We start from the raw sequence: 70,698 nt of genomic DNA on the forward strand, positions 1-70,698 counted from the left end.
ATTTAGTGCTGGGGATGGTGCAGGGCTGAGGCTGAAAGCAGAGCCAGGCTCTGTATTCACAGACGGTGTCTCTCAGTTCTGAATTTCAGCAGCCCATGTCCTTCCAAGCACCAGCTTAAGCATGGCCATGTGATGGCTTCACTTCCCCGGCTGTTTCCTGCAGTGCTCCCCAGGGGTCCCCATGGTCCAGGGCTCTCTTAGCCAGCAGAGGTGCGTTCTGACGGGCTCAGCCCGGTGGGTTGAGGGAGGGAAGCAGTACAGCCAGGGCTCCCCTCCTCCCTGTGTCCCTCAGCAGGGGCTGCCCAGCCCATGGGCCACTGGGGTGTGGAGAGTCTGGCTGGACCGGCTGGGTGAGTCGAGGTTGAGTCACTTTGGGCGGTGCACACTGAGCGGAGGCAGCAGGGCCCACCACCAGCTCCATGGCGCTCAGTGTTGGTGTCCGGCGGCTCTCCCAGCTGCCGGGCCATGGCGAGCGGCAGGTCCATCTCAGCTTCCGAGGTGGGCTCAGGTGGCCGGGAGGGTGGGGGTTTGGGGATTTAGGGCTGGGGACTGCCTTCTCCTGCCAGCACCTTATGCCTCCTCTCTACTTCTCAAGGCTTCACCCAGAAGACAAGAAAGGTCTGCTGTGGCCCAGAGGCCGTCTTCAAGGAGGTGAGGAAACTGGGATCATGTGGAACTTGTGGGACTGGGATGGGACAAGTCAGTGTCTCGGTCATAAAGTCATAGATTGGTTTGTGTTGGAAGGGATCTTGAAGATCATCTCATTCCAACCCCCACACCATGGACAGGGCCACCTTCCACTGGATGGTCTTCTGGGAATTTCTCTGCTGTCTCCTTCTTCCTCTTTGCTCAGAGGGGCAGATGGATTCCTCACACTGTGTATGTGACCTACATGTACAAGCCTCCAGGAACTGAAATTCAACTGAGTGACACTGCCTGGAAGCCTGGGCATATCAAAGTTGAAGGCAAAACTCCCCCTGCCCTCAGAAAGCCAGACTGTCACTGCAGTTGATGTCTTGTGGGACAGGAGTGCGACTTGTGTGTTTGAGTGCATGTATGTGTGCATATGTGTGAGTGTGCAGGGGCAGGGATGGGGTGGCCTGGGAAGCATGTCCGTTCCTTCAGTGCCATTCCCACTGAAGCCTGTGACAGCCCACCTGTGCTGTGCCAGTGGGTGGTTCCCACCTGTCCCTTGCTCAAGTCCCACTGCCAATGTGCTGCCTGGGGAAAGGCAGTGAAGGTGGCAGGGAGCAGGAGGCACAGCCACTGTTTTGGATGTGTGGTGAGTTGAAGCCTCAGAGTGCAGCTTTTCTCTAAACCAGATGACTCCCTGCCTGGGTGATCACTTCTCCCCAAGCACCTCTGTACGTTCCCATGTTCTGTCTCACTCCACAACCTGCCAGCTCAGGAACTCCAGCAGGCACAAGCATCCTTCTTTTTCCAGGGTGGTGCTGCTCTGACTCCTGTAGCAGTTGGCTTGTGGTTCTGTGCTGCTGGAGGGGCTCTATGCCTGGCCAGCAGGAAAGTAACTTTCTGTCACAGCTGCTTTTCACCATATCCATGGACTTAGTCACCTCACAGGGGAGCCAACCAGCCATGAGACATGGGAAAGTGTGGCTGAGAATGAGTTGTCATCCCTTCCTGCTCCATTTGTTTGCAGCTCTTTTGCTGGCCGCACTATGGGAAGCTTGTCATGGGTGAAATGCTGTCCATTAAGGTTTACAACTGCAGCAAGGTTTTCAGTAACAGGTGGGTCCTTTGATTGTTGGGGTGACCTGTAGAGGTGGGGGAGAAGACATACTGGTCTTTACATTGTCTTCTGGCAGTAGAAAATGTTTATTGAAAATTTGATGGAAAGAAGATGAGCAGACTGCCACTTATAGAGGAAGGATGGAGTGGTTGTTCTGGTGGGGCAGCAATACTGTATATATTAAGTTAAATAAGAGAAATGATTTAGCTGTGCCAGCAGTAACAGGGACTACATAAGGATCCAGATCAGACCTTCAGCTGGGACAAAGGTTAAACAAGGCCCTAAAAAACAGCTACAAAGGCAGGTCTTGCTGCAGACTGAGGACCTACTGTCATCCTGAACATCCTTGTGACTGTGACCATGCTGCACCCAAATTCAACATATCTGTTGGTGTAGAAAAGCCCTGAATGCATTGTGTTATGGTTTAACCTTTAAAAAGACAGCAATTTCAATTTAAAAGATCAGAAAAGATCAGCCAGAATTTAAAATGCTTCTAGGTGGCACAGGCACATTGTCAACTCAGTGGCTATTCCAACACTTGTAAAACACTGCAGGGAAACCCAAGAATGGAGATGACGGGGAGATCTCCTTCACACTCCATGAGTCTGGATCTGCACAAACCTTTAACCATCAATGGCAGCTCAGTTGCAAGTAGCTGCCTGGGGAAAAGGCAGGACCTGCTGCAGGGTCAGTCTCAGGTATTCAGCTGCCTGACTCCCTATGGAAAACACTTCAGGGCAGCTCAGAGGGCCTGTGAGTGGGAGAGTGGAGGTCCCAGTTCTCCCCAGGATGTAGGCACTGATGCTGTGTAGGGTGTTGTTGGAGTCTCTCTTTTTATTCCAGTGTTAGGAAAATTGATCCACAAACACCATAGGTTTATGTCCAAAAAGGAGACAGAGGAGTCCTGTAGCTTTGTTTGAATAAAGGGAGAGGTCATGGGTGTTTTCCATGGGATCTCTCAAATTGTTAGAGGATACAGCCTCCTTTTTGTCCTAATCTCCCAGCCACATTTCCCTTCTCTTTTTCCCCATTGGCTGGCATACTTGAGAGGTACAGACTTCCCGAAATGCCTAATACCTATGACTCCCTTGTAATTTGTATAAGCCCACCCCCTTTTTTTTCTCTTGTGTCAATCTATGGAATTTCTATGGAATGTATGGTTCTTCTTTTATCTCTCTGTATTTAACTTTATTTATCAGCAGACTCACTGTTTGTAAAGACAAATCTCTCATTCCATTAATCAATCAGTGGAATCCTTCCCATTGTTTCTTTTATCCCTCAGTACTAGTTTTATCTACCAGCAAACCCACAGTTTGTAAAGACAAATCCCTCATTCCTTTCACCAGGCTGCTCGGTACCCTTGTCCTCAGCCTTCAGCACCTGATGACATCTGGAAGACTAATCCTGCGTGAGTCCCTTGTGGACAAGAGCAACAGAGTCACTGATGTAAGTTCTCCAAGGACAGTCTGCTATCAGCAGTCAGTAAGGCTTTTTGGGAAACTTCACGTGGTACGCTCCAGGTGGACTGGGGACTGAGGGGGAATCCAAAATGCTGTTTGAGCTGGAAGCACTGTGGCATTTATGCCATCTCTGCACAGACACTTCACATCCACCAAGAGGTTTCTTGGAGCATCTACAAATGCATGGGTTGGGCTGGGGCTCCTGGAGAACTGTCAAGGGCCTGAATGAACAGAGGGAGGCTTCATAAAACCTTCTCAACTCTGGGAAATGGATGTAGGAAGTGGCATCTTCTCTGCTTCATGCACCATGAAGTGCATGTGTATGGGCTGCTGCAGTGATGGAGTGAGGTGGAAGGTGGTAGCGTGCCTTGGAACCCCCAGCAAGCTTTTGGGTTAAACACTAGCATTAACTGGATGACTTAATGAGTGTCTGGGACAACATGAGTGTCACTGACACCTGACTACCCCTCTGCTCTGCGGGTCCTGCTCTCCTCCACCCCAGCACTGGGGCTCAGTTAGTCCTTTGCACTTGTAGAAGATGAACACCACCCTAAAATGAGCTGTTTCCTGCCAGCTGGGCCTGCAGACACAGCTCAGTGGGTTCCAGACTGCCACACCTGTGCCAGGGCAGCTGGCAAGCAGGCAGAGCAGAGGCGGAGGCAGTGGTCCTGCAAGGTGCTCTCTGCTTGCTCTTCACACTGGCAGTATGACTAAACCACATGGTGGCACATGGTATGCAAGCTCTGTGGCCACCAGACCACCAGCCTGAGAGGCACAGGCACAAGCTGCTGGTATTACTGGACTCCTGGAGCAGGTCCAGATAGAAATTGACCATTTCCAGGATGATTTTTAGCCCATGCAGCTCACTGGATAAATGTTCATGCCAGCAAAGAGACAGGGATTAGACTCACCTCTTGGTGCTGGTGATGGTTTGAAGGGACTCCATTGTGTAAGGTTAGAGGTACAATGTGGCCCAGCCCTTTGCCCCGGGTGCCTCTTCCCTTGTGCTCACAGCAACATGTGTAAGAGCCTAAATGAGAGATGCGTGACTCAAGGTGGCTCTCCAAAATGCAGTTTATTCCATCCAAGAGGTTACAGCAGTCCAGGGTCGTGGGCAACAGTGCCTGTGCCTACAGCTGTCAGCTCCAGCTGCAGGCAGGCCTGGAGACCCTTTAGTTTTGGTTACATTGCATTATATACTCTTCTTTGCTGAGCATCTTAATACAGCAGAACCCATCTATACCGTAACTATTATCTATAGCCTATCATAACTACTGTAATTACTATATTCATGTTACAATTCTCCAATCACTAAAAGTTAGTTCATTACAGTTTAAGCTAGAAGTTGTTATTCAGTTTTCTTGCAGTGGAAAATTCTGAGACCTTTTTTCTACTTCCCACATCAGCAGGCTTGTTTGCCTGTGCTATTTTTTTGCTTGGTAAAAACATCTTGTTTGAGGTGGGTTTATCCTTTGCTCTAAGTCATAAAAACCCCTTCCAACCAACATACCCTTTGCCTCCTTGGTTAGCCAGCAAGACCAGCTCAGCAATTCTTTTCTTCTATGTCAAAACTTGCTTCCATCTCTATTCCTTCATCAGACTCTACATTTAAAAATCTTTCTGCTAAGCATACATATCTGTGAGACTTTCTTGTCAAACTGTCATCCTTCCCAACACACATGTGCTGATGAGCTGCTCCAGCCAAAACCCAACCACATTCAGTTTTGCTGGGTTAGTTTTGGATTGTGCAACCCTGGCGGCACAACAGCTGCAGGGGATAGAAATAGGGCTGACTAGATGCTCATTCAAGTGGAGCCTGGGACCCTCTCAGCTCAGCTTGGAAGAGACATGACCCCAAGAGAGAGGCTGCTCCTTTAGAAAAGTGGGAACAAACCATTAGACTTCCTGCTAGTCCAAATCCAGTTCTCCTCTGGGACTAGAGTTACTTGCACCTCTTCTCCTGGTGATTTGAAGGAGTGTTTTTAGGCTCTTAGCTTTTCATCCAGCTTCATCTCAGGCTTCTTCACCCTCCAGTCTTTTCTGCTGTCTCTCCTGATCACCGTACTGCTGATTTCTTGGGCTGCATTTCTTTTCCCAGAAATATGCATTTTCCAGAGATTGAGCTCTGAACCCAGAGTACATCCCCTTCAGCCTACTAAGGAGTGATCTCCTCCATGCTAGTGTTTTTGGCCTCTGCTGGGAAATCATTTGTGTATGTGTTTGTTTGAGATCAGGCTGGCCACCTGCAGACCAAGGGTGTTAGACCTGTGTTGGCTGTGCCAATATCCAGCGTGCTCTGTGCGTCTCTGGCTGTCCTTCCTTGTCTCTTGTGATGCAGGCTCTTGATGTGTTGGTGGCTTCTCCAGCATTTTAATCCAAGCTAGGGATTCCTAGCTTGCTAGGATCCTCTGCCAGCTGTCTTGTGCTTCCTCCAGAGAGACTGCTCCAAATCCCTGCATGTTATTGTGCAGGGCTCTCCCCAGTTCCCTTGTCAAAAATGCCTCGAGGCTATTCTCTGGGCCTCTTTATGGGAGATTTGTAAAGTTGAGCCAGCTTTTATTCAATGAAATATGGAGTTTAAGAAGCTGTGGAGGAGGGAGTTTTGTTATGTCTAGCGTATTGGTGGAGGCAGACAATGGGAGTCTGGTATAAATATGCTTCTTGTGGGGACGCTTCTCACTTCTTTTTTTCTTCCATGTCCCACTTTCTCTTTTTTTGTGACATTTTTGCCTTTGTTCTGTGGCTACCAAGCTCTCAGGCCCTTTCACTTTCTGCTTTGTAGATCTACATTGAGTTGGATTTGCGCTACCAGCCTCCAAATAGCTCAGCGGGGAGCTGGGTTGAAGAGGATTTTGTCTATCTTATAAAAGACAGGTATGGAAATCCTAGGAAGAGCAAATTTCCACGCAGTCTGTACAGCTGCCTTTGTCAGTGGCAGCCTTTGGGATGCAATCCAGCCTCATTTACTCTCCACTTCTGGCCAGGCTGATGCATCTCAATTCTACAGCAGCAATAAGGGAGCAGGACTCTAGGATAGAGAGATTCCTTGTTATCACAACGAGCCTTTGACTGCAATGATCCACTGTAGGTGCTGGGAGACCTGAGACTCCCTAGGAGAGACTTGAGAGCATTTCTGCAGCCCTCCTAGCTTGTGGTTGCAAAGTTGCAGAGAGCATGGCTTTGGCCTCCAGCAATTCAATGCACCATGCATGCTGGTAATGCCCAAAGCCAGGGGAGTTGTAGGTTTCTGGGCAAACACGATGACAGGCAGTAGCAAGGCCTGCAGAGTGTCACTTGTGGAACTAGAGAGAAAACAGTAGACACATGAGGTGGACAGTGGATAAGCTTAGGAAAAAATTGCTGGTGTCCCTGCCAAAAAATAAACAGGAGAGTGGCTGGGGCACTGTTCATTAAATGAATCAGAAAACAGCCATGGCACACTGGTCTTTACAGAAAAGCATCTTTTGTTTTTTACAGTTCGGAGTTAATCATCCACAATCCTGGATTTGAGCAGCTGGAGTAAGTAGCCCTTGAATGTCTTGGCTCACCCTCCTGGATGGAGGGCAGTGAACAGCCCACTTGTGAGGGCTGATGTATGGCTCATGGCATGCTGTGGGGCTTGCAGGACTGCCCAGTGGCTGAGAGCGAAGGAACTGGACAAGAAGGCTGCTGCACTAGGCAGGAAGCTGGCAAAAGGTCTGGAGACTGATGAAGAAGAGGAAGAGGAGGAAGATTTCTATGATACATCTGAGATTGAGGCCTCGGGCATAATCTTCAGCCCTGTGAAGAGGTATCCACAGCATGGTCTTCTTTCTTGCCCTTGCTTGGGTCCTGGTGTAGAAAGTGCCATATCCTGAGGAATTCCTGCAGCTCATGACAATCTGCTTTGGCAAAATGTCAGAAAACTTCCATCTCTGAAGGGCCTAGATAGGGTGTGTTGGGGATTTGCTCATTCCCAAGGCAATGAGCCATTATTTTCTGTTGCTTGCCTTGGTGGGGACTTACTCAGGGTTCATGTTGACAAGGACACCTGCTCACCTGGGCTTTTTTTTCTGTGCAGCCGCTCCAGACTCTGCTCTGCACGGGACCTCTTTGCCATCCCAACGCCGCAGAGTTTCCAGGTACTGCAGCACTGGGTGCATGTCCCCATAGCTGCCTCTAGCCCTGCAGCCAGTCCCTTTCTGCCTTGCTGGAGGCCTGGGCTTCTCCAATTGACACATACTTTGCCAAGGCCTCTAGCATGAAGACCATCATGCTTTGTGTGACTTCCCTGGGCAAGATGTAAGATTCCCTGCATCCATGTACGTCATGCAGAATGAACTGCATCCATGAGTGCCGGCCACAGTATCAGTAAGCCCATGTAGTTAGCTATGGATAAACAGGAGAAGGGAATCATCTACATGTGCCATTGCAAAACACTGCCTGAGCAGAGCTTCAGAGAGTACCCAGGCAGGGCTGGTGCCTGCCAGCTTTCAGCCATGGTCTTGTCTGTCTTCCTAAGGGACAGCTGTGGGACACGACCAGGGCCAGAGGGCTGTGTGGGGGCTTGCTTGGACATGCCAGAAGGCTGTTAGGAAGCAGTGGCTCTGGCTGATTATCTCATATCTGGCTAAATTGATTTCAGGGCAAGTCTCCCAGCATGGCTATGGATATAAATCTTCCTCTGGTTCTAAGTAAACATGGACTCACATTTTGTCCGATCAACCAAGCAGGAAGTTTTTGTGATGATTGAATTTACTGACATCATTCTCTTGAAGCAATCATTCTGTACCTTAACCATGGTCTATTTGCTTGTACTAAGAGCAAATGTGAGAACATTTCTTTTATATCTTAGACTCGTAAGCAGTTGCAGTAAATGTAAGTAAATCTGAAGCAGCCACATTCCAGTCTCTCCAATGGTGCCCATCTCAGTAGGATTCAAAGAGGAATATTAACAGAAGATACAAAAAGCATCTTCTCCAAGATGCTCTGTGGACCCTCCCATGTGGGAGCAGTGGGTTTTCAGCCACTTGGGATCAGAGACTGAGGGTACAGGTGCTGCTGGGAAGGTCAGCTCTTGTCAAAAGTACTGGGGCTCTTACACTTTATTTCCTTGCTTGTCTGAAAGAAACAAGTATCTCAAATACTACTTTGGTCTTTCCTGGCTGTAGTAGATTTCAGCAGGTATGCTTTTGCCTGCCCTAGGCATCCAGCTCTGAATTGAGACTGCCCTGTACATGTGCATACTGGTATTCTGGAAACAATCTCAGGATGGAGGTGTAAACAAGGAGAGTGCTGGTTTTCTCCCATATTTTCTCAGGTTGGGATTAATGTAATTGAAGCACAGAAGTTGGTGGGGGTGAACATCAACCCCTTTGTTGTAGTCAAGGTGGGAGAAGAAAAGAGGCATACGGCAACACAGAAGTCAACAAACTGCCCCTTCTACAATGAGGTACATGACATGGACAGAGGCTCTGTCCTTGCCCCACCAATGTCCCGAGTGCCTGGGACCATCCTTGCAAGGGATGCCTGGAAGCCTGGGGCTAAGCTGTCTTGCTCTTCTCTTCCAGTATTTTTTGTTTAACTTCTATGAGCCAAGGGACATTTTATTGCACAGACTCATAGAGATCTCGGTATGTATGTCTTCCTCTTCATCTTTCACTGGTTAGTGGTACAGCCTGATGCTTCTGTGTGTAGACACTGGGTGCAATGGGCAAAGTAAAGCTACCAATACCATCAAGGTGTTCCAGCTGGAATCACCTGCCCAGAGAGAGCCACAGGGCCTTCCTGTGGCTACACTGAGGCAGAGACCTAGCCCTGCTCTGAGCCAGTGCTGGGCAGTGTTGCCTTCTCAACTCCTCCAGGTAAGGGTTTTTCGTCACCCTGTGACTGCAGTGGGGCCTCTGGGGCATTTTCTTGCCTTTTCCCCTTGTTGCCCTGCTATTTGGCAGCAATTCCCTACTGCCCCCTTACTCTGGAGTCTCATCCTGCAGGTCCTGAAGGTAAGTGACGGATGTGAGGGGAGCTCAGAAATTATTTGTGCTGTAGAAAAGCCCAAGCAGGCAGAGAGTTTGAAAATCCCTTGGCACAAAGCACAAAGACTTTCCCAAGACACAGGGATATTCTGAAGATAGCTAAACCCAGCCAGCATGCCCTTTGCCAAGTGGCCTCCAATACTTTCCTTGTGAAAAGCTGTGTGTCTCTTCTGCTGCCGAGAGTTCAGCAAGAACTGAGCAAGACTTGGGTTATGGGAGAGATGTTGGCCTGGTGGGGTCACGGCACTGCCCTAACCCAGCAGGCTATGGACACAAGGACTTCCTGTGGGAAAACAGATCTGTCCTATCTCCATTGTTGGGCTGTGGCTTACCTGGGACTGCAGAAGCTGAATTGTTTGCACATGACTGCCTCGGTCTAGGTTTGACTGTGGGCTATGGGCTGGTGGGCTTTGTGGGAGTGGTTGGGTAGGAAAGGGTTGGTCCTACAGCTAACACAGATGAGTCAATCTGCATGAAGAGCTTGCAACCACTGCCTCGGCTGTGCTTTGGAACACCTCTTGGCAGCCCTGTGTTCCTCGGAGGTATCTGGATGTGTCACCTGGCTGTCCACACCTCATGGTGCTCAGGGGAACTTGTGCTGTCTGCAGGTTTTTCACTCAAAGAAGATACCATTTCTGGGAACTTGCATAGGAACGTTCAAGATGGATGTTGAGACAGTGTACAGCCAGCCAGGTATGAGAACTGCACCACATACCTGTGTCTGATCCTGGCTCTGTGTGAAACTGGTGTTTCCTTCATGCTCTGATGGGTCTAGTCAAGGCCCTGGTTTTAAAGCACTTAGTTTGCATGAAGATCTGAGCTTGCTTCTCCACCTAGCTGTCGGAAGGCAGGTGACACCTTCTGCACCTTCAGAGGCAGGGTCAGGGCCAGAGCAGTCTGTGCAGACAGAGCTGGATGTGAAATGGTAACCTAGCTGCTCCCTAGGAAACTCCTCCTCTTCCCTCTCAGATCACAGGTTTTTCCAGAAGTGGGCAGTTATCAGTGACCCCATGGACACCCAGGCAGGCGTGAAAGGCTTTGTGAAGTGCAACATCTCTGTCTCTGCACGCGGGGATATTGTGGGCTCCCTTCCCACCTATTCCAGGAACCAGGATGAGGACATTGAAAGGTAGGTGCAGTGGGATCTTGCATGGCCCTGAGGAACACTGCCATATCTCTCTTCACACAACCTTTTTTTCCCCATTTTCCCCTCTTCTGATGGGCAAAGACCCAGTGAAAAAGACCTGTGGTGAGGCAGGATCCAATCTTCCTGCAAGTCAGTGAATTTCCCATCATTGTGTTCCGTGGACTCCAAGAGAGAGGCAGAACATGAATTTGTCTTTCAGGAATCTGCTGCTGCCTAAGAGAGTCCCTGCAGAGAGACCTTGGGCCAGGGTCTGCATCAAACTCTATCGTGCTGAGGGCCTGCCCAGCATGAGAGCAGGCATCATGAGTGGTATCTCCAAGATCATAGGGGAGAGAAAAGTCTTTATTGACCCATATGTGCAGGTCTCATTCTGTGGGCAGCAGGTGAGTCTGAGGGGAAGCTGTGTTGGGACAGGCTGATTCTCCCTTGGCTGTGTGGCAGCACGTGGTGGGCTCATGGTGCCAGGAGCCTCCATGAGGCACAGCAATCCCACTGAAAATAGGCTGGGAGAGCTCAAGTGTTGCTGCCTTTAGCAGTGGTCTGAGCTGTGTGGCCATGGCTGTGCAATGTCTGAATGAGAAGGCTGTTCTCTGCTTTTGTCTCTACAGAGTGCTGCTTATAGGACATCCTCAGCCCTGAGCACAGCTACTGGCTGAGCTACTGGCTTTGCAGGCAGATATTCATATCCTTAAATACAGGGATAAATCCTGGAGCAGAAGTCCTTTTTCTGTGTCAAGCTGGGCTCAGCCTGAGACCCTTGAGAGACTTTACTGAGATAATGACCCAGTTTTTGCACACAAGGTCAGGCTTTTTGATCCCATTATATCCATTAATATGAGAATCAATCCCTGATTGGCAGTCTTGTGGGCCTGGAGTGCTCCAGGCAGCCCTTAGATACCTATGAGTCTGCTGCTCGTTTGCATTCCCTTGATTGTGTAGGTCATGCCAGGGCCTTGGGACAGGCCCCATTAATGAAACAGAGAGGAATTGCAGGAATGGGGATAGGAGCAGGGACACTGCCACACCCAGAGCCTGCCTGTCACTGTCTGCAGGTGGTACAAGAGTGCATGCCATTCCAAGACAAGCTTTGAGGCATCCCTTTCTCTAGGCACCAGTTGGGACGGTGACACTTTCACACCTTCTTCTTCCCAGGGGGAAACGTCAGTAGACACCAGCACCACTGAGCCCAAGTGGAACGAGCAGATCAGTTTCCTTGAGATGTTCCCACCTCTGTCCAGGAAGATAAAAGTCCAGGTGCTGGATGATGCCAATGTTGGTGATGTGGCCATTGCTACACACTACATTGACCTGCAGGAGATCTCAGACCCTGACAGGAATGGTAAGGCTTGGCATGGCTGCCTTGGGGCAGGATGTCTTGGGCAGCCCTGTGCCATGCACTTTCTGCTTGGCATGCTGGTGTCCTGGGGCTGGGAGCAAAAGTGGCTAAAGCACGCTGACACTCTGGTGTCCTGCGCAGTCCTTTTTTGGGAGGTTTTTCTGCAGCAGCACCCTGGAGCATAATGAAACCCTGTCTCTGTCTCTGCAGGCTTTAACCCCACATTTGGCCCAGCCTGGGTGAACCTGTATGGCTCCCCCCAGAACTCAACTCTGCGGGATGTCCACAAAGACCTCAATGAAGGCATGGGTGAGGGCATCTTCTACCGTGGACGCATCCTCATGGCCATCACAGTGGAGATCTTCAGCAGCCCCAGTGCAGCAGAGAGGAAGCTTGGGTACCGGATGAGAGGTGCCCTGAGAAAAGTGAAGCTGAAGAAGAAAAGTAAAAAATCCAAGGAGAAAACTAAAGAACTGAGCCAGCTGCAGGGAGAGGGGGAGGCTGGGAGCTCTCAGGAGGCTGAGCAGCCCAGGGAGGTCACTGTGGAAGTCGAAGAGCTTCATCCACTCCCTGAGGTGAGTTCTGTGCTGACATGGCTGATCCATGTCAGTCTTTGGCATGTACATCTGTGAAGGGAAAGAGGCAAGGTGGGAGGCAGCTGTGTTGATGCAGTAGCCATCCCTTAGCCTACAACCTGCTCAGTGGCTTCACACAAGCATCAGCCAATCCATGGCTCTGCACCAATACCTCAGGATTTCCAAGAAATCCTATCCTGCTTCTGGCAGACCAGTGGTAATCTCAGCAGCATCCTGCTGAGGTCCTGTGGAAGGGCTGGCAGACATCAATTATGCCCTGGTGCTCAGGCAGAGCTTTGGCACACGAGGGTCTCAAGCTGATTTCTGTCTCCTTGCTCAGAATGCGTTGGGGAGAAAGGATGAATTTCTTCTCTTTGCTGCCTTCTTTGAAGCCACTATGATGGACTCCTCTCTCAGCTCGAAACCTGTCAACTTTGAAGTCTCTATAGGTGTGTATTCCCCAGGGCCCCACGTCCAGAAACTATGGGAACAGTGTGAATCTCCCTCTGACAGGCAAGTCAGTTCTTCATACTGCCCTGTCAAGTCAGCTCAGGAAGTTGGGAAAGATGAGGAATGAGTCCAGGGAGTGTGCACCGTGCTTTACTAAAACCCTGAATGTCTTCTATGGGACTGGAGATTTGCACCATTTGTGGAAATACCTGTTTTGGGAAAGTTTGAGGAAACTCTTCTAGTAAGTAGGAGTACAAAGAAGTAGAAGAATTTGGTAGCAAGAAAGGGAAAAAAAGGAGGGAAAGCTGGGATAATGGGGTTGGCCATGTGGCACTGAGGGGATATGACAACAAGCGATGGGGAAACAATGGTCTGAGAGTGGGTCAAAGCCCTCACCTGCTAAGCTGGACGGGTGAAGATGCTTGATGCTGAGATAGTACTTGAGGAGCTGATGCTGGTCCCAGTGCAGGGATGTAGATGCTAGTCCGCAGGCACTTGGTGGAGCTGATAGAACTGAAGAAGGCATACACAAGGACCTCCTTGCAATTGCCCAGCTCCCTCTAGGACCTCCTGGTTGTCCATGTGATGTGCCAATGGTTGGACACAACTACTAGTTCCCAAAGAAGTAAATGCCTCTGTGGCAGTCTTCCTGCCAAGAGTCTGGTATTGCCAGCTAGAAAACGTCTTTTCTAAAAACACTTGAGTGATCCCACTTACCTGTTTATAATTTAATGCTCACCTTCAAGGAAACTATGGCAAATGTGAAGAGGTTGTGACCAAAGGATGGCAAAAAGTGGAAAAGGGAGAAGTGAAAGAGGAAAGCCAGCCTTTACTGGATGCTGGTTCAGATGGTGAGCTGGATGCTGAAATGCTGACTCCACCTTTAGCAGCAATGAACAAATCAGTTACAAAGAGTCAGAGACCAGAGCCCATGGAATATGACAAGTAAGTCTTCTATATCTTTCTATTCCACCTTTCTTGGAGTTGTTACAGCTTCCCACATTGGTTGTTCCAGATGTTATTAGAGGTCTGCTCTAATAACATGTAATGCATCATAGGTTTCTCTTCCTTGCAATCCTGCAGCTTGCCATGGCCTAGCTGGCTGGGATTTCCCACTAGCTCTACGAGCCCTGTGGTGTCTACTTGATGTTTGCAGATGGCCAAGGATGGGGTCCCAAGGAAACTGAGACCTGTCAAAAACAGCCATCCCAGTGAGGAAGGAGAGGAGTACTCTTGGCATATGCTATCCTATGTTGAGCAGACAAGACACATACAGAAGCTCTTCTGATATTTGTTATGGGAATACTGCCTAGTTTGTCCCATAGGCCTGGCAATGTCTTAGTCTTTGTGTTGTGCAGCCTGTGCCTGCTACTACTTAGTCCCATAGCAGTAAGAAATCTTGGCAACTTCCCATGCTCCTGTCAGCCTCATTTGTCTAAGCATATGTTGCTGTCTCTACTAGAAACCCTGTGTGCTAGTTTGGGATGGCAAAGGGCAGATCCAGCAGCTTGCACCCATGTCCATGGTGCAGAGCCCAAAACAGACAATTAATTCCCTATGAGGGAGACAGAGTTCAGCCTCTGCTCCCTTGCTGGATGTGCAAGTGCATGTGTTATGATATGGCATATGCTTTCTGTAGCAGTAGCCATAACCTCCTCTGCCTGCTGTCCTTAGGTCATACAGCTGCCTGCCCATGACACATGAAAAGCCCTGCGTGTATGTATGGAGCTACTGGGAGGATCACACCTGGAGACTCTGCATTTCAAACCGGATTGTCAAACTGGCAGAGCGTCTGGTAGCATTTTCAGAGTTTTTGTCTGTGTCATCCTCCTTCCTGGTGTGCTTTGTTGCATGTGCAGTTGCTGTGCGAGATGTTTGCTGTCCTCACCCCCCATGCAAGTCCATGTCTCTCACAGGGCTTAGTCCCACCTGCCCTTTAGACACGATTGGGTAGGCCACATGGACTCATGCTGTGCAACTGCCTAGTGGTGGTTCCTGGAGGAGTGAGTGATGTGATATGATGTCTGTGACAAGTTCCTCTGCTGCCAGTCCTGAGCTGTGTGAGCCCTGGGCAGATGATTGGGCAAGCAGACTCTCAGGTTGTCGTGAAGGGGATGCAGTCTCTCCCCAGGACCTTGCCTTTCTCTTTTGGCTTGAAAATATGAAAGTAGAGCTTGCCACAATGTATGTTAGTGGCTGCTTGAGGACTGAGACACAAGGCGTTGTAACAACAAATGCTAAGGTTATCCTCAGGCTCTGGAGAATCCCAGGCAGCATAGTGCTGATCTGCAGCTCATGAATCCCAGCTCTGCAGAAAGGCATAAGCCATTTGTGACAAATGCATCCTTGCAAGGTCTTACTCTGACCCCTCAGCCAGGTGCAAGCTTTGTGAATATTGCAATTTCGCTGCAGGAGCAGGGGTTGGATGATGTGGAGAAGCTCTTGAGAAGACCAAAAGCTAAAGCAGAAGAGCGGCTCAGAGAAGTGCTGGAGGAATTTGTAGGTGGATGCAGGTTAGCATGTCCCTGATGTCCTGAAGATTCTTGTTTTCAGGTTAGGAGGTCAGATAATGTTCTGCCTCAGCTGTGTGCAGCCTTCTCTCTTCTCCTTTTGAGGTGGATGTGCAAAAGAAAATGAGGATGACTTGGGAAAAGGACCTTCTCTGTAGCTCTTCAAGCTTGGAGAGGAGACTCCAGTCCTGTTCTAAGAATCAGAGGGGTCATAAATGAGAGCTTCAGTGCTCCTGGGCTCTCATGTCTTCCTAAATGTGAAGGATATTTCCTTCACTATTTTCAATCACACAGTCAAAAGATCACTCACTGTTTCAATCCCCATGACTATCCTGTGGGGGCTGTTATGCACTTCAGTCTGCAGTGCTACAGTAGAAAGGGAGCCTCAGGTACTGAGAATCCCCAGTGTGCCTTCTGAACTGACAAGCTTGCAGAAGAGAAGGCATTGTAGAAATGGAGCCACCTGACACATCTGGATTGGTACCAGGGATTTGGAGCTTGTGTCCCTGCTGTGAGCTGTGCTCAACATGCTGGGTGCAGAGGATACCGAGTCTGTGCTGCTTTTCTTATTGCAGGCAATATTCACTCAGCGCAGAGAGAAAAACAATGGCTCATCCAAATAACCTGGACAGATGTCGGACAAAATACCTGATGCGCAACATTGTAAGTCATGGGGTTTGGTGGTGGTTGGTGGGAGCCTGTGCAATCCCTGCTCTGGGGAAACTTCTGGAGGATCAGCAGGAACTGATGCTAAGAAGGAAATCTGGAGCTAAAACTCACTGTATCAGTCATGGGCTTTTACTACAGCATCTCCCAGTTCTGCTCAGAGCAATACAATTTCTGGCACAGGGAAAAGGGAGAGAATCTGGCCATGGCTGCCCCTTTTTCTGCGCAGATGCTGTGCCCTGATACCTTTCTTCATCTCCACTGGGGCATATGTAGTTGAGCATGTGCATATTGCGGCCCAGTAGGTTGCTGGAGGCCTTTTGGTGCACCATATTCCTGCAGGCAGTTTTGTGGTGGCTCACTGAGATCCGCTACTCCTGAAAACTCAGCCCCTTGGCTGAGTACATATCCAGCAGGTCTACAACAGCCATTCATCTGTCTGTCCTTAGAAAGGGCAACACTTGGGCACTTATCACCCAGCACACAAGACTAGCTAGATGAATGAGAGAACAATTACATACCCTTCATCACAGCACAGCTGTAGAGTCATAGCCCCCGTCAGACTACAAAGCTTTGAAAAGCTGACCAAAATGCAGTGACAGCAGCAGGAAATAAAATTTAGGCATATCTGGATCCCAGTTCCCTTCTCTCTGCTTCCTTGCGTGTCGTCACCTGAGCTATGGTGGAGGTACTCTTCAAAGCCTGAGAGACTCTGGAAGAGAGAACCCACCTAAGAGATGAGTTTTCTGGCCTTGCCACTCCCTAGTGGGTGTACACCCTGAATTTCTTCTGGATTTCATTATTAGTTTTGATTCATCCCAAAGTTTCTTTTCAGATGTGTACACTATCTCCAATATGTACTAATAATGGTGAAAGCCAAGCCCTGTGTTGCAGTTTACTACATCTTCATAATCCCACACTACTGTGGCCCCAAGTTGCTCCTTGGCCAAGATCTCCTGCAGGCACTATCTGGAGCCTTAGAACACCAGCTTCTGGAATGTTTATTCCTTAGACAACTTTCTGCCCCAAATGATTTTAAAGCTTATGGACTTCTGTTACCAGATTATATTGGCCAGGCTGATGAGCTACTGTAGTCTCCAGTTCATGGTATCCTTTGTTAAATGGCTTCTGACAGGTTCATGGAGGTTTGCTCTCAGCAACTGGGCAGTGAGCCATGGTGGACGTCAGGGCGCAATGGGGCAAGATGGACTTGGTCAGCACAATAGGCTCCCTGCAGACCCCCCCATGTGGGGTGGCAGTGGGGCATGGCTGGTTGTGTAACAGCTGTGCTTTGTGTTCAGGTCCTGTATGCAAAGCAGGGGCTCCGTGTGAGGCGGCACCTGACCCGAGATAATGTCAAGGAGAAGATTAAGGAGACAAGGAGGATCCTGGCAAAGATACGTTCCATGGCTAAAGAGGTACAGTGGCTACGAGGGAACCCCTGCTCTGAGCTGGAGAGGTTAGGCAAGGAGAGGATACTGAGCTGGCTGCTCGGGCTCTCACCAGTCTGAGCTGAAGCTTTTCCTCTGCTGCTATGTAAAATTCCAAGTTCCAGCTACTGGAAGTTACCATGTTTCCTGTGATAGCTCTAATGAGGGATGAGGCCTGGCAGCTTTGCAGGGCTGTTGGTGGTGGGGCAGGGGTCCAAGCAACTTTGTAGTGGGTAGGAGGCAGAGCAGGGCCAGCTCCAGGCCTCCTGGGCCTCTCCGCCCCACCAGCCCAAGGCCTTGTCTGCAGCAGACAGTTTTGCCTTGGAAAACAGCCTTGCTTGTGCTGCCTGCACTTCCACCAGGGTCTGCCCCTTGATGCTTTCTGCAGATTCAAACTTGTATTGGAGTAAGATTCTCATCCATAGCAGAGACTCTTCACATTCAGAGTTTCACTTTTTCATTTTAAGTAACTGAAAAAATCGGCATGTTGTGCTGTAGTGTCAACCAGAACGCCATGTTTGTTGACATTAGGTGGACAGATGCTGTTGAAGTTTGGAGAAGTCTTTCACCAAGTAAAGTCAAATAATTTTCACGTCTTTAGCTATGTGAGGGTAGAGTAATGTACAATTGTAGTGATGATGTTTTTCTTCCCAAGTCATCATTTCTGTGATGGAGCTCTGGTGTTCTGGGGAATGTTTGAAGATCTGCCTGTCCACAGGAAGAGGGGAATGAATTCTTTGGTTTGCTTTGCTTGTGTGTGAAGTTTTTTCTTTCCTTATAAAACTGTTTTTATCTCAATCCATGACTTCTTTCAATTTTACATTTTGAATCCTGTTTCCCATCACACCGAGGGACAGTGTGTGACAGGCTACATGGGGCTGAGTTGCCAGCCAGAGTCAAACCACAACACCTCCAGAACCATATTGCAGGGCTGACTTTCAGAAGTACATGGCCAATGTTAGGTCCTTTATTTCTGGATCTCTAAATCACCATTGCTCAGCAGTCCGTCCTGTGGGGAGATGAAGCTTTCACCATGTCAATGGAGGGGGGATGACACATGCTGTTCTTCTGCTGTGATGTTCCTCCCTTCCCTCCCTCCAGCCCCAGTGCACTCTCCCTGATGTACTCATCTGGATGCTCAGCAACAACAGGCGTGTGGCATATGCCAGAATTCCTGCACAAAACATCCTCTACTCAGTAGTTGAAGAGGAGAAAGGCAAAGACTGTGCAAAGATCCAGACGGTCTTTATGAAGGTAGGGTTTATACCAAAACAGTGTGCTCTTGCTTGCTTCACACTGTTTCCTTCTCCTTGCTTTCAGCCCTCCTTCCTGAAATCCTCGAGTTCACAAGGAAACACAGCTCTCATTCCACAACTGCCTTTTAGCTCTGCTGATGTGATGCTCTTTCTCCTGTGCTCTTTGGTCATTCCCAGGCTGATGGTGATCATCTTGGTCTGAGATGTGAAACCTGCTAAACCTTCTGTGCTTTCAGGTTCCTGGCTTACACACTGGTGAGATCTTTGCCAAACTGGAAATCTACATGTGGCTTGGGGTAACCAAATATGTGAAAAACTGTTTGGCAGAGTTGCCTGAGGAGTTCCTTTCCGAGAGTGAGCAGGAGACAGCCCAGCTCTCAGCATATAGCCCTCCCGGCCGGCTCAGCAGGGATGGTGAGTGCAGATACCAGTTCTTCACATCAGCAGGAGAATAGGGAGTTGAGAGGTCCCATCCATGGATTAGTGTCTGTGGTGGTGCATTGTCCCCTCACAGTCCTTCACCTCAGGCCACACTGTGATTTGAGAATTGTAGTATGTCTGAGAATTAGGACCTGATCTAGGGTTGTCTCCAAGGCATGACGGGGATAGGCACATCCAGTTTGATCTCATGAGGATGTATTTGCTCATTCACAGCTAAAGCACCAGACAGAATGGGTGCTTTGTCGGCATTGAATGTGCTGCCAAATTGGCAATGGGCATGAGTTCTGCCCCTCTGATGAGGCTTGATGGTGCTCCCCCACAGTAGATGCTCATAGCAGAACACGGCACATTTTACATGTCGCACATCATGTACTTCCCAGACGTGTCTGGGGAGCCCACTGAGCTTGTCTGGCTTGGCTAAACCTTTTGAGATGTACTGGCCGGAGAACCACAGCCCCTAGAAGTGGCAACTATTTGTCACAGAATGCACCCACTCCTATCTGGCTGGCCTTCTCCTTCAGGCATTTTTTGGCCTCACACAGGACTTTGTCGGGGACTTCCTCTCTCCTTTTCTTACCAGACTTCAGCTATTTCCAGCTCCGAGCCCATCTGTATCAGGCTCGAGGGATCCTACCTGCAGATGATAATGGCCTTTCAGATCCATTTGCAAGAGTGGTGTTTTCAACTCATTGCCAGACCACCAGGGTGAGACCACTTAAACTCTTGCCTCTGTCATCTTGGGAACTTGGGGAGAGAAAAATGACCATGCCCGCACTGACATGTTTAAGGTCAGTGCTATGGAAGTCCTCCTGGGACTGTTGTATCTCCAAGGACTTGGGTATCTATGCTCTGAGCAGTGTAATTATGTTCAGAGAATATCTGACAGTCATTGAGCATGGTCTCAAAGGTTGATTGGCATATGCTAGTTGACCTTGAGTGCTGATCCCACACTTTTACCACATCCCTCCTGCCAACCACCAGCTGCATGTGGCTGTGTGAGAGAGGGAATCAGCCCAGAGTTCCTCTCTTTCCTGCATGTGGTTTATTTCCACTGACTGTGGAACACTTGGGCCTTCTGTCTCCATCTGCAGATGCTGGAGGAGACACTGAGCCCTATGTGGAATGAGCTACTTTTGTTTGACCAGCTCATTATTGATGGGAAGAAAGAAGAGTTGAAAACAGAGACCCCCATCATTATAATCAACCTTTTCAGCCACAATAAATTTGTAAGTATGGCCACGCTGCCCTCCTTATGTTGTTTCTGGAAAAGGGAAGGCAAAGGATTTCTGAGTACTGTGACTTCTCTGCTTGGTTTCCATGACAGCTTGGTGCTGGTCCACTGGTAATAGTGAGTTGTGGGGACTGTGGCTGAGGTTGAGATTTTCTGACTCAGAGATACTCTAAACTCATCAGGGGCTGATGAGTTCTTGTTGGATCCAGGATCTCTTATATTTGAAGAAACATTATGCCTGCTTCCTTGGCAGGCTCACATTGCAGAGGGCTCATATCATGGGGGAACTGATATTGCTTTTAGGGCTATTCCTTCCCTGTGTCCTCACATGTCATCAATCATCCCTCCTCAGTCCTTCCTTTTCTCTCTTTATAATGCTTTAAAGTCACACTGTCTCCTAGAGCCTCTTTGCTACCCTAAGGCTAATGACATAACTTGCACCAGGTTCTCCGGCTGTAACTCAGCAGCTTTCCTGTGGTTCCAGTAAAAGACAAACCCTGTCATATTGGGATGAGTCCAGAGGAGGCCACCAAGATGGAGCACAGGACAGAGGAGGAGAGCTGAGTATATTCAGCCCACAGACAGAGGTTGAGAGAAAGCCAGTGTCTTTTTGCTGTCTGCAGCTACCTGGTGGGAAAGGATGGAAAAGCTCAGTTCAGATTTCTCATGGAAGGTATCAAGGGGCCCAATGGCAAGCAATGAACACAAACTGGCAAGGAAGAAAATCCATCTTGATATAAGAAAGAAATTTTTACACAGAGGTAGAACGCATGCTGGGCTTGTAGCTCAGAGAGCTTGTAGTGTATCCATCCTTGGAGATACTCAAACCCTGTCTGGAAGAGACTCTGAAAAACCTGATCTAGATTTCATGTCCTCTGGTAAATAGTGCCAGGCTGTTTGCTGAGTTCTGCATGGAGATGAACCGGGAGTTAAGTGGAGCTGCTGTAAACATGCCTTTATCTGTTCCTAGCTCTGGATGGAGCAGAGAAAATCAAAGCAGAGGATAACATGGGTGGAAGAGTAATTTTGTATTGTCTCAGATTGGCTGGAATTAGTGGTGGTCTTTGAGGTGGTGAGATACCACAGGGATGATTGGGATACCACAAAGATTTCCCCTCTTTCCTGCAGGGCTCCCCTGAGTTCCTTGGGCAGGCCTTTGCTGTCCCACAGGTGAAGCTGGTTGATGAGCCATACACCAAACCCTCCCTGCAGTTCTTTGACTTCTACAGAGGCAGCAAAGCAGCGGGAGAGCTCATTGCCACTTTTGAGCTGATCGAACTCGATTACAGTGGCTATTTGGAGGTAACAGGCTTGTAGAAAGCTGCACATGGTTGTGAGCTCTCTGAGGAGAGCTGTGTGGGTGAGGAGCTGGTTGCATGGGGCCCCACCAGAATTCCAAGTTGGAGGCCATATCTGGCTTTCCAATGAGAGGAGGCTGCAGGGACAGCCTGTGAGCACAGAACTAGAAGGTGGAAGAGAGTGGGCTTGTCATGGCATGGATTATAAGTGATTTTCATCACCTGCTGTGTCCTGGTTTTACCTGTTCAGCCATCAGTGCCTGAGGATGTGGAGCCCAAGGAGCCAGACTACCTGGAAGACCCTCGTGCGGGACGGTTCATCATCCCTGAGGGCATCCGCCCAGTACTGAAGGAGTTTCGCATAGAGGTGTGCCTCCTTCTGCTGCACTGGCTTTCCCCTTAAGCTGCCCCTGGGTGGAGGGCAGGGCTTGGTGACAGAGTCCAGTTTGATGGTCTAATGTGCCTGTGAGGCCTGAGCAGATGCCAGAAATGGAAGTGCTTGACCTGAGGGGGAAACCATCTGAGTAGTTCAACAGGCAAAGCTGCTGGGCTCCCTCTTCTGGGGACTGTGTCCTGTGGGTGGGGGGTGGTAGCATGGGCAGTGCCATGGCTGGCATGTCTCGGACAGCAGCTTCATGTTGTGCTTCAGATCCTGTTCTGGGGCCTGAGGGACCTGAAGAGAGTGAACTTGTTTGAGGTGGATGAGCCTCAGGTGATCATTGAATGTGCTGGCAAGAAGGTGGAGTCAGAGGTTATTGCATCCTACAAAGAGAACCCCAACTTCACTGAGCTGGTCAAATACATGGATGTGGTGAGTGAGAAGGTGGATTCCACCATGGCAGGGTACACCATAGCTACTCTGCATCATCTCACTGCATGGGACAACACGGAGGGAAACTGCTTCCAGGATTTTGCTCTCCCATGACCACATGGTTCAGCTGCAGAACAAAACCTTTGTGAAATTGCTCACCAAGAACTGTCTTAGCCATGGCCTGTCACTGCAAGGCTTTGATTTTTGGGCATAGCTGCAAGGTGCCAGCAGGCTTCTCCTTATGTGATAGGGCTGCCATAGTTTGACAGCTCAACACAGATTGATCACCTTTACTCCTGTGTACCCCAAGCATAATTCTTTTGCAGGAGCTCCCAGAGCAGGTGTACCTGCACCCTCCCCTCAGCATCTTTGTGGTGGAAAAGCGTGCGTTTGGGCGCACTGTGCTTGTGGGTAGCCATGTCGTGTCCGATGTGATGAAATTCTCTCCCAGAGAGTTGGAGGAGGAACCAGAGGATGTGCCCAAGGGTAAGCTACTTGGAGAGGTTCTCACAGGGACGACAGGCAGGTTTTGCCAGTGGCAAAGATCCCTGGCTCTTCCACTTTCTCTTAGAAAAATGATTTCTTGCAGCAGAATCCTCTCCCTGCAATCACATGGTCATAGAATCACAGAATAGTTTGGGTTGGAAGGGAGCTTAAAGATCATTTTGTTCCACCTTCTGCCATGATTACGGACACTTTCCACTAGACCAGATTGCTCAAGCCCTGTCCAACCTGGCCTCGAACATTTCCAGGAATGGGCCAGCCACAGCTTCTCTGGGGAACATGTGCCAGGGCCTCACCACCCTCACAGGGAAGAATTTGCTCAATGAGACCTTCATCTTTAGGGAGCTGGTCCACTAGGACCAAGGATTGAAAAGTTTTCAGTTCTCTCATGTTGTCAGGTCAAAGTCTGTTCATTGGGTAATAGCTTAGCTAAATAGCTCTATGATAGCAATAGCCAGCACTCCTGATCTGGAAGCGTGAAGAAGAAGCCAAAGATTGATCCATCTGTGGCTATTTCTGAGTAGGGAAGGTATATCTCATAATTATGAATTCCTGGGAGTCAGCAACAAGCATATTGATGATGGTGGTTAATCTCAGTACTGTAGTTGGATTTCCAGCAGTATTTTTTCAGGGTCTGATTTAAAAAGCTCTGAAATCAATCAGATTAGTGTTTTAACAGGGAGGATTTTCCTATGGCTGAAAGTAAGAAGTAGTGAGCAGAAATAAATGCATGGAAACATTAAGTTTTTTATTTTCATCTCAGCTTGCAATGTCTCATCTCACCGTCTTCCATCTCAGACTGTGGTAAACACTGGACTGACAGCTGGTGACCCGGGTTCCAGCACTCACCCCCTTAGTTTTGTGAAGGTGAGTCATATGTTGAGTCCAACAAATTTTGAAGTTTGTAAAGCCAAACTGTAGATTACAAACAACAACAACAACAACAACAAAAAGTTCAGAAATTCAGTGTTAGGTTTAATCCACCAGGTCTTTTTCTGGACTGAAATTCTCCTCTCTCCTGCCTGCTCATTGGCAGTATAATGTGCTGGGGCTCTGGCACAGAGACATTAAAGAGGTCTGCCCTATGCCTTGAGAATGGCTTCTTTTGTAGCAAAGAACAAAGCTGGAGCCACAGGCAGCTTTGCACCTCCTGTGCTGTGCCTGAATGCTGAGACTTTGCCAGAGGCTCCCAGGGCACTGGAGGAGGGTGCATGAGTGTCCTGGATGGTCATTTCTTCCCTCTGAACCCTGTTATCTTTTCTCTCAAGGCTCCTTCGAAGAAAATTCCTATCAATAAGCTTGTAAAGAAGGAAGATGAATATGAAGAGGAAAAACCAGAACTGGAAGAACTGGATTGGTGGTCCAAGTACTATGCGTCCCTGAAAGAACTGTATAACCAGGTAATATTTTGTGACAGCTGCCAGCAGAAGGGAAAATAGGCTGCACTGGTCTGATGAAGATATTTTCAACCATATTGAGTGTCACAGGAGCTCTTCTGGCATGGATCTGCAGGAAGATGTGAACTTTAGTGTATCAAGCATATTTAAGGTACCCAGGTATCAAACATCTACCAGGTGGGCTGATTTCACTAGGAGGTGGGTATTGAAACATCCCTGAGGCTCGGTGCTCAACTGGTGTGAGAATGAGGCAGCTTCTGTCAAGGGACTTCTGAAAATGTGAGGTTGCTGACTTTAACAGGGACTTTCATACTGCTTACTCTGTCCTGGTTATGTACTAGTATGTGTTATGGGAGCAGGTCTGCTCCAAATTTCCTTCCTTGCACTGTCAACTTAAATTCCAATCAAAAGAAGCTAGAAGGAGGATCTGGGGAGAAGAAAAAAGTCATTAAGACACTCGTTGAATGCCATCCTGCGATAATGTTATTGCAGAATGATTTCAGCTATGCCTTACTTACTCTGCTGGCAGGAAAATGTCAGTGTTGTGTGCTTGGAAGGTGAAGCTTTTTCTGTCAGAGATCTGAGGTGACTGTGTGTGTTTCAGGCATGCAGTGATGAGGAAGATGCTGAGAATGATGACCTGAATGATGCAGGTGAGCTCTCTAGCAATACCTCACTCTTTAGTGGGGAGAACCAAGATTTTATACCATCCCAGAGGGTACTGGACTTGTGAGAATAGTGTCTGTGCAGACACCCTTGCAACATTCCGCAACAACAACATAAAAGTGAGCAGAGAGGCCGAAGACATTGAAAAGGGCTATCAGGCTATTTCAAGTTGAAAAAACACCAAACTTTCCTGAAAAAAATTTGGAAAAGTCAGGAAAGTCCTGGAAAATAGTGGAGTCTTGAAAAATGGTGTTAAAGCAAGTGTTTTCCTGTGTGAGAAAAATGAAGAAAAATCATCTGCAGGGATCGTGGGATTGTCTAGGTGAGACCAGGAAGCAGTGGTAGGATGGAGAGAGGATGATGGACAGGAAAAACTGTCCAGGATCTGGGAATCACTCTGTGCTTATGGGGTACTCACGTGGGGTGCAGATGAATCAGGTAACAGGAGATACCAGAGGCAATGGACAACAATAACAATCTTTTTATGATCTGAGAATAGTGTTACAGCTGTAGGTTCAGGTTTGCAGAGGTGTAAGCAGTGACTCATATGGCTGTGGCCTGGGAAAGTGCAAAGTATAAAAATGATGTAAATCATCACAATTTAAGGAGAGACTTTGAGGGTACCTGCATCCCATTAGCGCTTGAGGGATCTGGAGCCTTGGGAAGTGAGACAAGCACACACCCACTCTGTCCTTGGTTTGGTGGTGCCCCTGAGAAAGGTCTAGACATGGTCTCTTTCAGCTGGCTGTGCCAAAAGTGGCAGTGATGCTTCAGTTAGCCACCCAAACCAACAGGCCAGCAAATAAGCTCTCATCCAAAGAGGAGGGTGGACTCTCCTCTGTGCCTTCCCTGACAGCACCAGTAAGGTGGCCCAACCACCTTCCTTCATTTGGTTTCTGCCCAATTCCTGTCTAAATGGTGGCCATGCAGACAAATAGGCAGGTAGGTCTGTGCTAATTTTTGTCCCCCCACCCATCCAGCCATGCTGTGCTGGGAAACTGGAGATGCTGGAAAGACACCTGTTACAAATAGCAATAGCTCCAGTTGCTGTGACAGAGGCCAAAGCCCTGGGTGAAAGCAGAAACTGTGGCTGGGGTGACTTCATGTAGAGACACTTGATATGATGGGCAAAATCAGAGTGTTTCCTAATCTCTTACCATCATTTCTAGATGGAGGGAATTTAAATGCATCTTTCATTGACATGGAAGCAGAGGATGAGGCAGTGATTGAAACTGAACCTGCTCAACTGAAGAGGAAGCTCATTGCCACCCTTCAGGTGATAATTGGGGTGACCTACTCACTTTCAGCCCTGGCCCTTCGTCCATGTCTTCCTCACCTTCCTGCAGTGGAAATTATGCTGGGAGGAGAACATGCAGTGTGTGCTGAGGCCACACCATTGCTTGCCTTTGATGCAGCTAATAACACCTTGGAGCCAAGCTGAGATGTGCATCCACATCTAAGGCTGGCCCTAGGGACATGCAGGAAAATCATTAACATCCTGCCCTGAGTAATACAGAAGTAAGGTAGGACTAGGTGAAATGATTGAAACAGAGAAAGGATGGTCTTTCTGACTCTCCTTCCCTTTGAGATGGCAAGAAAAGGCTCACAATAACTTTCTACTTATTTCAGATCTACAACTCTGAGCTGGAACATGAGTTTGGTAATTTTGAAGACTGGTTGTGTATTTTCCCCCTTCATCGTGGCAAAGCAAATGAAGATGAAGATGGAAATGAGGATGAACACTATGTGGGGAAGTACAAGGTACTGTTTCATTTGGATGACATTTGTGCTGCTTGTGGAAGAAGATCCTTATAATCTGTATTTCAGGGCAAGCCAACACCAGTAAAACCTTGTAGAGTGCATGGGTGTGCAGTTTGGGCTACAGCACGGCCAGGGTATTGTTAGTGCCCGTTGAAGCAATTGTACTTTGGTCCTACGGTTTTTATCTTATAAATCCATCCAATTTAGATTTTTTAACTGCTACAAGGAGAAAGTATGAAGCATAAAGGACTCACTCTGGTTGCAGCCTCTGGGTCTATTCAATATGCATATAAGTACTATATAAGTAAGCTTCTCTGGTTTTAAGGTTAGGAAAACTTATTTAAAAGAGGTGTCATCCTCCCATCCAGGAGCTCTTGATGACTCTAAAATATCAACTACAGAAGTTGTAGCTGTCGCTAGAAAACGTTTGGTGTCCTCTGTCTTTGGCAATCCAAAGTGCCTAGAGATGCTCATATCTGACATTGGCAGAGGCATGACAGCCTGCAGCCTAAATTGCAAGCAGGGATTGCCTGGGCCATGTGGACATGATTTGACCTTTGGAAAACACTGTCCCCATGGCCATAGGGTGTCTGTGGTCTGCATGGGGGAAATGGCTCTGATTTTCTAGTTAGCAGGCGAAGCTGGTGGCTCCAATCCTTTCTGAGATATTCCCATGTATATCCAACTGTTCCTTGAAAAGTGTTTTCTGCAGGGCTCCTTCTATGTCTACCCCAGTGAGGAAACTGTTACAGAGCCCAAGGTCTCCCAGGGAATTCCAAGGAATAGACCCATCAAGGTTCTTGTAAGAGTTTACATTGTTAAGGTAAGTCTCTGGGGGAGGTGACAGTAATGCTTGGCGGTCTCTCCCCTCTCTGTGGACCTTCTGCCCTTCTCTGCTCAGTAAATGTGAGCAGTGGCGCTTGTGAAAAATGTGATGCTGGCTTGAAGCCTCTGCCAGTGGAAGGCACCTACCTCCTGTCCATGGAGAGTCTTCCATGCTTTGTAGCTTGAGGACGGGCAGATGGGTATTTCTTGGCTCCTCACATCTGCCTTGAGATCATGAGCAAGTAGGTGGGTCCACAGCTGAAGATATTAATGGCTTGTAGAGTGAGGATTTGTGTGGGATCAAGTGCCTGTTTCACGGCTGGGGTGGTTGCTGGAGGGACCTGACCAAGCGGGCTTGGGTGGTTTCGGGCCGGTGCAGTGTTCCTTGTTCAGGTTGCCCTCCACAGCTGTGTATAGCAGTATCTCTTATATATTCCAGGCCACAAATCTCTCTCCAGCAGACCCCAATGGCAAAGCAGACCCCTATGTGGTGGTGACTGTGGGGAAGCAGCAGAAGGACACTAAGGAGCGATACATTCCAAAGCAGCTCAATCCTGTGTTTGGAGAGTATGCAAGAAGGTTTCATCTAGTGGGTTTAATAAGAACAGTGCAAATCTGGGGCTTGAAATGTGGTTCAGCATGTAAGGTCTTCTGTTCCTTTCTGATGGAGAATCTTGTGCTTTTACACAAAGCCCTTGGGCACGTCTCTTTGCCTCCAGCTAACTCAGGAGCCATCATGCTTTGGGTTAGGAGGCGAGTACACCCAAGGATTTGATTTAAAATTGGAAGCCAAGCATTCCCTAACTCCAGACCCTCTATCCGAGCCATACACTCCTGGAAAAGGAATTCCTTTGTTTGAGCATGCACACTGAAAATGTCACATACTGAATTTAGAGAGAATCAAAGTTTATCAGAGGCCTTTAAGTTGTCAAATACAGTTCTTAAATATATAGGATTATCAAAGCAGAGCATGTGTTTAATTTCCATCCTCTGCTAATTGTGCTTTCCCTGTTTGATTCTGTCCAGAGTTGTGGAGCTGACAGTCTCCTTTCCCATGGAATCAGAACTCACTGTGGCAATATTTGATCATGATTTGGTTGGATCTGATGATCTGATTGGGGAGACCAAGATTGACTTGGAGAATCGATTCTACAGCAAGCACAGGGCCAACTGTGGAGTGGCTACACAGTATGACTTGTAGGTACCAATGTGACACATGAGGGCCATAGACATTCTTCTCACCTGCCACATGTGCGTAATAGAGCTCCTCCTGTTGTGTGAGACAGAATATTCATTTGCAGGTACTCATTTGCAGATTCACTACAAGTTACATGGATAACTCTATCTCTTTAGACCCCTACCATCTTCCTGTGATAACTCTAATTCTTACTGCAATCTAATATACCTTGCATAAAATAGCAAAAAAAGCCTTTTCTATTCCTTACACATTGGTGTTCTGTGAGAAAAGTGCTTGCTTGACTCTGACCTCTTTCAGAAAGTACAGCAGTTTCTCTGGCAGCATTTTGTAAGCAGCAACACTCAGGACATCTGATTTTCTTTGGCCTCCTTCCATATGGATTCTCCAGATCTTCAGGCAAATTTCTGCACATTTCTCTTCTCCTACCCTGCTATTGAAAAATTAGCTGTGGGAATGGAGCTGAGTACCCAGCACAACTAAAAGTTCTTTCTCACTTAGGAACTGCATCTAGAATTGCTCCTGCTCCTAGCATTGCTTCTGCTGCTCAGAAGCTAATAGTTCTGTGGGGTACAAGTCCAGCTTGTTTTCTTCAGGAAAGAATTTGTTTAGTTTTTCATTCATTAAGACTTTTTGTAACCTCTTTAAGCCCAGTGGAAATCTGAGCAGGGTTCTAGTGATATAGCCTATGCTTTGGGAAGGAAGGCTGTTTCACAGCCTAGAAAGGAAACTTAAGTTAAACAATTTCCTGATGTTTTCTTTTTCCATGCAGAAATGGCTACAACATGTGGCGAGATGCTTTTAAACCCACACAAATCTTGGATAGTTTATGCAAGAAAAACTCAATCCCTGCTGCAGAGTACAGATGGGAGGAGATCAAAGTGGACAATAAAATATTCAAGGTCCCTCCAGAGGCTTTTCCTGAAGGTACATAGGGCTTGTTACACTGGTCCCTTAAGCAGCTGCCTGTGCTCAGCAATGCACGTGCTGCTGGGTGGTCTGCGAGCCCACAATCCTCTCTTCCCTGAGGTGTCCAGGCTGGCTTCCCCCTAGGTGCCCTGCATGGCCCAGGTTTTTGGGTTACTGTGAGGTGCATCCTTGGTTCAGTGCCCTCGTTTCAGTGGACATTGTTGCACTGGGAGAAGATGTGATCCAGGCCATTAGATAACTAAGTGGCTTCCGCGTCAGTGGGTGGAACAAAGTAAACCTACTTTCACAGCAGTGCTGGTCATGGAGGTTTGCTGTATGCCAACTTATTCTGGTGGCTGGCACTATCACAAAGCTGTACCTTCATCTGCTTATGATCACTATCAGCAAGATAATGAAGTCCTCTTTGGGGTTATGGTTATGTGTGTTTTGCAGTTTTTTGGGTTGTGGATTTTTTTTTTTTTTGGTTGGTTGGGTTGGGTTTTTTTGTGGTGATATTTTTTGTTTGTTTTTTCTTTAATGTTTTTTGGTTTGTTTGTAGGTGTTGTTTTGTTTTGTTTTGGGCGTGTTTTGGGGTTGCGGGGGAGGGGAAAGGGAGTATTTTTTCAGTCTTCTTCCCTGTTTCTAGCTGGCTTTGTCCAGGAATGCTCTGTGCTTCCAGTGGCTTCAGGTGCCTTGAGTGATTCCACATTGCCTCTCTCTACTGTTGATCTCCACCTTGTGGGCAGCTTCTGCTTCTCATTTGCTGTTTTCTTTCTCTCTGCCTGACATTACAAGGGAGGGACCAGGGCCAGGGCCACAGATGTCCAAGAACACACCAACCTTTCACAGTGTCTACCAGTAGTGATGGAGATCTTCCCTCAGCAAAGGCCAGATCCTGCTGCTGCCAACACCTGTGCAATTGAGTCCAACCTTGAGGAAAGACTAGAGCAGATGTGGCCCACATGTGGATGGCTGAGTACTGCAAGGCAATGCTATGTAGCCTGTAGGAAGGATGATCCTTGGCCTTACCTGCTCAGAGTGAGGACACCTACATGTATGGACAACTTTACTTTCTCCTTGTTTCAGAGAAACTGTTCCTCAGTTTTCTGGTGGTTCCTATGACTTATGCAAAGAATGGAAAAGAAAACCTACTCAGGAGAGGGCAAGGAGCCTCCAGAAGCCACTCCTCCTTTTTTTCAGGTCACTGGATAGCTGGGGAGGGAGAAACAAGGTGCTCTCCTGGTGTTCCCTGACAGCTGGTTCTTGTTCCAACACAGCTGCAACTGGTGTCCTGTGAACCTCTGCTGTACTTGAACACTGCTTGAAATGGTTTAGGTCTCAGACTGCTATCCAAGGGGCAGTGGTGCTCCATAAACCCAGGAGTGAGTGGGTCATTATGCCCTCATCTGTTGGCTCTGGTTTATCTCCCACCAGCAAGATTTGGTCTTGAAGTGCCATTTGGCTTTGCTGTGCCAAAGGAGTCAACTACTAATTGTGTTCATTAATGGAGACCACAGCTGCCTGTCTTGAGACTATCAAGTAATGCTTTCAAGTAGCACTTCTCTGGCAAAAATTCATCCATGGATCTGTTGGCACTACCACAGAGATGTGGGGACTTAAACTGCCCCAGAGGATCACGTCCTCCTCAATGTTCCTTGGATCTTTTTCCCAGGGCCAGAGTAAATTAGTTTTTGCCCCTTCCATTGCATTTCTCTTAGCTTGTTTTTTTCCTGCTTGCCATTTCTGTCATCACTGCATCATACCGAACTCACTCCCTTCATCTTTGCCCTCCTGCTTCTCCCCATTTGTTTTTCTGGAGAGGTGCTTTTTTGCTCAGTCCATCATCTCCTGTTGCTTGTGCTAGTGACTGATGTCCTGACATGACTCTTGCTGACCAGAAGCCCTAATTTTCTCCCTGGCTGTGTCCTGCTGCAGAGGCTTCTGTGAGGAACAAGAGAGGAGTGGCAGATGAGAACTTGTCGCTGGATGTTGAACATAAGGCTCTGTACGTCCTGCAGCACTGGGAAGAGATGCCAGGATATGGGTACAAGCTAGTACCAGAGCATGTGGAAATCCGGTCTTTGTACAACCCGGAGAACCCCGGGCTTGTGCAGGTGAGATGTGTTTCCGTGCTAAACCTTAACATTGTTTCGGGGAAGGGCCTTCTGGACAACTGGTTTCTAGTCAGCTGTCCGGTTGCCAGTGAATCTTACATATTGTCCCCTTCCTAGGTGGGTGACTGGAGTTATGTCTGTGGATGGCTGGTCCAGCTATGAAGTGAGGACATTGGCCATGGTTGTCCTTTGCTTACACCTACCCTCTGACCTCTCATGATGCTTCTGAATACCCTTTTCTCAAGGAAATTCTGTCCATTGATGTTGTGTTCACAGTGTTGGTGACCCAGAGTTCTTCCTGTCTCCACAGGTCATTTAGCACTGGCTCTGATGAGGATACTGTGTGGGTGGCAATAGATGTGCTCTGCTTTTGAGCCTTGCCACCATGCACCCCCATGGCTGATGGTATCCTTGCCTATACCTGCCTCCTCTGCATTGTCCCTTATCACTGCTGTTTTGCAATAACCTTGTTGTCCGCCCTTGGCTTCTCCATCCTTAGTTTTGTGCAATGCAGCCATCTGAACTCACCATTTTAATGTCCTGCACTGAAATCTCCTGTTTTCTTGGGTACTGGAGGTTTGAACAAAGCAGAGTCCTGCACTCATGCTGGCTTTCTTTGGCATTGGAAATGCACGAGTCAGATCTATCACTTCTTAGTTTTGTTGGTTTTGCTTAAGCATTGCATTACCATATGCTCCTTATTAAGACAGAGGGACATGTTTACCTCTGAAATTCAGTGTAGGTCAAGTGGTTTTTCTTGGAGCAGAAATAAGCAATTTTTCATAGCCTTAATTTTTTTCCCTGTGTAAAATCGAATCTCATGTCACTCTCAAGTGCTGGGAATGGAAAGAACCAAGCAGGGGCTTTCTGATGAGAACTTTCCTTGCAGGATCAAACCTTTGCTCCTTGAAGAGCTGGAGAGTGGTCTGTCTCTTGAAGTGTCTTTGCTCTCTTCTCTCTTCAGGGCTCCTTGCACATGTGGATCGACATGTTTCCAAATGATGTCCCTGCACCACCGCCCGTCAACATCAAACCACGACTGCCTGTCAGGTAGCACATGTGGGGGTAGGCCTGGGGCTGGTGGGCTGCAAGGAGGGTCAATGTCCCTTGCCATGGCTGGTGGGATGTGCCACAGGGCACTGGCTGAGGGTCAGTGCTAGTGTGGCATATAGACCTCTTTCCTCCAATTCTGACCACAGGATGCTCTCTTCAGTGTATCATGTTGGGCCCTAAGAGCTTCAGCTACACAGAGGTTTGGGGAAGGGCAGGTCAATGTCTCTATGGCTGGACATAAAGGTAATAGAAACCCAGGCCAGAGCTACTCATCAAACTCTATTCTGGCTAGTGGACAGATGTCCATAGGAGTCTGGAGAAATAGAGTTGAAGGACAAAATCTGCTGTTTTCAAGGATCTAATGGTACTTTTGAGATGGAGGATCCAGGTTATTCTCTGACGTTCACCTGAAAGGACAAGAGATAATAAACATGAATTTCAGCAAGGGAAACTCTAGCTGACTATAGAGAAAATGTTTTCCCAGTGAGAGTGAAGCTACCCTGGAATAGGGACAGATTGACTCAGACATGCTGGGGTGTCTATCCTTGGTGATATTAAAAACTTATGCAGACAAGGTCCGGCACAATTGACCTACTATGAAGCTAGAGCAAGAGCTTGGAGCAGAGACTGCAGAGATTCCTTCTTGCCTAAGCTTTTCTGTACGCCTATGGCTTAGCAGAGCAGGGTGGATTTCCCATGCAACAGGGATTTGGTTTGCAAAAGCTACCTGTATTGACTGTGGGTGTTTGTCTTGTAGGGTTGTAGTGTCCAGAAAGGGTTTTATGCCTGGCAGTGAGATTGCAGAGCTGTGCTTGGCGGGAGGAGCGGGGGGAACCACACTGCTGGGAATTTTCAAGTCCTGCAGCTCTGGCGTTGTGCTCAGGGCTTGATCTGCCCTCCCATGCACCAGGGACAAGGACATGAATCTCACCTCTGTGTCCTTCCCACAGCTATGAGCTCCGTGTGATTATCTGGAACACGGATAATGTGATCCTTGATGATGTCAACCCAGTAACAGGAGAGCTTTCCAGCGACATCTACGTGAAAAGGTCTGGTGGGAATGATTGGGAGGCCAGAGCTTGGCTGCCCTGCTCCCTGCCCTGGCCCACATGCTCACTTGCCTCCTCTGAACCTCTGGTGTGAGATGCCTACTCCAGTTCTCTTCATGGGCTGCTCTAGCCCCAGAGATGTTGTCCAGGTGTTGCTCTGGTTTGACCCTTTCCTGCTACTCCATGGTGTTCAGTGCTTCCATCCTCCTGCTCTGCCTCTCAGGCTGGCTGACAAGGGTAGAGGATAACTGAGTTTCTCCTGCAGCTGGATAAAAGGTCTTGACCATGACAAGCAGGAGACAGATGTTCACTTTAACTCCTTGACTGGGGAAGGCAATTTCAACTGGAGGTTCATCTTCCGCTTCAATTATCTCCCAACTGAGAAGGAGATCACCTACAAGAAAAAGGACTCTGTCTTCTCCATGGAGGAATCAGAGTTTCGGGAACCGGCTGTTCTGGTCCTCCAGGTCTGGGATTATGACAGGATTTCAGCTAACGACTTTCTAGGTATGGTGTTACCTGCTGGAAATGGGGTGACCTGTCCCTTACCTGGCTGGAGCATTTCCCTGGGGTTCAGCTCTCTGAGAAGGGACCCTAGGACCATCAGATCAAACTCTTCAGCTCAGCAGTCATCTGGGCTGGTTTTTCACACCTGAGCTACAGACAAAGCCTGGAGATAAGCACTTCCCCTACACAGACATGCAGTGCTTACATGCTTGTCCCAGGGCCCTGGTGTATTTATTCAGGGCTTGTCACATCACAGGACTCCCAGGTTCTGCTTCCTCACAACCTTTCCAATAAACGTGCTTGTTTTCTGTGCTCTTTGATATGCAGATCTCAAAGTCTGGGCTTAAGAACACTTTTCCCAGGACCTTATGTTGTGGGAACAGGGACAACCAGTGTAAGACTAGACAACCTTTGTGAGACTATTGTCACTTGAGTTGCTGGGACCTCAGAGCTCCCTGGATGCCCCTGAAACTTCCCAGTAATAAAACCTCCTGAGATGGGCATGCAGTAAGGCCCAGTGCCAAAACAGAGCTAGTGGTGATTCCCCACATATTATGCTAGCAAGTACTGCTGATTGTCTCCCACTTCTGCTGTCATCCCCAAGATTATATCACTCTGTTCAGTTGTTCCTCCCTTCTTCAAATGTTAACCTCCCTACTAAAAAGCAGCACCTTTCCCCAACTATCTCCTGGGCATGTTTGAACTCTCCTTATACTTCACCTTTCATAGTGTATTTAAGAGGCTTTACTGCTAGAGGCACTTCCAGTGGTTCAGCCATGAAGAATTGAGGCACTGAAGAAAGAATTTACAATTCCAATGATTTCTGGCATGTATAATCTCAGGACCTTCTAGACAGTAAGAGGCTTCTGCAGGGTTTACTGCAATCTCCTGCCCTGGCTGTAGGTCAGGTTGCTTAGGACATTTTCTGGGTGGGTTTTGATTATCTCCAAGGATGGATTGCTAGCATGCTTCTGGAGCCCTTTTCCTGGCTGCACCTTTTTCACAATTCTCAGGTTTTTTACTTCCAGCATTTTGTGTCTGTTGCCTTAGGTGCTTTCATTATCCATTTCTGAGAAGAATCTAGCTCCATCTGCTCTGTAGCTTCCTCTAGGCTGTGAGGGATGCAGTAAGATCACCCTCTTGACCTCTCTTCTCTGAACTGAACATTTTGTGTCTCTCACCCCTCTTGTGTGGCACCTACTGCATACTTGACTATCTCAGCCAATAAAAACTATTTCGTTGACACCTTTCTTGTATTAGGGGTCCAAAACTGGGCACAGTATCCAGATGCAGTCTCACTTGGAAATGAGCAGGGAACACTCACATCCCTTGTCTGCTTTTACCAGTACAGACCAGGATGTGGTAAGATTGTTTTGTTGCAAGGGCTCAGTGCCAGAGTGGGACAGGAACTCATTCTGACCAGGACAGAGGCACAAGACCAAACAGGGAGATAAACTGAGGCTGTTGCAGATCTATGATAAACTTGAAACCCTTAAAGCACTTATAATTTTAAATTGTTATCATTTTATAAGTTTAATTGACATTTCCAGGAATTAGAGAGGAAGATCATCTTAGACATGTGAGGAGAGCAGGGTGGGACATAATAAAAGGGTGAAAATAACTCACCATATGAACACACCAAACAGCCCTTATCAAAAATGAGATGAGACCTGGGGCTTCTGCCTCCCAGTCTCTAACTCCTAAGCTAGTAATTTCTTATGCATAATTTCAGGTTCTCTATCTGTAAATGTGCAGGGTGCTGCTAGATAATTGCAGCAGCTGGGACCTGCTTGTGGCAGTTGGGAGCATGGCAGAGACAGCCAAATGTTGTGTGGGGCTGACCTCAAGGTTTTACCGTGTGGTCTCCTCTTCCCTGTGCCTGCAGGCTCCATCGAGTTGAAGCTGCATGACATGGTGTGGGCAGCCAAGAGCTCTGAGCATTGCACCATCAAAATGGCCAAGGAGAATGCAACACCTCGATTCTCCATTTTCCGATATAAGCGCATGAGGGGCTGGTGGCCCTTCATCAAACTCAGAGATCAAGAAGATGACGAGAGACAGGAAAGAGAGTACAAGAAGAAGAAGAAAACGAAGTGGAGCAGCTCAGTCAGACCAGAGGACATGGAATTCACAGACCCCAGTGGGAACAAGTATTTCTTGACGGTAAGGTGGGGAGCTGGAAAAGGTGAGCACAGCCAGTGTTTTTCCTCTGCCTTGATATGGCAGCCTGTCCTACACGCACACAATCTACAAGGGAAGCGGTGACCCAGCTTTTGCAGGATCCTGAAGACTTCTTCCATCTGCTGCTGATCCAGCACTTTGTCTACCCCTGAGAAACCAGGTGCTGTGGCATGCAGAGGTGTCTGACTTCATGTATTCCTCTGAGCTTTCCATAGAGCTCAGCTCCATGAGGGGAGCTGTATTGGTTTAGAAATTTAGTATTCCCACTAAAACACCTCAGACCATGTTCTCCTCACTCACTCCTACTCCAAAGCAAGAGGCATATGGCTCCCCATCAGCCATTCAGGACAGCAGCAGAAGCTTGTACTGGGGTCTCTGCCTACCCTAGACAAGCAGGTGCTGACTGACCAGGGACAGACTTGCTCCTGATACCCCTGCTGCTGAACCACTGTGTGTCTCCAAGGGTGAATTTTGCTCAGTGCCACTGTGGGAGGGTAGAGACAAATCAGGTAGTTGGGGAGTTCATTAAAATACAGTTCCTTGTCTGCAAAACAGTTTCTTACCAAGCCACAGTTTCCACTGGCTGTGAAGTAAGACTCTAGCCAACGGAGAAAAAAGCTCTGAGCCATCTGTAAGTGGAACTGGGAGAAAAATACCCAGTTGTGGCAGGATGCGTGGTCATCGGGCTGGTTTGTGAAGCAACACATTCAACTGTGACTCAGACATATTGTCCCTCCAGGGTAAGGTGGAAGCAGAGTTCCAGCTGCTGACTGTGGAGGAGGCTGACAAAAGTCCTGTTGGCTTGGGCCGAAAAGGGCCTGAACCCCTGGAGAAGCCCAAGTGAGTATATGTATTATCACCTTTAGGTTGAACAGACAGTGTCACGTTCTCAGCAGCTGTTTGTATGGAAACCAGGAGTATTGGCTTGTCTGGAAGCCAAGAGCAATCTCTGACGTCCTGGGCATTGGGGTCTGCAGGATCAGGACTGCCAGAGTTTCCTAGAGTTCAAGTGAGTCCACAGGACCTGAGGCTGCAGCACCTGACCCAGGATTGATCTAAGGGTGATACTCAAGGCAGCTGTGCCATAACATTGCTTGTACAATGGTCAGATCTGTCTATGTGAAGGTGAAATAAACAGGGCAGGAGACTTTCTCTCCTTTTAAAGCCTTTATTAAAAAGTGATCAGCTCAGGATTGGGCAGCTCGGCGGGGCTGCAGTCCCCCGTCGTCTCTCCCACGGCGAGTCAGAGGAGGAGGATATGCACAGCTCTGTCCACTAGGGGCAGAGCTGGGGAATCAGGTCCTTGTGAGAATCTTGAGGGCGTGGTGATCCCATCTGATGTTAGTTTTCCCTGCCCCGTCTCCCTCAGGCTCAGCGCTGGGGACAACTCCCGTGGTCAGGGCGAGGGACTCTGAAGGTGTTCCACATCTCTGCAGGTTCAGCACTCGGCTCCTCACGTCCAGACATCACTTCAGTCTCTCAACTCTTATTTGGCTCGTTGTTTTTGGGGTTTTCCCAGTACGTTTGGAGCCGTAGTCCCCCACAGCATGCTGGTCCTCTGGTCCTGGAGTCACTTTGCATATCCCCCCCCCCCCCCCAGTCTCTTCTCCTCACTGTTCGGGAAGGTCCCCACCCTTCACTGTCCCAGAGAAGGGCCATTACCTCGCCCCAGCCAGGGCTTTTACCGATACAAAAACAACCATTAACAACAACGACCCGTAATTACCATAATACAGGCAGGAGCCCAGCAGTAGTGGTAACTTTTTTCTCACAGAAAAAAATGAATTTTTGTTAATAACAAAGGGATCCCTTGTGTACAAAGGTGAAGGACAGCTGTGGGGGCACTGGGGCACTGTTCCAAAGAGTCCCATCCTTTTGTCTCTAGTGTTTCCACAGGCAGTGTGTTTACTGTAGCCCCTGGGCTGATCCTGCCTGGAAGCAGCAGGAAGAGCTAGTGATTCATGAGGGTAGCAGGACACCAAAGCAGAAGGGCCAACGTGATGTTCTGTAGATTGAGCATGTGCTTATATATTCTTCTCTTCCTGTTCTAGTCGGCCCAAAACAACTTTCAACTGGTTTGTGAATCCCATGAAGACCTTTGCGTTTTTTATCTGGAAGCGGTACAAGAGATACATAATTGTGCTGTTTGTTGTCACTGTTCTGACAATCTTCCTGGTTCTTTTGGTCTACACCATGCCTGGATACATCAGCGAGAAGATCATTAATGGATAAATGCTCTTCAGCAGAGAACTATTCAAGGATGGGTGATTGTGGCAGGAGTCAAGATCAGAAAGCTTGATGAAAACCTGCAGGTGCAGAGACAGCCTAGAGAGACAGAGACCTGCAGAAGTGAGCTTTGTTTTCCTTGTGAATAAAAACTCCTTAGCTACTCTCTCCGATGCTTGCGTTTTTTAGCTGCTTTCTGGAGCTGGGGGACAACCTATTTATTTGTGTGGTACAGGCTGATCCTGGTTCAGCAGTCCTCACTACTGCCCCTTTGCCCTTCTTCCTGAGTAGTACAGCAGCAAGGACTACACTGGGACAACATGGGTTCACGAGTGTGCATCTGTGTTTGGTGTTGGGCTGACGTAAACTAAATGAGAAAATAAATTCATAAATTGTTCTTGGCATGGTTTGTGGTGCATCAGGTTTCCTGTTATCTGCACAGACAAGCCCTGACATGATCTGATCCCAGTGGAGGTATTTCAACCAGGGTTTTGAGAGGACAGATTCCTTCTGAGTAGTGCAGGTGATGCTTAGTGGGACCGCAACTTTTCCAAAGAATTTATCTGACTATGCAGTTTTATAGCAAAGGTGCTTGCATCATGGCCATTTGAATGGGGCAAGAACAGAGTATGTTTTGTGGAGAAAACTGTCTGGGCAGAGCCAGGCAGGTAGATGTGAAGCAGGTGAGGACTCTGGCTGGACATGAACCCAGAAGTCAATGTGTGGCAGACATGATGTTCCCCCAGTGAGTCTAGAGTTCAGCCATGGAGTGGGGACCCCAGAATAGCAAAGAGGGAGGCCTCTCTCCCTCTAGGGGACCTTTGGCCTGCAAGGTGGGGGTGAAACAGGCTGCAAAGGGCTCAGGTCATGCAACACCTGCTTGGGGCTACAGCAAAGCCCTGGGCTGTGACAGTGCTGCATCGCTCCCTGTTTTTCTGCAGGGCCTATTTATTTAGTGGGATGTTGCCTTCATAAATAATGCCTGGTCCTCTCTGGTAGTGCCCAGCGAGCCCCAGCAGCGATTGTTCCATGCAAACAAACTCAGTGCGCTCCAGCACATCCAGTGCACACCTCCAGAGAGCCCTCTTGGCTCTTTCAGCCATGCTCAACCACATTTCCCACCACACCACCTGTTGAAACGCTGGCATTGGTGTCCTTCTCATAGCAGAGAAACCGAGTGGATTTTGGTGTCTTTTTTCTTGTTGGTTCTGCTTTCCCCGAGGTCTGGGCCGGCGCAGTGGCTCCCGCGGCTCCCGCAGCTCCTGGCCGACGGTCTCCTGTCGATTGTCGGATCTCGGACCAAAACGAAGGAGAACAGTTCAGGATAAAATACCGAAAAGCCGCTGGAGGATTCCTGCCGCAGTCTCGCCAGGCCAGGGAAAGGGGGAAAAGGAAACTTGTTGCTTAAGCTAACAAAAAACTCAAGCTACCTAAACAACAAAGTACCACCTAATCTGCCTAGCACCAGCAACACTCCGGAGGCTCCCAAGGCTCTCACACCCCGCCCACTGACTCACCTTAAAGTTACAGCAAACTTTTCTGGGCATAAAGCCAAGACACGCAGGCTTCCTGAAAGTACTTCGTTTTATAATTGCTGCTGTGTGCCTGGGATCTGCAGGTGTGTGTCCGTGTGTACAAAGTGAAAGGAGGGTGAGGCGGTGTCTGTTCAGGGTTTGAGTTTGCGAGCCAAGAGGTTCTGTCCTGCCTTTGCTGCTGGCAGCTGAGTGACCTCAGGCCTCTGCCCCAGACCCCTCCAAGCCCAAATGTGACCATGATTCATACCAGCAATTCCCCTTCCTGGTCAGCACCATGGCTGCCCTGATCTCAGTGTGCAGCCGGTGCAGGAGGACTTCAGGTCACCCACCACCTCTGCTTTCATCAGCTGCGTGGACCACTGCAAGGCTACTGACAACAGCACGGAGAAGAAGAGCAGGGGTGGAATGCTGCAGGGATGCAGCCTAAAGGCACGTGACAGGTTATGGTGGCCAGGGGTGTCAGACTGCAGATGGGTCTAAGGCCTGACATATTTGGTCAGCAATTATGCACGCCGACAAAATAATGTAGAAGAAGAACTTATTGTTAGTTGGTAGGACTAACCTTCAGAAATGCAGCCATGTATTGGTCACCTGGTGGGATTTATCTTGTGAAAGGGAAACAATACAATAAAACTGTTGTTGGCATGGAAGTGTGATCATGGGCTGTTGTGATCTCATCTCATGCATTGACCCCATGTGAGATGATGTTGAAACTGGCCATTCCTGAGGAGGAGATATAGGGTGTGGTCGTGGGGTGGAGAGAGAGGACAACATGATGCACACCATATTGATCCAGGGGACATCCTGAAGGTGTGCTGGCCTACTGCCTCTTCCGCTCAGGAGCCATGCTCTATCTCCTTCTCCTGCTTGGCGGCTTCTCCAACATCCAGGGGTCAGTATGTATTTATTGCTAACACAACAAATAAAATTGACTTGCTTTGCTATTCTAACTGTGTCGCGAGTTTTTTGTGCATGGGAATCTTCCCGAACCCATAACACCAGGTGACAGGCACCTGTTGGCTGAGGACAAGAGCAAGGGGGGAGATGTTTGTACAGGAAACCTGTGCCTAGTACTGGTCCCACACTATGGGTTGAAGAGAGGACAGCTCTCACACGCCCAGGCAAGGTGGCAGACTGAGGGCTGAGGCAGGGTCTTCCACAGCACAGATCTTTGACAAATGTGTGAATGCCGCCAGGAGCAGCCCCAGGGTGTCCAGGATGGATATCTGGACAGCTGGAGCCTCTGGGTGCATTGAGTAACCAGCCTCATCCCAACAGATCTCAGCAGTTTGGGAAGCATGGTGGCAATAAAGGGTGCCAAGCACATGATGCACAGCAGCTGCATCCTAATGCTGGCAGCTCTTGGAGCACCTTGGAGCTGCATATCTCCCACCTTCTGGTAACATACTTCTCATTCAAACCTCCATGCTATGTCCTTCTGCTTCCTGGCCATGTCCTCTTCCCCTGCTGCTGTTCTCCACCCTGTCCACAGTCCCTGCCCTTTCCAGTTCCCAGACTGATGGTGTGTTTGTTGCTCGCATCTTACCATGGTGGAGGACCAGATTGCACTGTGTTGTCTGACAGTGGATGTTGCTGTTGTCCACATGTGATGAAAGGTGTTAGATGACCAGACTGATTATTGTTGTGCCTGAAAGTCATGGACCCCATCTGCATATCTGACCGAGCACAGTGGAACAGTCCAGCCCACACTGGTTCCTCCAGGAGCCAGATCCATGTTCTGGCCATGCTTGGGATGTATCACCCCTTCTTCCTTGGAGGAGTAGTTTGGTAGGTGGCCAGAGGCCAGGATCAACTCAGCTCCCATATCTGCCAGTATTTATCCCCTTTAGTTTTGACCTGAATTGGTGTTGGCCCTAGCAGTTTCTCTTTTCAGCAGTGCTGTGATTCCTTGGCATTGACATCTCCCTGCTAATTGCTGAGAATGCTATCCCTGTATTGTTTATAATTCCAGGTTTTTAGCAGGTCACAGAGTGAAATTTTGGACACGGAGAAGACTGCAGTGTCTACAGTGGCCCTGCTTCTCTGGGCTGCAGGAGACATCTTTCTTCCTGAGGACACTGCAAAGGCAGAGCCCTTTCCTCAGGGACACCTTGCTTGATCTTGAGATCATGGTGAGCAGCACTGCTGGCTCCATGCACAGACCCTGCCCTGGGAAACTGAGACCCCATATGGTGCACCTGCACATGCCTGGGGCCTAGTGCAAAGAATCAGCTGCCTCCATAAGGATGCTTGAGCAGAAGGAGGCATCTTTTGGATCCCTCTCTCAAACTGCCCAGAGATGACCTGCTACCTCAACATCTCCTCTGCACATGAAACCTCCCAGTCTCTCATTTTTGTTCTTCACACCGTTGCCAGGGGCTCTGGGATCAGGTCAGTGGAATTAGTTTTGGTTTATGTCTGATGAAGAAGTTCTCTCCTTCTTTGATTCTTCCAGAATCAACTGCTGCTCTGCAGGGTTCACGGTCTTTGTAAGTGTGATAAGGATTGAGCACACTGGAGCTTGGGAAAGCAAACAAGTGGAGCCAGCACCACAGAGTCTGTGCTGTCCCTAATTCCTCCCACCCATGTTTTATTCTCTGTGTGATCCAGAAAATGTGCTTCATGACAGCCCAGGGCACAGTCCCTGCCCGGCCCCCCAGTAGTGGTGCAGAGGCCCTTTGAGCCTGTAACCAGTAAATACAGACCCTTTGCGTTTTCCAGTGCTGTTCTAGTTTGAGTTTCTAGATCCTTCATCTTTGTGCCAAACTTCCTTGCAAAGCAAAGTGTTGACCTCCCCTTGGACAAAATAATCACTGTTCAGATTGCACTGCTTTTTCACTGTCAGTACTTTTCTAATTGCTGAGCACATTTCACAGTGCTCTGTCCCCTCTGAGCCAAAATTACATCCAGGTGTGCAAGTCCTGGTGAGGTGCTGGATGTACAAGGCTGTTGAGAGCTCTGCGTTGCCGGAGAGCAGCTTCACTCCAGGCAGATTTTCCCACCCAGAGGAATTTCTTAATCATTAAATTCCTGATTTGGCCTTGGGAACCTGACTGGGCTGCATGGAGAGGCTGTGCCAGAATGCCAGAGTGGCAGGCACTAACGAAGAAAGGACAGCAGTTCTGACCTTACTGTATCACCCACAGTTCTCCCCCACAGTGTGGTACAACACTGCCTCTTCCCTTCGCAGTTGCTGCACTTGCAAAAAGCACTGGAGAGGCTACTGAGTCCAGTAGCATCACCTTCGCCCGTTCGTGCTCACTGGAGTGGGTGCTTGCAAGAGTACAAAAGATTAAGTTATAGGAACTTGTGACTGCCAGCAGGGAAAGTCTTTCTTGGGGTCTCTGGTAGCCACCCTGTGGGGAGAAGAGCTGGCATTTCATGGCATCTTCATGCCTGGGAGAACCAACATCTGGTTTTCAGTTGCACTGGCAATGGCTTGTTTGTGCTTCCCCCTTTAATATGGGGTGATGGTTCCTGGGCTTTTAGAAGGGACAGGCTATTAGAAGGAACAGCAGGCTTCAGCCACCTAGGATCATGCAGATTCTTGTTGCTGTTATGTAAGAAATGACATCAGAAGGCTGGTTTGCACAGCATCTCGCTTTACTTCAAATTCTCTCTTTTTATACACTGTTCCAATACAGATAGACCAGATTGGTCAATTATCAATACATTTCACCTGATTGGCTAATTAACAAAATGCCTTTCTTATAAACAATCTTTGAAAAAAACAGGAAAACCGAGAGTAGGAGAACAACACCTGCCAGTTGTTTACAATAAGAAGTTATCATTGTTTATCTCTAACTCCCTAAAGTCTCACAAGCCAATTCTGGGAAAACTTATTTGTCGCAGACAACTTTTATTAAAAATCCTTTCCTTAGGATTTTTCTTCCTGAGAAGCTGAGAGGCCTCAGGAACAAAATGTAAACATTGGTTATCTGCTGCTGTGGAATGCAACAGGTGCATCTGTGATTGGTCTCATAGAGTTGTTTCTAGTTAATGGCCAATCACAGTCAGCTGGCTTGGACTCTCTGAGACAGAAGCTTTTGTTATCATTCTTTGCTATTCTATTCTTAGCTAGCCTTCTGATGAAACCTTCTCTTCTTTTAGTATAGTTTTAATGTAATATATATTATAAAAAACTAAATCAAGCCTTCTGAAACATGGAGTCAGATCCTCGTCTCTTCCCTCATCCAAGAACCCCTGTGAACACGGTCACACTTATCTAGTTTTCTCACTCTCTGACCAGGCTGTCACATCCACAGATTCTCCCACTCTGTTCTGTCTCCTATCTCTGTTGACTGGACCCCATGGACAGCAGTTTTGCTGTCTGGGACGTGTTCTGGGGGTCAGATCTGAGCACAGATCTGAGTCAGCCACCATGGTGAGCAGGGATGTCCATTAGGGCTCTGTTCTCCAGGAGCTGCAGAAAATGGTTTCTATGGAGAAATGGAGCTAGTGCTGACACATAGCAACTGAGGGAGGCACAGGGTGCTACTGTGAGAACATGAGGGATTTTCTAGTAGAGAGGGGATACCTCCACAAACCAGCTGTGTTCTCTTCTGACCCTGGGATGAAGGCTGCTATGAAACTCCGCTCTTGCCTTGGGCCACAGAAGCCAAGTCCTGTGTCACTGAGCACTTAATGAATTCCCTGAGAAATGGAAAACCCTTTTCCCTCTGACCTTAGGCTACATGAGAGCTTTTTGATAGAGAACAGATGTTCTTCCTGGCAATGATTTAATGCCCTTGAAACTGCAGAATCCCAGGACTGCTAGGGTGGGAGCTGAATGGTGCCTGCATGGGCTCAGCAGGGCAGAGAGGTTGTGGGGCTCTTCTGCCCCAGCCTCTCTTCAGGCATGGGGAACAGGGCTCACTGCTAGCATTGTGGACTTGGTAGGTGAATGTACACCACTTAGGATGGGGAAGCTGGTGTTTGACTCATGGCCAGGGTGATGATGCTTTGCTGCTAGTTCACAGGTCAGTTTACAGACCCTACATGTGTTGCATGCAGAGAGAAGTTTCTTGTACAGCACATGCTTCCAGCCAACCCTGTCTGGCCTGAAGTAAATGGTGGCAGTGGCAACAGCAGAACACAGCAATAACATCATTGAACACTTAGAAAAGGAAATTAATATTGGGCTATTTCAGTTCCCTCAGAGTGGATGAGCATCCAAGGGATGTCCTAGGAAGCTGGGCAGAGAGGGTGGGTAAGAAGGCATACTGTGGTGCCACTGGTGTTTGTGACACATCACTGCAGGTGGCTCATGGGCTGCTGTTACAGAGGTACACAAAGGTGGTGCTGGCCCTGTGCTGCTTGTCCTGTGGCATTGTTTCTGAGTCCTCACAGACAGCATTGCTGCTGTTGGTTTCCCTCCCTCCTCCACACCCCTACTGCTCACTGCACCACCCCTACCAACCACACTGCATGGTTCAACACCCACTACAAGGCAGCCATAGGGCCTCTGCTGACAGGTGCACACCACGAGCTCTCCTCAGATGTAGTTCAGTGGTGGCTAATAAGTGAGGCAATGGGCAGGAGCTTGTTGGTCTTCCCAGGCTCCCTGAATCTGTTCACAGTGGGGCAGGGCCAAGACTCCTCTTCATACCCTGCCTCCTGGGCTGTTTTACACCCTTTTCCTAACATCCCATCTGTTTTTGCTGCCCTTTTCCAGGTCTCTGCTAGGAGAAATGGGGCTCTGTCTCCCTTTGGGCTACTGTTGGAGGTGCTAATGCGGCATGTCACTGTGCTTGCTCCCCTAGACCCTGCAGGGTCCCAAGTGATATCCAGCTCCAGGCCATAATTCAGCAGCTCTTCAATGTCTTCTGGGCCCTGACAGTTGATGTGTGGGACTCTTCTCACTTCAGGACTTGTGCAGTGGTGGGAAACTCTGGGCAGCTGAAAGAGTCCAGTCATGGGATGCTAATTGATGCTCATGACTGGGTGCTGAGGTGGGTGACCTAAAGGGACTTGCTCTCTCCCTATCTTCTGAGAACCCTAGCATGCCCCAGTCCCTGTCCATGCTGTTGAAATCTGCCAACACAAACCCTGTGAAGGAGGTGGCTGGCTGACCTGCTTTCCGGAGCCCTGCATCCTGGGACACACAGGCCTTGTGTCACCCATATCCACTCTTTGCTGGCTAGGGTGGCCTGCTGTCCCTGCCTGGTGGGAGCAAGCGCCTGGGAAGATGCACCTTTGTTTTGGGACACACCATCCTGCTGTCCTTTAGGATGAATGGAGCAAAGATCACTGGCTTTGAGCTGGATGTTGGCATGAGAACAACCCATCTCTTCATGTGTTGCATATAGGTAAAGCCTTACAGAATAAGAACCTTGTTGCCATTGTAAAATCATGGATTAGGCCTGCTGCATCAGCTGGGTGCAGCTAACAGCTAGCCTAGCAAGTTACTGTGAGAAAGGAATTTTACCTGTGAAAATAGAGGCTCTAACCGTGAGAATAATTCTGTACCCATGAAACAAGAATGTAAACATCATTAGAGAGGAAAGTTTTTGATGGACACATATACTAGCAACTACTAAGCAATGAACTGATTTGCAGTAAGTTACCAATTAGAATGAAACATGATGCCTTTAGAACTGTGATAAATATGATAAATACGAACTGTGAACAATAAGGATTGGGCTATTGTGCATGAAGAAAAGAAGTGTCTTGTTCATCTCTACAGTGACATTCATGTACCCAGAAGAGTGCAGTGAACCTAAGGCCCGATGTTCACCTTGTCCTTGTTCCCTTCAAACCTCTGGACCTGTAGTAGGTGACCAGTGTCTTCTCCACTTCTCCACTGGAGAACTCACACAGTGTGTCAGCATTGGGGGATGCTGTCTTTTGTGCTGGTAACCCCGTGGATGGTGCAGTGTGATCTGGGGATTCTAGTGCCTCACTGGAGACCTGGCATGAGTCCTGATGGCACAAAAGGTACTGAGCATCCTTCTGCCCTGCACTTTGAGGTAGTTGGGCATTGACATGTCCCCACAGGGCTTAGGCAACCTGCAGTACCATACTCCTATGTGTGGGATGGCAGCTGTGCCCACATTGGGGCCATGAGTTTGATGCGCCCCTTCCTACAGCCAGGCCAGGGGATGCTGCTTGGCCAACTCAAGGGGTGGGACATGCCACTGGGCTGGGTGCTGGGAGACAATGAATATCCTCTGCAAAGAAATGGGTCCCCTCAGCAGTGGGTGTACTACATGATCATTGCTTGCCTCTGCTTTTGCAGCTCATGTGAGAGTTAAACAGTTCAAAGGAACAAGGTAATGGCTCCGTGCACTCCAGCTCCTCAGGGGCAGGCAGAACTCTGTTGGGCAGTGACCCAATGGCTGCACTGTGTTGGGCTGACTGTCCTGTTCCAGCATGAAGAGCACCATATCACTCCACTTCCCACCCAGGTTTTGATCCTGAGCCCAGTTTTCCTCAAGTACATCCGTGACAACTGGACAGAGCATCATGGGTGGGTGATAGTCCTCCACTGGCTTCACAGCCCTGCTCTTTGTCTTGCACACCTGCCATTAGGTGAGCACAGCCAGTGATACCAGATGCTGCCACTGTACCTCCCCTTGCATTGCTTGTCCATATGCTTGTAGGATGCCCCAGTGTCCATACAGCATTGGCTCTGGCTGGCATACACACAGGTCTCCATGTTTGGCTTTAGAGCAGACACTGAAGGGAACTGGCACCTCTACTGGGAAAAAACTCACTGGTCTGGAGCCTTTCGCAGGACGAGAGCCCATGACACTGATGTTGAATTCAGCCTCACTGAGAGACGGGTATATGAAGGCAGGATTGTATTTTAAAACTGATGCATTTCCAAGAAAGTGGAGCCAGCTGTTTGGCCAGGAATGGGCCAAAGGACACTGCCAGCAGCTGTCCTGGCTCTTTAGCTTGGTGCTCCACCCCACCACCTGGGCTTATAGACCCTGCAATTTGTAGGGTTTCAGTACTGCTTGTGCTGGTCCTACCAGCTGGGTACTGTGGGTGCCATTCTCCCATGGCAGTAGCAATGTTGTGTTTAGCTGGACATAGGGTGGGCACAGTTCTGCCCAAGCTGATTGGGAGAGACAAAGGGGAGATGTTGGGGCTAGAAGTGGGCATGGAGCCTGTAAGCTGTTGTGTGTGGCCCAGCAGGACTGTGAAGCCAGTGGTGGGCAGCAGCTGCTCAAATATTGCTGTCCCCATGACAGAGCTGGTATTTCCACCCACAGACGGCTTTTGGGGGAGGTCTGTAGTTGGTCTTAGGAAAGGAAGATGCCCTCCTCACCCTGCCCAGTCTTTTACTAAAACTTTTATTTTTACAGTCCTTAACTAAGGGAATATTTTTAAAATTGCATCAAGGAAGAATAAAAAGGGAAAAAAAATCAAACATGGTGACAGAATCAAATACACTTGAAATGATCTTATGTTGAATAAACTTTGAAAAAACATGAACCACCACTTCCTTTGCTTTTTGACCCCTTACAACTCTGAAAAGGCATCCCTGCAGAACATGACCCCCTTGCAGATCAAGACTGCAGACCCTGGGGACTGAGCTCCCTAAAGAAGGTTTTTGTCCTCCAGAGCAGGATTAGCAGGATTTCTTTTATCACTTTCAGTCACTAACATCCTTGATTCAGACTCAGCTTTATCATGGTTCTTAGTCACTTGGGCTTTCAGTCTATTAAAATCACCAGATCTCTTGGACTCATATCGTCCCTATAGATAGCAGAAGCCTGTATTACTTAACTATTAGCTTCATTAATTTTCTGTCTCTCTAGATAGAATCTCCATTTCAGTGTCTTCGATTTCTTCTCTCCACTATTTCCAGTATCCCATGATGAGTACAAGTATTGCACCTTCACCTTCCCTTCACCTTTCTTTAGGTCCTCAGGTCTGCTGTGGGCAATAATGTCCAATGCTTGTCCAGTTTACAAGCAATTGGCTTTCCTATCAAGGATAAGCCAGTCCTAGATAGGAAACAGTGATGATAACTGTTTCACTGTGGGTTAAACTCTTGCTGCATTACTTCCTTTCATCTTCTCTCTCCTACTATTCCTATAAATTTAGTTACAAAGCTGACATGCACTGATGAGCAATTGAAGCTGTTCAAGTCACTTTTTGATCCTGAGAAACATACAGATACTGTGTTCCATTCCTCATCCTGTAGTAGTACTATGTGATCCTGACCCACTGGATTCATTAAATAGCTTTGTAAAAAATACATTTAAAACAAACCTGCTTTTCAACATTCTTGCTTGAAGATTATAATTTTCCTTACCCACACCACAAATTACTTCCCTCCTCAGCTGAAAAAACAGTTTTTAGACTCTCTGGTTTATAGGTAAGTTCAACTAATTAAAAACCCCAACCATCTAGCAAAACCTGCTTCAAAATAAATTGTAAAACAGCTTTCTCTCTGCAGTATCTGATCCTGCGCCTGTCCAACTGCTTGGACCAATATTAGAGTCATACCAAAGCAAATCCAGATTTGAGATTTAAGAGTAATCGGTCTGTTTTACATCCAATAGGCAAGAATTCACAAATTTTTTTTCCTCATTATTTTCAAATTTCTCCCAATATAGTTTCAGATACCAAGCACTTTACTCATTTGTGTAATCATTTAAAATAAAAAAGCCCCATCATCATCACAATCTCTACATACTTTGCCACAATGCAATGTGTCTTTTAATTCTTATTTCCAATTTAGTATCAGGACTAGTTAAAATAATTTAATTATTCTTCCATATGCCTTACTAGAACAAGAGAGGATGGACTTTATTTGAAAATATATACCAAGGGGAAATAAAAAAAAAATCCAATTAAAAATCAATTAAAATTCTGGACACCTTTTTTTTCTGAAACATCAACTCGCAACTTTCAGAAGATGAACAATTGGGAGCTCCCCCAGCAGAGAAAGTACATCCCAAATGCTTAGGCGCCCCATGCATTCCAGGAGGGCTGGAAGGCAATAGATGGGATTCAGCACATTTTTACAAAGGTCTGACATACAGCATCAGCACACCCAGAAACATTTTATGGAAAAATTAAAAATCCCTGATGGTGTTGCTAGAAAGCTTATTTGATGGCAACTTCAATCCATTACAGGTCTCTTGACAATAAACTACATTATTCCTAGAGGCAAACTGAATGCAGTATCTCCAGCATCTCTGTTGGGAATGGGAACAGAACTGGAGGAACATGGACTGACACAAAAGAGTGTGACAGTAGGGCCTGCAGAGCCAGATATGATAGCTAATCTTTATATAGCAGCAAGGCTCAAGTTGTTCCATCCACAAACTAAGGCCAAAGAATCAGGGCATATGAGTGGTTGGGGCCATGTGGAAGTTCCAAACCTCTTCTCCTGTGCACTCTCAGAAGACCACTTGTGCTTCAAAGAGCCTGTTCAGTTCTCCTTGGAGGCTGGAGGGGGTTACTTTTTCTTGTTTGTTTTTGTTTGTCTGTTTGTTTGGTTTTGGTTTGTTTGTTTTTAAATGGGTTGATGCCATTGCTTATTTATGTTGTCTTCCCAAGTTCAATTTTCTTCTGGATGGCACGTGCTGAGTGATAGATCAAGGAGTCAATGAAACCGGCAACTAAAAGAAAAAACCAAAGGGATGAAGTCAGACATGCCTCAAAGACAGAACAACTCCCAAAGACAGAAAACACAAACCCTGCTGTCAGAGGAAAGGAATACCACGTCCATTAGACAGAAAAAGGTTCTGCTGCTGCTGTTGCCGCTCAGAGCAGTAAAGTCCTCATCTCCTCAGGACAGATAAGACCCACCCTACAGGACAGAGGTGATCATGCTTCTCTAGAAAAGATCCCTTTTCCAGAAATAAAAGAGACAGGCTGCATCACGCATGTTTACTGATGACTGAGAAGAGTTTGGAGAGGAAGCTGATTGATGTGCTTTACGCCACTTGTTGCCTTGATTCAGCATGCAAAGGCCTTGTTTCCCATTTCTTGCTCATTTCACATCAACTCTAAAAGTACCATATGCTGGCCTTGAAGGATGCCCTTTATTGGAGATAGCAATGTACACCTACCAGACACAAAACAATACAAACCACTACCTTTAATTCTTTCTGCAGTATTTTCCTCAAACCTCTCCAGCCCTGAAGAAGTCTATTAATTCAGTGTTTGTTTGTGACCACAGAAAAACTCAGAGCGGCCTACTGTACCACAAACCCCAGACAACCAAGGTTTTCACAGGATAGGAACCTTGAGTTCCTGCCAGGGAAGGAACACAAAGGTTGCTAGGGAGCTATTTTTCAATGATTAAGTTTTATAAAGCTTCATATTCTTTCTTTTATTCAAAACTTCAATCAAAGGAATAAGTAAATGATTACCTGGCTGTATACAAAGACATTTCAATATGATACAAAGCATTGCAGCTAAAATGGGAATTGAATCCTCTTTTTATTATTACATAATATGATATTCTTGGATTTAATATTTGGTCTGTCATGCTTCAGATAACTCTTGTGTGGTTGTTTTGCCCTGAAATTATCTCTATTTCTGGAATCAATTTGATATGGTTACATGAACACGGAGGTGACTTTAGAATAGCACAGAATCATCTAGGTTGGAAAAGATGTCTAATGTCATAGAGTCCAATTGCCCCCAGCTCTGCCAAGCCCACCACTATAGCATGTCTTTAAGTGTCACATCTACACATCTTTTAGATTCCCCCAAGAAGGATGACTCTACCACTGCTCTGGGCAGACAACCCTTTCCATGACAAATTTTTTTTTCTAATATCCAATCTAAACTTCCCCTGGTGCAACTTGAGGCCATTTGCTTTCATCCTGTCCCTGTCAGAAGAAGAGACTGACCCTCATCTGGCTCCAACCTCCTTTCACATAGTTGTAGAGAGCAAGAAGGTCCCTCTTGAGCTTCTTTTTCTGCAGGCTGAGCACCCCCACCTGCTCAAACCTATGTTCCTGCTCCTTCCACAGCTCCATTCTGTTCTCTGGACTCGCTGCAGCACCTCAATGTCTTGCTTGTCATGAAGGGTCCAGAACTGAACCCAGGATTCAAGGTACATCACCAGTATGCAGTGGGGGACAGTCACTGCTGCCCTGGTCCTGTTGGCCACGCTATTGCTGGCACAAGTAATTTACCTTATTGACCACTAGCTGATTTGATCTCTAGAATACAGAGAGTCTGAGCATGGTGCATGGCAGAAACATGAATTGGCTGTCAAACCCAGTCAGTGCTAACGGGCACTCGAATTTGTCATGAAAGTAATTTCTGAATGACTTTTCAATTCAGAGATGAATAGGATAAAATTTATTGCAGACAGAAATTCTGTTTAACAGTATCAGGTTAATTGAGCACTGTGACACCTCAGATGATGGGAATCTTGCAGATAAAGGTATGATGTTATATACATAATTGATACAGATGTTATGTGACACAGAAACTGGTTTCTCAGGTCCCTGACCACATCTTCAGGCTGGCCCTCAACACCCACATGTCTGACTATGAGCACTCTGGATTACTACCTGGAGAGCACGGCTGCATCAAGGCTGCTCCCATGCACAGAGCTGAGCAGATACTGATTAGCTATTCCAGATGCCAGTACTGAGAGTGAAGTGCAGATACTCAGATGTATTTGCAGGAACCTCTGAACCTCTTCTCGAAAGACCCCATCTAGTCCTTGCAGAATACTAGCTGGAGGTCCTATGTCTCGGAGCAGTTTGATGTCTCTCAGATATATATTATGCCCATGGCAACCTGGGTTCACTGGTTGAACCCAGTTAACTGACGTTGATTCCACATGAAAACAAGTATCTACTTACGGACCCAAGCTGGCCAAGAATGCAAGTACAGACACTTTCATATGGTCTGTGAAGAACAGCTTTGTTAGAAAACAAAATGTCCTGTAGAGCATCAAAATGAAATATTATGACAGGTCTACAGGTCTAATTAAATGAAATGCTGTAATAGGTCTACATTATCTACAGCATCTTGTAAGCCTCCAGTACTAGCTACAGTCTGATGCCACTCCTGCGGCTCTGCAGAACATGTATCACTTCCCAAGGGCTGAAATAACCTCTCTTAATCAAACAAAGATTTATTACTAGACATGAAGACTTTAGAAAGCATAAGATAGTAAATATTTACACTTTAGAAAGCAAAATGATTGAAAGGTGCAATACCTGTAAATATGCCTCCAACAATGGCACAAACTCCAGTGAGAAAGTGAGTAAAGGACCTAGAATTTGAACAACCAACATGAGCTCAGATACCAATGTCAGGTATGTAACAATTAACTTATAATTCTAATAATATTCATCACACCATATAAGTATGCATTCCCTAAATAGTCATAGCTAACAATTCTCAAATTAAGGAATTAATTAACCCCTACTGGCTACAGAATGGAGTTTGTCACTGCTACTTTTAGTCATCAGCACTAAAAGAAGTACTGAATTTATAAACTTGAAAGATGGCTTTCAATCCCTAAGACATTCCTACCCAGTGAGAATGCACAGGAGGGTCATGCAACACACTAATTAAATCCTAAGCACACATTAATACATTTTAAGATATAGACATTTTCTGCCCCTCATTATGAACCTCAAAGACTGGACAGCTACAACCCCTTCCCTTTCCCTGCAGCTGCATTGCCAGCCATTAACCCAGAGAGAAGAGGAGGTTCCACACTGGCTGGAAGATGTAGAAAAGTGATAGCAAATTCAGACTAAGGAACCAGTTGGACTATGTGGGTGCTGCTGGTAAAATGGGTATGCTATGTAAATCTAATCTTCCCATTAGAAGTCGGAACCAAGAACCATTATATCACACTTCTGCTCCTTGCACCACTTTCCTTTCCCATCTTGATACACAGCAACAGATAAAACCCAGACCACAGTTCACACAGAGAGGAAGGGCACCGGTAAGCACCTCTTCCTTTTCACTGGCTGGGAAGGGGCTTGGATGAATTTCAGGCATTTGCACTATCATGTTTAAATGACAATGAAGTTTCGAGCTATGCAAAATTACAAAATCAATCAAGAATGAACAAAATAGAATGAAATGTCTCTTACCTGTGCTTCTCTGTCAGCTTCACCATCATGGGTGAAAGCTCATACAGCACAAAGACACCAGGCAGACCCTGGTCTCCCAGTAGCCCATTTGCTATTTTCTCATGTCGTGTAACTGAGAACTGGTTAGTTCTTACCACCTACCAGGAAACAAACACAGCAAACATTATTTTGCCAACAGGGAATAGGAAAGGCTACTAAAACATGCGTTAAGTGAACCACATCAGTGTGGCCCTGCCCATGTGGGCAACCTGACAGTGGTTAGAAAGAGTTGAAGAGCTCTATCAGAGCTCTATCAGGAACAGGTATTTGCTATCAGGTCTATTTTTACTATAGGCTACCAGTTAAAGCTGCAGCTAGCCCATAGTATGAAGGAAGCATAACATCCAGGCTGGACTATTTGGTCTCTGCTTGCACACAATAGCATAAGCTGTCCCTCTCAACCCTGAGTCTATGTCACCCTCTGCAGGACCAAAATGCAGTCCTGCCAAGCATGCTTCAGGAGACAGCACTGATAGCAAAAGGCCATAAATAATCAAGAGTGAGAAAAAGGAAAATAATATATAGAGGCAGGAGATCAGAGAAAGACAGAGACAGCCTGTCTTCACATAAATTAAGATCAACCTTCAGCATTCTTCTGTGCCCTGCCATTTCTCTACATGTTGTTCATACTAGCCCTATTCTTGGAGCAATTAAACTGTGTTTCTGTAAAATAAAATTATGTTCTATCATCCCTACTAAGTTATCTGACACAAATTACAATCCAAGTGGAGAAAGATCCTATCCAGGTTTCTTTACCGAATTCCACACTTGGGGTTTCCAAGTACTGAATGTACAATATAGCCCCTGGTATACATCTGGCAACACATCTGGATCCACAGTTACTGTCAGCATCAAGAATATGAGAAGAAAGTGAAGGCTTCCACTTGTCAAAGTAGCAGGGAAAAAGTACTTACTTCACCATCTACTTTCCTATACACAGTGGGGACCACTTTGACAAAATATTGAAACATCATAGAAGCTATAAGCAAAGAAAGGGAGAGACACAATTAATATAAAGCCATAAGCTGGAAGCTTTTCATTGACAGGTCAGTGTAGACACAAACTACTTTTGTTCAGCTTGTCAGGGAACATCTTTCTGCACAACAGCTGCTGGAGGTTTTCAAGGACAGTAAAGTAAATGTCTCAAATGTGTCTTCCTTTTGCCAAAGTGAATTTCATTTCTGCTCCAACCAAAACCAAAACTCATGGCATTTTGGCCTTGAATAAATAGAAAAACTATTTCTACAAATTTGCTATAGCTTTACCAGTAAAACTTCTTGCAAATTCAATTCTAGTCCAGAAAAATATCTTAACAACATAGCCCTAAGAAAACTTCCTCAGATCTAAATGAGTATCTCATATCAACTTCAATTAACATTGCAGTTTATTCTTGTAGAAGCATGGCATTTATTGTATCAGAAGATGAAAAGGAAGATCTGGACCAGTGAAGAAAAAATAGAAGAATCCCTTCTGTTGCCCCAGACCAGCCTGTTCCTTCAGTTCTCTTAAGGATAACACAATGCAAGAAAAAAGCTATTTTCTATGCAATTCCCTAGAGAAGACTATCCATCCATTTCTACAGCAGAAGTAATTCTTGCATATGGTATATTTAGCTGCAATAAATATAAATTTGACCTGCAATCTACTGCTTCTACTTCTTTACTGGAGCATCTCTTCAGAACAAATTCTTCAAGAATTTACCAACTGAGGTAAATTTCCCTGAGGCTCAGGATGAAAAGCTTGAGCTTATGCAGAAATTTACCAGTCAGCTACAGGTCCTCCCTCTCAGATAGTTTGTTACTTCATAGAATAACTACAGCATCATAATCATACTGAACATTATGATATCTTTTAATTTTTGTACTTTTTTTCAAGCACCATCCTCTGATTTGGGTACAAGGATCAAAATCAATGGTAGAAAACTTTAAAGAACAGATTCAGGTAGGACTAACAATCCTATCACCACTTCAAAGCAAATTACTTCTTTCTCCAAGCTTTATTACATACAGTTCCAATTACCTTCAAAGGAAAACTATTCAGACTTCAGTGTATCTAAAAAAAAAAAACCCTCTGCAATGGCATGTAAAGGACCTTTCATAGAAAAGCAGGCTTGTGGAAATAAACTTAAGTACAGTAGCAGCAGGAAGAAAAAATTGTCTCACAAGCCAGCAAATCTGGAGCTATCAAGATCAGCAATATTTCAACTTCACTGCAGCTTTTCAAGCTCTTACTGTTGGGTATGTCAAGATCAGGCAGACACCATAGCTCTCCCGCAACTACCAATTAGGCCTTTTTTGTCTACCTTGCATCTTCTCGTTCTCTCTCACAGTAAGCAGTAGTTAGACAGGGCTCTCCTTGAACTATATCTGAGGTAGGCCTTTAATAATGATACACTGTACCTGCTGTTGTGCATTCACGAATGCTGAAAAGATACCTTTCAGAAAGGTCACAGAATCCAAACATGTTGGCAGACTTCTTCCAGGCGAATGGAGACAGCCGCTCCAGAATGAGCAAAAGGTGGAGGAGTCATATTTCACATAACACTGTCAGGGTTTTTGTTGAAACTGAGAACTTTGCGCCTGTTCTCTTCTAACACTTATTAATACAGACACTTAAAAAGAGACTTCTTTCAGCTGTCTTTTACCTTGCTGTGCAGTGATGGCTGTCCCATCCAGAGGGTTCACAATGCCTGGATAATCCCTTCCAAATGAGAGATGTTTGATATAGTGCGTCATATTGATCTGAAATGGAAATGCTAATAACTCAAATAGCTGCACAGCACATGAGGGGTAAGGTATGGGGCCTGAAGGTCGTAATTGGTATATTTTTCTGAGCCTGGCTCTAGAACAGAGACAGGTGCTCCTTTTCTCCATGCATCCCAACAGTAAACTCCAAAACATTTACTCTTTTTCTTTATTCATTGGAGATTTCAAGACAAGGAATTTCTCCTTCTCCTGCTTGAAATCTACAGATCTCAGTGCCCTTTCCTCCCATCTACAGAGCAGGCTCTCCCACCCACTCCTCTCCCTGCAATAGGAGCACATACTATCAGCTGCCTTGGAGGAATAAGTATGAGCATTGTCTGCTTTCCTCCCAGCACAAGGTAAACTCCAACAGATCCAGAAGCAGCTCTGACAATATTAACCACAAGAAACTGTGAAGCATAGATTAAGGAAAAAGGCAGGCTCAGGAAGAGAAGCACAGGCTTGCCAAGCAGCATGCAAATGTCATAGAATGTATTTCAGAACCCTCTGTGAAAGAAGGACCCAGGTTTTGCTTAGACCCATAAAGCCAAATCTGCAGCAATCTAGGATCTCAATGTGGCAATGGGAGGGAAATCCAGAAGGAAAATAGACTAAAAGAACTGTAACACTGCCGTAGAAACACTTACATTATCAAGTCCAAAGCTCTGCAGATCATGAACTGTAATAGAAAAATAGTTAACAATATATCTCACATTGTCATAGCAATAATATCTCTCTCCCATATTCTAGCAATAAGGCAGCTCCTTTTATTTCCATCACAATCTAAAATAGCAAGAAAATTGTCTGGGCTTCTCTCTTGCTTGCATAGTAGGGTGTGTGACAGATAAAACTGCTGTAATACCCCTCCTTACACAGCGCCACCACTAGAATAAAAGAAAATAAATTTAATTTGGGGTTACTTCAGCTTAGGTATTCAATCCTCACCTGCATGTATTCTTCATCTAGGGCAAAAAAAGACCCCAGAGGTCAGAAAAGAAAGCTTTGCTGTTAGCTACACATAACTTCTCTCACTACTGTAAAACACAGAGGCACAACAGATCTAAACTAACACATGAGCAGAGCACATGCTTTAATATAACATGCAAGTGCCCTTAAAAATAACCATCATCTTAGTAACTCTCAGCACTCTGCCTATCAGCCTTGCTACTGCTGCCCAGAGAACATACTAGGAAAGGAAAAGTCTTTGCAGGAATGGTCTGAGCAGGGTATTTACAAACCACTAGTAGGACCACAGTGACTGTCACCAGTGTTGGGATTTGGGGAATTTGGCCTGCATCTCTGCCCTTCCCACACGTAGCAATGTGACAATGCTGGCAGCACCACACACCCCTAGAAGGGATCTGGCAGAGATATGGTATGGGGATTTTTGAAGGAGTTTTGAATGAGTTAGAGACAATACCTCTGAGTTTTTTTAGATTATGCAATTTATTTTTCTTATCTTCTACATAGGCAGGAAGGGTGAGTTTGGCTCACATCTTCCCTGCATGGCTCAGAAGGTCACAAGACCTCTAGTTACAAGACTTTTTAAGAATTTATTGACCAATAAAACACTACCAACAAGGATATTTATGTTTTTGACCCAATCCTTAAATATTTTGTCTTATGGACTCATGCTACAGTGTAAACTTTATTAGCCAATCATGTTATGTATGACAAAAATCTACAGTACTGCATTCTAAACCTCTTGTTTACCTTTGTAACTACTTTTATTTTTTCTGTATCTTAAACTCCAAAACTCTAAACTGTCTTCTATTTAGCTTAACATGTCTCTGCTTTAAACTATAAATCCACATTCTCGCTCCCAGCACCTAAGTTTGGAAACCTTTTCCAGGGTCTCAGATCAAATCCTGTATTTAATTCTAACCTTCGGCTTACAGGCCCAAAATTCTGAGAGTTCCCTGCATTTTGGATTCCAACATCTTCCCATTCTTTTTGTACTAAGAATACTCTTTTGATGGCTTAGTCAATTATCTTTCGTGCAGTGGAGTAGGTAAGGTACTGCTATAAGTATAACTATGATGACAATCAATATATACATGCTTATCTTTAAAATCTGTGGGAGGCAATGGTTATCTTCTAGTTTGCTACTTAAATGACTTTATGCAATACCAGGAGCATCAGTCTCAGGATGAAAATCTAAATTGCAACTCCATTTCAGTATCACTCCCACCAGGTTTATCCAAAGTCATACAATGAATTCAAAGAAGCCAGAGTCTGTGGCCATTTTAACAGGCAAATTCATGCGCTCAGAAAGGCAGACTTCACCTTTCAATTTAGCAAAGTAAAACACAGTTCAATAATCGTGGGCTATTACCTTAGGAACTAATGGAGTCAGATCACCAAGTGTTGCTACATTATTAACAATGATTAGAAATGCTGCTCCCTTGAGAGCCTAGCACAAGAGACAAGTTGCTGTGTTGATTTGGCACAGCCAGGTTTTTGGTAGTGAGGGAGGGCCACAGGAGTAGTTTCTGTGAGAAGCTGCTAAAAGCTTCCACCATGTCCAGCAGAGCCAATCTCTGATGGCTCTGAAGATGGACATGCTGTTGGCCCAATTAGAGAGGCTGGTAATGCCTTTGTGATGGCACAGTTAAGAAAAATTGAAACGCGCATGCGCAGTTTTCTCCTGGGGTGGTGAGGCGCCACGGCTGCTGCTGTCCTGGCGCAGCGCGTGGCAAGCCTCTACTGCCTGGCCAACCCCAGCCAGCCGTGGCGTGGGAAGAAGGGCAGCGGCAGCAGCCTCTCCTTCCCAGGCCCCGCAGGAAGAGAGGGGTTAAATAGTGCGGGGCCGTGGTGGCCGTCACTGCCCGCTTGGTGGTGGCGGGGCCGCGTGGCCAGCAGCAGAAACACGGTGAGAGACTCTCTGGCACAGAACCTCGATGAGATTGACCTCTCAGAGCTGCGGGATCCTGTAGGAATCTTTGAATTAGCAGAACTCGTTATCAAAAGCACCTATGAGCACCAGTTTTACTTGCAGTCACAGAAGAGGAGGAGGTGGGCACATGTGAGGGACAACAACAGGGCAACATCAAGGTCAGTGGAAAAAGAGGGGGACGAGGTGCTCCAAGTGTTAAAGCCAAGATTCCTCTGCAAGCCATGATGAGGACTATGGTGAAACAAACTGTCCCCTGTGAGGCACGAAGTATCCACTCACAGCCCATGGGAAAAGTGCTTCTGTCAGAGTGGGTGGATACCAGAGAAAGCTGTGATCCAGTGGGAGACCCAAATAGAGAGAGAGAACCCCTGCCTCCAGAGATAGAGGGCCCTTGCTTCCAAACTCAGACAGACTATCCTTAGGGGACTGCACCCCATGGACAAGTGACACGCCACAATAGTTTTTGGAAGACTGTTTCTCCGTGGGAGGGATTCATGCTACAGCAGAAGAAAGACTGTTCCCTGAGCAACAAGAAAAAGATCTTGGGTGACGAACTGATCAAAACCAACATGTCCTGTCTCCCTGCACTGTCAGTGGGAAAGAGGGAACAGCTGGGGGCAGAAAAAGATGGTTTAAAGTCTTATTTTACTTCTCATTATCTTCCTCTGACTCTGTTAATAAGAAACGTACTTTATACCTTTAAATTTGAACCTGTTTTGCCCTTAAGAGTGTTTTCTCTCAGTCCTCATCTCACGACTCAGGAGCCCTTAGTTTTTTCCCCCCTTTCTGCCCAGCTGAGAGCAAGAGAGGGAGAGCATATAACTTTCATGGGTGCCTGGTGTTTGGCCAGTAGCAAACCACAACAGCTGCAAAGCTAAAGATCTGATTTGAACTAGCCTCTCCTTTAAAACATCTACTTAAGTGTGCTGTGAACTCTTTTTTTCAATTAACGTTTTTCAGTAAACCACCAGAAGCTGTACTTTTATTTATATAAAACCCTTACTAAACCTAAAGAGATAGGCATGAAAAATAGAGAATGTACAGTTAGAAAAGGAAATGCTAAAGTACACTCCTCCTAAGCCTCTGATGAAGGGAGAGGTCCTCTTGCAGCTAAATGCCCAGAGACTAGGTTGCTGTACTTGGAATTAAGTCAATGGGTCTGCATTTCAAAGAGCTCAGAGATGCACTGGCTTCAGATATTCCTTTTGCTATCTCTGACTGGAGTGCAGACCTGTCACTGTGACTAGCACAGTGATAGCACGCAGGTTTGTGTTCCTGTGCTGACAACTGTATGAATAAACTTTAAAAAAGAAATTCCTAGTAAAAATTTGGAAGTATATGTGATGGTGGGCAGGGGAAAGAAAGAAAGGAGAAGTGGCCTTGGCATTATGCTCTGTTATTCTTAACAGTTACCAGCAACACCAGGCTGTTTCATGTTGCACTTATTATGTGCACTTAAGTCAAGAGTTCAGTGCCTTAGCTGCCAGTGAAGTGTCAAGTCTTGCTGCCTTTTGTACAGACACTAGCTGGCTAACCTTCAGTTATAACAAAGTTCCACAGAGATCCTGGCTCTGATGGGTCTGCATTTAAACTGGACCTACGTGAAGATCCTTGTGGGTCCCTTCTATCTCAGAATATTCTATGATTCCATACCACCAAAGGAATAAAACTTTCTTTGTCCCACCATCATTTGGTCCCTCAGCTCATTCCTATCCCACCCACCTTTCAGTCATGAGCCATCTCAGACTCTGTAAAAGGCTGAAATGCAAGTCTTGCTTTATCTGAGGCTATTCTTCTAGTCAGAACAGCTCCAAAGTAAGGTTAATTCCACAGCTGCACTGACACAGTGATGCACAGGGAGGGAGAGGGATGATCCTTGTGGTAGCTGTGCTCCTAGAACCCTTTGAAGGATTATGATGTTTGTCAGATTTATCACCTGGGTAGTCACATGTGTTGGTACATGTGAAGCTGTATTGAGGACTAGTGAGCATGACAAAACTTACAGGAACAGCACAGTACCAAAGAAATCCCAGGGCATCACTTGAGAAGGACCAGACATTAACTAACATGTTACACTAGATTTACATTGTGTGTGACCCCTATTATTAGTTATGGCTACTGAAAAAAAAAATGTCCCCAGAGTGCTCTGCTATGCTTTCCACAACTAAGTAGTTTTTATAAAACTTCCCTCCAATAAGTGATTTACAACTCTGCAGTAGAGCTGTTCAGTTTCTAAAAGTCTTCCACCATCCTGCAGGTTTATTTTTCCTTGATCACCGATGATTATTCTAAGCACATATGTACATACTCTACGTTGCAGATACACATTTAGCTTAACATAAACCAGCAGGCTATTAAGCCTGCTAAGATAAGGAACAGGACAAGGAAAGAGAACAGAAGATCTTTAAAAGACAGTCTGCTAGGACCAAAGAGTCTTATTTCTGAAGAAACAAGCACATTTTTTTCATTTCCTTAACCACATCTAACAGGTAAAATAAAGATACCTGTTAAACATCTTAAGTTTGTCAAGAACTCTGTCTGCTTTATAGAACCAAGATTTGTTCATGGTTTTAGTAACACAGTTTTAACTAATGCTGTCTATCTGAAGAATTCTCCCCATCCTGCATTTCTGACCTGGACAATCACAAAGCTTCCTTGGACTTCACAAAACTCAGTTCTTAACCCCTAAAAGAGGATTAACAGCACTTACAGCCATTCAGGACTCTGTCAATAAACATGTGAAGGTTCCAAAAAACCGAAGACTGCCACCCAAACACATTGCTCCAAGGTGAGATAGGACACCACTTTTCAAAATGGGAACAAATTTTATGGAGGAAAGTATCTTACAGGAGCACAGTGGCAGGAAGATGGAAGTGGCATAAAGATGTGTTGTGAAGAGGGGAATGAGGCAGGGAGCAACACAGAAAATGTTGTGGCTAAGCAAAGCTGAGACTCTGAGCCCTCTGCCAGATGCTACTGACTTGAAACACCATATCTCAACCTGCAACTGCCATGATTACCCATAGAAAAATCCAATGGTTTACTTAACCCTTGTAAAAGTTCCTAGAAACTACTCACAGATCAGCTGTCTTGGTACATGAAATTTCAGGACATATTCTCTAACGTGCTGTACAAATGAGATTAAGTGAGATAATTCTCTCATCTGACTTGAAAAGGCAGAAGTTGCTCTAACATATCAGCACATTCCCCTCAAGCACATTAGCGGCACAGTGCAGCTAAACATTTGTCAAAACATTATCTCCAACATGGGGATACTAAAATCACTTAAGACAAGGATTCTCCACCTTTTCCACCTCGTTTACCACAGAAGAATGACCTGGCACAGCTCTCCTATTAGCTTCCTGGAAACCTTCTCAAATCCCAGCCTAGATCAACAGCTCCTTCCAAAGGAGATTTATGAGCTCAGCAAATAACAAAAATCATGTTAGTTCTGTAGTCCAGAGGAAAAAAAAAGGATACAGCAACACCTAATCTCAACAGCATACACTGGGAAAACAAGTAAAGTAGAAGAGAAAAGAGAAATGTTCATATCCTTACAAACAGATTCAGATAGAGTAGTACTTAAAGTTCATGCCATAAAGGGGAAGAGAAACATCTGTGCTTATGTGCTTTTTAGGCCATATAAAATCACCCTCTAGACAGCTAAAGGACTGGTATACGGTCAAGCAATCATTTAAAGTGTAACAGAGAACTCAAAATGCAGTAATTAATCACCAAAAGGAAAAACACAGTGGGATGCGCGTATATGTTAAGTGAACTCCAAAGCAGCATGCCAAACAACAGTATTGGTTATATTTAGATTATTTTTCAGTCATAAGATAAGAGAGATAATTTTAGGAGCAAAGCTATTCAGAAATGCACCCAAGGTTTATATTTACAACATATTAACATTCAAAGCTGTGAAACAGGTTCTTTATTCTTAATCAGTCCTGTGCTATTTTCATCCCACCTGATATACAGAAGAAATAACAAATCATGAGGCTGATTTTGTTCATTCTGTTGCAAGATCCTGACAAAGGTGAATACCAGGAAAGATTGGGGGCAGGGAAATGCATGTTTGAACAGCATATCTCAAGGGAGGTAAACTCCTTTTTTGTTTGTTTCAAAAGCTTGTTCATTTGTATTGAACACTGTGTAGTAAATACATTTAGCACTAATCAGTAACTTAAGATAAGCTTACAGAGCCTTATGGTTGTATGGGCCTCTGAGTCCTTCCCACAGCAATTTGATCCCCTTAGCTACATCTCTGCTGGGGCTTCTACAATAGTATGATTTTTGGTATGGAGAAGGAAAGGCAGCTCCAGAGGGCTACTTGACAAATAAGCATTCCCAACAACTGGTACAACTTGAGCTCTGATGGATGATAGTGAAGTGACAAATGAAAATGTCATTTCTGTTGTCTCCAAAACAGACTGGTTATAACTTGAAAACAGTTTGTCCGCCATAAATGGGTGAGACCTTGCATCTTTCAGCACCAAGACAACCAAATTCTGGTAAGAGTTCACTAGGGTAAAAAGTCCTCAGCAGTGCTGAGGATGACGTAAGACTCTCAGTGTTCAGTACTCAGTATGGGGATAAAAACAGTTCCCTAACAGACACTACTTTGGGACAGAAGTCAGAATCAGCTCATACACACCTCCTCTATGGAAGGAATCGTGTACAGGTGATCAGAGGATTTGGATCTTCCCACACTGAACTGGTGTCCTGATGGAGACTGAGTCCCACATAATTTTTTTTTAAGTATGTTGTTGGGCAGGAGAAGAACTCAGATAAGTAACTGCTACCTGTAGAGGCCTGTGCAATAGTAACAAGCCCACAACTACTTGGGCTATAGGAAAGGAACAGAGAAGGAGACTGCAGTCTCTGCAGAAAAAGGAGCTAGTGTGACATGCTCTTGCCTGACACTGGGAAGGTGCCAAGGGACTTGAAAAATGACAATCAGTCTGCAGTCAAAGACTTGGTAGCTTTTCACAATTCATTAATCAAAACACTAAAAAGTATGTAAATAAGAGGCTACTTGGGGTCATCCACAGCGTCCAAGAATGAGTTCAAATAGGTTCTGGCTGTCAAACAAGCTCTAGCAGAGAAAGAAAGAAGCCCTTTGTTAAATACATAAACAGAACACTAACGAGGATGTACAACTGACCAGTGGATCTGACTCCTAGAGAGCTAACAAAGCTTCACACCTTTCTAGGCAAAGCTTGGTGGCTCCAAGGAGAAGACTCCTTTTCCAGGACTATCATCATAACAAAGAGCAGCAAACCTGTGTTTTTTCCTTCCACAGCCATCACCACAAAACAGGATGAAAACAAATGGTAATCTCTCAAAACCAGCATCTTTAAAGATAACTTTGTTCCTCCAGCTGACATGTAGGGTGCAAGAAAACCACAAAATTTGGACCACATACAGACTGCTTCATCCACAGAAATTGTCACAGTCATTCAGAGTGTGTCTTCAGGACAGAATGTCCTGAATGATGCCACCAACACCATCTTCTTTTTAAGGAACTGAAGGAGTCTAATGAGACATTTTAAATAATCCTGAAAAGCTCTCTGGCTGTCAAAAAAGCATGATGGCCAATGTCTTTTCTAAAAAGTACTGATGATGGTGTAGCCACATTTCTCTTCACAGAGAAAAGCAAGGCACAATATGACAACATGATGGCACCTCAGCAACAGAGTGACCCAAAGACAATCTAAAGGAGGAATGAGAACCCTCAGCCTTTTCCCTTGACTATAAGAAACTGAGCAAGAAAGATGGGAAGTGATATAGACAACGTCACTCTCCTCAGGAGCCTACCATTAGGTAGGTGAAGTTTCCACAGGCAGGAAAGTCACTCTCAACTACTGCCGATGAATCAGGAGATGGCTGCTGCTGTACAGGCATGGACAGACCTGGCAGCAGCCCCTGAAGCACAAATCTCAGAGGTTAAACAGCTAAATCACCCAAGCATTTTTCCTTCCTCTGAGACAGGAAGGAAAGACCACAGATGTGAATTGCTGCAAAAGAAAACAGATACAATATTCACAGTCACAAACTGGCCCAGCTGATGGTGGAGGCTGTCCTTGCAGATGCAAAAGTGAAAGAGAGAACTTCACCAAAATCTGCAGCACATTCCATGAACCAAACATAAAATCTCAGTTTAGGATTCAAAGTCTAAACAGACAACAGTGAAGCAACCCCAACCTCAGCAAGAACCAAATGAAGAAGCAGGGCTTGAGGCTGTGCTGCTTAAAACAGAAGACTCTAAGTATCAGTAATGTTTGATTCTGGCCTCCCTCAATGCAGGAGAACCAAAGCTACTTGTTTCAGTGTTAAGAATTCTGATTGGAAGTGCTTCAGCCCTCCTCACAATCTCTTTCAATCCTCCTCCTAATAATCTGGGATTTCTTAGTACAACTGAACAACAAATGACCATTTGCAGCCACTATGACATTCCAGAGTTGGAGGTCTTCTCTGACACTGATGCTGTCACATCATGGTGCAAGCCTAAAGTGACCAATTTTAAATGCTTCCAATAACTTGGAATGAAAAGCAGCATCACTGCTTGCTTCAAAAGCAACACATTTCCAAAGACTCAGATTCTCAGGGAACACAGGATGTGAAGAACAGAGACAAGTACCAGTTCAAGAAGTTCAAGCATGGTATTTATGCACCAGCTAATAGGCAATTAACCGTTTTAGATGGCACAAAAGCATAAGATCAGCCATGTGAGTCATCCTAGACAGGACAATTCTGATGACCTGAGATTAGGAATGAGTAGCAATACACACTAAAACATAGTAATGGTGAAAACTGAGATAAAATACTAAGTAGTAGTAAAGTGCTCAGTCTCTAATGGAGAGCTGAGAACACAGAGCTTATGCAAATAAAGTTATATATAACTGAAGTTAAATAACTAAACAGAAGTAAAATTGCACCTTACACAGTGCTGCCATGTGTATCAGCCCCTCTTATTCTACTTTCTGAGATAAAGCCATTTCAACTTGCTTCTCCCTAGGAAAGAAGTTACAGTTTCAAGATCTTAACACCAAGCAAACAAGAGTTCAGAAGCTCAGATCAGGATTACATCTGTAGTCAGATCTACAAAGTGCTGCTTAATAGGACCCTTGGGACAGTCACAGTGATGCCCATGTCCATTTCCTGGCTGGAGATCTATGATACAACAGGAACTTCAGCATAAAAAGAGAGGAACAATGCAAGAAACTGAAAAGCTGATATGCAAGCTTCAGTATTTCAATGTCACCTCAAAATAAAAATCCAACAATCAGCTGTACAAACGTGGTACAGACTCCAATAGGAGGCAAGAAGAATGGTGCAGTGGACTGAACTTTCCACACTACTCATATTCTTGATCCTCATATTATCTACTGATTCATATCAGTAGGGAATAGAAAGAAAAGCAAAAATACTGTCAGTCATTAGAGTTCTGCATCAAGTAGGTCAGGTAAAATGATTTAGTGAATTGTTAATGTGACTTACAACAACAGTTTGGAATTATCAGACTTCTCTTAGACATTCAACTTCATCCTGTGTGACATTCTGTTAAATGTATTAACAGGACTGCATGTTAAAGCAGACCCTACTGAAAGAATCAAACACCACAAGCACTTAAGTTCTTGTCTGGAACTATGATCCAAACGAGATACAAGTTCTGGAAATATCTCACAGAACTCTGTCCTCTAATACTAGTCAAATTCTTTACCTGAAATTAAAGGGAAGAAAAAACCCCAAAAGATTAGAAAGAAAGGTTGTACAAGAAAACAACCATACACCGAGCGGTCCATTTTCCTTACGGGTCTGGAAAACTTCCTTGTTTGTTGGTTAGTGTAATGAAAACACTGCCAAGGAAAAGGCTGGGTAAAAAGGAAAATCCCACATTATGAATAACTAGGAAAGCAAGAGAGAACAAAAGGAAGAAAATCATTAGGCCACTGCTTCTCATGTTTAGCCAGGATCACAATTCTGGATGCAGTCTGGTACCTTCAGACAGAGCTGAACTGAAAGAGGTTCAGAGAAATCCTGCAAGGAAGCTCAGAGGTTGACTGGTGTCCACAAATGACCAGCTTCATATGCTGTGACTCTTCAGCAGGGAAAGATATGCCCTGAGCCCTGTACAGGAAAGGCCTATGAAATGCTGATGGGCAAGGAGAGAGTGGGAAGCAACTACACTCTTTTTCTGTAGGCAAAGAGGAGGCCATCAGATACAGCCAGCAGGAACAAGCAAATGAGTGGATGAGGTTGGCAGTAACTACACAGTCCTTTTGGATTTTTGTAGTAAATGCCATGGACCTGGGCAAGACCCCATGGAGAATCTGAACAATGGGAATGCTGAGACAGCAACAGAACTTCCTGTCTCCCTGACCCCTGCCCCAAAGCTTATCTCTGTAACCCTATAGGCTACGTTACTTAACCCTCACTACTGGTCAAATCTGGATCCTCCCAAACCCTATAAAAGAGGTATATTTTAGCCCATTCGACAGAAGAAGAGCTGTCACTGGGACCCTTCACAGACTTCCCCAATAAAGCCATCTCTGTGGAACCACCAGCATCTCTCCCACTCCTCTCTCACTGTCTGCTGCAGCCTCAGCCCGGGGGCACACCTACCTAGCAGGCAAGAGCCGAAACTCTAAGAGAGCTTGCAATCACTAATAGAGCTGATAATCACCATGCTTGCTAGAGGGTAGCCCCGCGGCATCAGCCTTGAGCTAGTTTAGCTTTGGGCACCCTGTCTCCCTGGGGACTGAGCTCCCGAGCTATCTTGCACTGCTTGATGATAAGGCCAGAATGGAGACCTTATTAAGTTTTATCTGTATTTTCTGAGTGAATTTTAATTCAGCTCTGCAGCATTTCTGGAGGACATGGAATTAGAGAGCTATCCTGACCTCTCTGTACACAAAGTAGCTGCTCTGAAGCAGCCAGCTTGAATTCCTGTCTGTTACAGAGAGGTGTAATACAGACATGCTTCTCCCTAACATATATGCCATGACTTTGCTGATTCTGGCTGTAGTAAGGTTGCTGTTGTCATGACAGTTTAAGCACACAAAGGAGGTTTTGCCACAATAAGTGAAATATTTTTTTTAATTACAAAGGATCAGTATTATGGGGGAAACCATTATTGTTGTTTGTACAAAAGTGCTTCTGTGCTCAAAAGTTTGTTGTTCTCCAAATACACCAGTTACTCCCACCAAGCACATTCACATTCTCCCCTGACCTTAACCACAGCAGTACAGACTAAACTGGAGTGAGTAATAAAAGGAAAAAAATACAGATTTGATGTGTGGACTCTTCACTGGATAAGGAACTGCTTGGATGATCACATGCAAAGGGTAGTGGTCAATGGCTCAATATACAGATGAAGACAGGAACGAGTGGGGTCCATGTTAGGAAAAGTACTGTTTAATACTGTCATCAATGACATGGACAGTGAGACTGAGGGCACCTCAGCCTATCTGCAGATAATAGTAAGTTGAGTAGTAAGGTTGATGTGCTTGAGGGGCAGGACACCATCCAGAGGAACCTGTACAAGCTTGAGAAGTGAGCCCAGTGAACATCATGATCAAGTGGAAGGTGCTGCACCTGGGTAAGGGCAACCCCCGGTACCAATACAAATCAAGAACTGCCCAGGGGAGATGGAATTGGGAGTGTTAGTGGACGAGAAGCTTAACATGACCTGGCCATATGCACTGGCAATCCAGAAACCATTTGCATATTGGGTTCATTCCCAGCAGTATGGGCAGCAGGTGAGGGGGAGGACACTCCCTCTCTATCCCACTCAGGTGAGACGCCACATGCAGAGATGCCTCCAGCTCTGCGATGCTCAGCACAGGGAAGATGTGGACCTGCTGGAGCAAGTCTACATGAGCACACAAAGATGCCCCAAGGGCTGGAGCACTTCTGCTATGGAGAGAGGCTTGGAGAGCCTGGAGAAGAGAAGGCTCTGGGCAGACCTGAGAGCCCCTTCTAACAGCAAAAGGGAACTGTAACAAAGATGGGAACAGACATTTTAATAAGGCCTGTTGCAATAGGACAAGGGACAATACTTTCAAACTAAAAGAGTGCAGATTCAGACTGGATATAAGAAATTGTATATGTTGAAAGTGATGAGACATTTGTACAGGTTGCCTAGAGAGCTGGCAGACACTCAGTCCCTGGGAACATTCAAGGCCAGGCTGGACTGGGCTCTTAGCAATCTCCTCTAGTGGAAGGTGTCCTTGCTCATTGCAGGGTGGTTGGACTACATGGCCTTTTAAAGGTCCCTTCCAACTCAAACCATTCCATGATTTTGTAAACTACCACTATGGTTCTCACCACGCTATATTTATATATATACTCAAGGAAGTCCTTCACAACATAATTTTACTCTAAACGTCATGAATAGAGGAAAATATCCCTTCTAGAGGTACTTGTAGTTAGGTTCAGGTCTGAAAATTTTACTTGAGGTTGTTTGACTGCAAAGCAGCAAAGTTTTGCAGAACTGAGAGACTACCCAGAAACATCCTCTACCAAGTTCTTCCACGCTCATGTGGCAGCACCCCTAGAAACCACTTTTCTGTTTGTCCATGATAGTTCTAAACCACTGTAACAAAACTTCAACAATGTCCTCCTCACTGAAGCAGTGATGTTGTTACTACAGACAGTAATGCAAAGATATTA

At 46.4% G+C, this 70,698-nt stretch overlaps 2 protein-coding genes and 1 pseudogene across 2 annotated transcripts in view; 2 read left to right on the forward strand and 1 right to left on the reverse strand.

The window, feature by feature from the left end:
* The first annotated feature begins 601 nt into the window (after window positions 1-601).
* Window positions 602-40,222, forward strand: LOC128935889 (fer-1-like protein 4). Its single transcript, XM_054274491.1, has 44 exons — window positions 602-651; window positions 1,661-1,749; window positions 3,097-3,196; window positions 5,993-6,084; window positions 6,688-6,729; window positions 6,836-7,000; window positions 7,271-7,331; window positions 8,510-8,641; window positions 8,760-8,822; window positions 9,833-9,917; window positions 10,194-10,353; window positions 10,571-10,754; window positions 11,524-11,710; window positions 11,918-12,282; window positions 12,623-12,731; window positions 13,479-13,677; window positions 14,407-14,527; window positions 15,145-15,245; window positions 15,818-15,905; window positions 17,210-17,326; window positions 18,440-18,592; window positions 18,831-19,008; window positions 19,616-19,740; window positions 20,127-20,261; window positions 21,395-21,568; window positions 21,815-21,931; window positions 22,214-22,375; window positions 22,702-22,861; window positions 23,643-23,746; window positions 24,148-24,279; window positions 24,881-24,929; window positions 26,112-26,218; window positions 26,572-26,703; window positions 27,416-27,526; window positions 27,968-28,281; window positions 28,555-28,725; window positions 29,496-29,650; window positions 31,568-31,746; window positions 32,711-32,796; window positions 33,750-33,848; window positions 34,114-34,355; window positions 36,241-36,518; window positions 37,276-37,376; window positions 38,588-40,222. The coding sequence occupies exons 2-44, from the start codon at window positions 1,694-1,696 to the stop codon at window positions 38,766-38,768; spliced, it is 6,072 nt and encodes a 2,023-aa protein (XP_054130466.1). The 5' UTR covers window positions 602-651; window positions 1,661-1,693; the 3' UTR covers window positions 38,769-40,222.
* Window positions 40,223-43,899: 3,677 nt separating this feature from the next.
* Window positions 43,900-49,433, forward strand: LOC128936180 (CMP-N-acetylneuraminate-beta-galactosamide-alpha-2,3-sialyltransferase 1-like; annotated as a pseudogene).
* A 5-nt stretch (window positions 49,434-49,438) lies between these two features.
* The window catches only part of ERGIC3 (ERGIC and golgi 3), a 26,797-nt gene continuing 5,537 nt past the window's right edge, over window positions 49,439-70,698 (reverse strand). The window contains exons 8-13 of the mRNA XM_054274488.1: window positions 57,773-57,804; window positions 57,026-57,122; window positions 55,296-55,360; window positions 54,343-54,479; window positions 53,452-53,507; window positions 49,439-50,880 (exon numbers count right to left, since the gene is read on the reverse strand). Of these exons, the coding sequence (XP_054130463.1) occupies window positions 50,801-50,880; window positions 53,452-53,507; window positions 54,343-54,479; window positions 55,296-55,360; window positions 57,026-57,122; window positions 57,773-57,804 (467 nt within the window). The 3' untranslated portion in view covers window positions 49,439-50,800. The remainder of the gene's footprint in view (window positions 50,881-53,451; window positions 53,508-54,342; window positions 54,480-55,295; window positions 55,361-57,025; window positions 57,123-57,772; window positions 57,805-70,698) is intronic.

This window comes from Melozone crissalis, unplaced genomic scaffold (assembly GCF_028551555.1).
Source record: "Melozone crissalis strain CALT ecotype California unplaced genomic scaffold, PUWL_Pcris_2 ptg000017l_1, whole genome shotgun sequence".
NCBI lineage: Eukaryota > Metazoa > Chordata > Aves > Passeriformes > Passerellidae > Melozone > Melozone crissalis.

Bases quoted from the DNA above. Each gene is read 5' to 3' on its own strand.
- LOC128935889 (XM_054274491.1), top strand. From the start codon at position 1,694: ATGGGTGAAATGCTGTCCATTAAGGTTTACAACTGCAGCAAGGTTTTC. The intron at 18,593-18,830 runs GTAGGGTTTATA...CTGTGCTTTCAG, and splicing joins TCCAGACGGTCTTTATGAAG to GTTCCTGGCTTACACACTGG. The intron at 19,741-20,126 runs GTGAGACCACTT...CTCCATCTGCAG, and splicing joins CTCATTGCCAGACCACCAGG to ATGCTGGAGGAGACACTGAG.